Source organism: Schistocerca americana, chromosome 4 (assembly GCF_021461395.2).
Source record: "Schistocerca americana isolate TAMUIC-IGC-003095 chromosome 4, iqSchAmer2.1, whole genome shotgun sequence".
NCBI classification, from domain to species: Eukaryota; Metazoa; Arthropoda; class Insecta; order Orthoptera; family Acrididae; genus Schistocerca; species Schistocerca americana.
The window spans coordinates 471,110,607-471,182,695 of NC_060122.1; the positions used below are offsets into that span (position 1 = coordinate 471,110,607).

At 40.2% G+C, this 72,089-nt stretch overlaps 1 protein-coding gene across 1 annotated transcript; it reads left to right on the forward strand.

The window, feature by feature from the left end:
- Nucleotides 1–1,213: 1,213 nt before the first annotated feature.
- Nucleotides 1,214–46,259, forward strand: LOC124612482 (inositol monophosphatase 2-like). Its single transcript, XM_047140716.1, has 6 exons — nucleotides 1,214–1,322; nucleotides 7,829–7,962; nucleotides 14,159–14,418; nucleotides 22,069–22,174; nucleotides 29,260–29,411; nucleotides 43,544–46,259. The coding sequence occupies exons 1-6, from the start codon at nucleotides 1,257–1,259 to the stop codon at nucleotides 43,648–43,650; spliced, it is 825 nt and encodes a 274-aa protein (XP_046996672.1). The 5' UTR covers nucleotides 1,214–1,256; the 3' UTR covers nucleotides 43,651–46,259.
- The last annotated feature ends 25,830 nt before the right edge of the window (nucleotides 46,260–72,089 follow it).

The window sequence follows — 72,089 nt, forward strand, 5'->3', positions numbered from 1 at the left end:
TTTTGCAGTTTTGTATGTATTTGAAACTCAATATATTTTTAGAAACTTTAGGTGTTCCCAATGAGCTGAAGTGTAGTTTGTTTCTGCGTCTGGATTTTCAGTTCTCTGTACGAAGTCTACCAGAAATCTGTTTGTATTCATTTGCACCAGAATATAAAGCTCCTTTCTGAACTATAAAATATGAACTCGTACTCTGTGTGGAAAGTTTTAGTCCTGGTATTGTAGTAGCGAAGTATTTTTATTTGATACTGTAGTACATTTCACCTCCAGTTCACTGTTGTTGTGAACCAGGTGCTATGTTAGGAAATAAAAAAAAGTGTAAGATCACTATTTATCTGAAGGCACTGTTACAAGATATTCCATTACCACAATATTCTGACTGCACTCTTCTTAAGAATAAACGGGATATACTTGTTTTTGCTAGACTGTCACATAAGATTACATCTTTACGTCATTTTGGATAAAGTATTCGAGCTGTTGACGGCTATCTCTGCCTCCCCATCAGGAACAAAAAGTCTTGAGTGTGCTTTTGGAAATGACGAGGCTTGAAAACTGAAAATTTTCTTTCATAATGAGAGCGATTTCTAAGTGCAAAGCAAGCAGATCTGAGAATTTTGATCGAGTTAACCTTTTGCTAGTGCCACTTCAGTTTGATGAAATGATTCCTATCAGTAGCACCTACAAGAGGAACTGAGGATAGCTCTTAGTTACCTGCAGTGCCTGCAGCCATCTCCCTATACATTTCAATAAATAAAGCAATGAAAACCACTAAAGCCCTGACATGCATCTACCATTTATAATTCACTGTGGGCACACAGACAAGAAACACGCGCCGTATTTGCTGCTATCTCCTGTCCACACGCTACAATTTGTCGACCCATATGTGTTTGAGGCCCACAGATTTGAGTAAGTTTCATCAAACCCCAACTGCAACCTCCAGGTTTGTGCAAGTCAAATTTCTGTGCAAACCTCTCGTCTACATGCCATTGTCTTTCTGCGCAATTATATCGTTGCATGTGGACGGGCCTTCACGCATACGAAAGTTAAAACAAGGTTTTGTAACCTCCTTGAATCTGTCGTGTTCAGAGCAGTTACCATTGGTTCGGAGTGTGGGGGTCTTGACATTCGAAGAACGTTGACAAATGTACACTTCGTTATGTAAAATCAGCTGATGTTCTGCCCCGGCTGCTAGTCTGCACTCTGCTTACTGCTACCGTGTTGCTACTGTTACCAGATACTCAGATAATATACGAGTTATGGCGGATGGAAGTATGGATGAGTGCTATCAGGTGGTTCTTCAGCTTGCAAAGGATGCTGGCAAAGTGAGTTAAGTGTTTTTTACCGTCCCCACGGGCTCTAGATTTATACACTGTCAGTACTTTTATGTGGAGATAATAGTAAAACCGTGAAATGTGAAAATGTGTTCCATCAGTTGAATGCCGGGGAACAAAAGTCGTTTAACGAGAATGCATTTGTTTTACGTACGTCGTTTTTATTAAGTTTTAAAAAACAAAAAAAAGGAACTAAATGGTGCATAATAAAGTAGCAGGCTCTAACAAGTCAGGTGGCATCTCCCAACCTTCAGAACCAGATCAGGGAAACATATGATCCTGACCAATCTTGAGATGTATTGGTCCTGGTCAAAACAAAGAGCATAAATAACACACCCTAAAAGTAAATAAACAAGCTAGGCCCAGCATAAACACCGTACGTTGTTGCAGCAAAAATGAGCTCATTATGTTACACATAAAGGGCAAGCCTTAAAACACGTTATTGCATCTGTTTACCAAACACCAGCGTTTGATGAAGAAACAGCTGCAGAAAACTCCCTGCTTTAATTTTCAAGACTGCTAAATGTAAGCATCATAAAATTTTTATCAAAGGAGGTATTGACCTATATGTGAATAAAGACAAAAATGTGATTTGTATACTACATATGTTAAGATCAATGAATTTTTACTGCTTAAGTGACTAAACCAGCTAGGATGGAAGCATACCTTCACAATGTAATTAGCAATGTGTTTAGAAGTTGAGAAGACTGTAACACCATCAAATTAGGAATAACTGACAATTATGACATTCGGCTCAAAGTTGGAAACCTGGCTATTGATAATTCCAAGATGTTAACTGCATATGACTTCTCAGTGAAAAGAATATTGAAATAATAAGGAATGACTGAGACCAAAATAGTGGTCCAATATATTAACCAGTGGAAAGACATTACTGAATGTTTCCCCACATTAATTTCCTTCATAATTCATGCACTAGACAGGATCTGTTCATTTGTTACTAAAAGATGCAACATTAGCAACAGGCACAAAACGCAACACACAAAAATGTGGTACATAACAAAAACTCAGTAGAATCAGGATAGTTTTACTCCAACAGAAGGACAGAATTGATGACACTTGTGTGAAGAAATTCAACTAGGCTTTATAAACTCAAGAAAAATTTACAAATCTGAAATCAGAGTAGCAAAAATCAAAGTAAATGAAGAGTACATCTAGAATCTTAAAAATAAGTGTAAATCAGTTTGGATTATATTGAAAGTGAGATAAACACAGGAAAGAAACTCGCAACAAAAATTTTGTAAACTCTGAAAGTTCTCTTGTATCACAAAGTGATAATACATTTGATGCCGAGACCTTCCTTTTGCAGTCACAGAGTAAACCAAATGAAAGATTCGCTTGGAAAAGAATTATTGCTACAAACATTACTAATGCCATAAATATATCTAAAAACACAGATGATGTTACTTACCGAACGAAAGTGCTGGCAGGTCGATAGACACACAAACATACACATGAAATTCAAGCTTTCACAACAAACTGTTGCCTCATCAGGAAAGAGGGAAGGAGAGGGAAAGACGAAAGGATGTGGGTTTTAAGGGAGAGGGTAAGGAGTCATTCCAATCCCGGGAGCGGAAAGACTTACCTTAGGGGGAAAAAAGGGGTATACACTCGCGCACGCACACACACACATATCCATCCGCACGTACACAGAGACAAGCAGACATTTGTAAAGGCAAATGTCTGCTTGTGTCTGTGTACGTGCGGATGGATATGTGTGTGTGTGCGTGCGCGAGTGTATACCCCTTTTTTCCCCCTAAGGTAAGTCTTTCCGCTCCCGGGATTGGAATGACTCCTTACCCTCTCCCTTAAAACCCACATCCTTTCGTCTTTCCCTCTCCTTCCCTCTTTCCTGATGAGGCAACAGTTTGTTGCGAAAGCTTGAATTTCATGTTTGTGTTTGTTTGTGTGTCTCTATCTACCTGCCAGCACTTTCGTTCGGTAAGTCACATCATCTGTGTTTTTAGATATATTTTTCCCACGTGGAATGTTTCCCTCTATTATATTCATATCATTAATGCCATAAATAAGTTGAACAGTCCCAGAACAGAGGACTACTATAGGTTCAGTAACTATGTTCTAAAATCTATAATTAAAGAAATCAGAAAGCCTCTTCTCTATCTTATAAACAAAATTCTTGATGATAGTACTGTTCATGAATGCCTTAAAATTACAGCTACTCTTCCAATTTACAAAAAAAGGGTGACAGAGCCTTACCAGGTGACTATAGACTAATATCAATTGTTCCTATAATATTTAAGATCAGAGAGAGCTGCATACATACATATATCTACTAGTATTTTGAGAATAACAATTTACTGAATGGAAGACAGTTTGGATTCAGGTCAGACCAATAAACCATAAAAGCTATTGAAAGTCTGTAAATTGCAATTCATAATGTTTATGAAAGGAAACTGATCACCCGTGTCTCACATATAGACTTTGGTACAGCTTTCGATTCTGTATCACATGAGATTATTGCAAAAAAGACAGTTTACTATGGTTTTGTAGGTAAACCACTAAATTTAGTTAAATCCTACTGAAGCAACAGACAGCAATTAGTGCATGTAAACAAGGAGAGGTCAAAACTAATGAAATTTAGTGGAGGAATCCCATAAGGCTCTTTCTCTGGGCCATTCCTTTTTATTGTTTATGTTAATGACTCTTCAAACTATATAACAAGCACTGTCCAAACAGGTCTTGAAGGCTCAACGGTAATGACCGGTCGGCATATCTTCCTCAGTCCTTAGCCGGCACCGCATTCGGATACAATGGGGCATGTAGTCAGCGCACTGTTGAGCCTCAAAATAGACTAGCCTCTTGGGGCAAGTATATAAAATATCTGACTGGTAAATGTGCACATGTGATTTTGCTACCATACAAACTAAAATACTCTAGCCACAAAAAATTACTGGTTCTCTGTTACTATACATTCTTTCTGTCACAGATGCTGTATGATGTGATATTATGGGGAAATTAACTGTACAAACTGCATTTTCGGATGGCAGAAAAAAAGCAGTCAGATGGATTCAAGGATTTGGCCCTAGAGAATCCTATAAGAAACATTCTATGTGAACTCAGTATAATGACACTCCAAAGTCTTCATATTTATGATTGCTTAATATATGTCAAATTAAATATACAGAAATTTACTCCAAGAATGAATGTACATATGCACAGTACCAGAAACAACTCCATTCTAGACATACTATATTCAAGGCTCTCATTGGTACAAATAGCCACAAACACCTAAGTCTGAAGATGTATAATAAACTGCCGCAGTCAATAAAAATCCCCAATGTAACTAAATTTAAGGCAGTGTTAGAAGTTTAGTTCAAAATATGGTGTATTATTAGTGGCAAAAATACCTTCAAAGTAACCTGAAGAACATCTATAATGAGGGTGAAAACACTCATTACTAGTAAATAATAATAAAATATAAGTGATCATAATCTATTGAGTGGGAATAGTTGTCGTTCAGGAAGTCTTTTAATTCATTTTTTAACACTGATTGGTTTTCTGTCAGACTTTTAAAGCTATTTGGTAGGTGTCCAAAGATTTTTGTGGCAGCATAATTCATCCCTTTCTGTATTAAAGTCAACTTTAACACAGAATAGTGAATATCATCCTTTCTTATAGTGTTGTAGCTATGTTCTTTGCTGCTTTTTTTTCTTCCTTTTTAACTGGGGTGGGTTCTTAATAACAAATTTGATACATACATATATGTATTGCGAAGGTTCTGTGAACACCCCATTTCCTTAAATAAGTATCTGCAAGGTGATCTTGGGTGGGCCCCTTCGAATATTCTCATTACATGTTTTTGTGCAGTGAATACTTTATCTCATAGTGATGAATTACCCAAAAGTACGATGCCATATGAAAGCATCGAATGAAAATAAGCACAGTAGGCTAATTTATTGATATGTTTATCACCCAAATTTGCAATACCCCTAACTGCAATTAATATGCATATAATATATCATGGAAGAGAGGATATATTTTTATGTGAAATTGTGTAGATATGTAATGAAATATACTAGAATGTAAATTATGTAATCGAATCATCAATTTGTGTATATGTTAAAAACTATATGCATTTAACTGAAAGTATGTGCACGTGTATAACTTCAATTGATGAAGGCAATTGCATGGTAAACATACTGAAAGAGTAATAAATAAACATCTAAACATTTTATCTGGAAACAGTCAGTCTCACAGTCATTTGTTAGCTTTTTGCCAATTTCCAGCTATGGGTAAGGTCCTGATAGTAGTTTATCATTAGTACCTCGTTTCCCGACTGTGAATCCCAGGTATATAATTGTATCTGGCTGTGATACAGTATTGGATTCTGGATGATTGGGATGAGAGGGAGACGAAGAACTGTTTCTACTACACATTCCATCCTCTTGTAAAGTACACTAAGTGATCAAAAGTATATGGACACCCCCAAAAACAAACGTTCTTCATTTTAGGTGCATTGTGCGGCCACCTTTTGCCAGGTACTCCGTATCAGCAACCTCAGTAGTGATTAGATATTGTGAGAGACCAGAATGGGGCACTCCACGAAACTCACGGACTTAAAAAGGGGTCAGGTGATTGAGTCTCACTTGTGTCATATGGCTGCATGCGAGATTTCCACACTCCTAAACATCCCTAGGTCCACTGTTTCCAATGTGATAGTGAAGTGGAAACGTGAAGAGACATGTACAGCACAAAAACGTACAGGCCGATCTCATCTGTTGACTGACAGAGACCGCCGACAGTTGAAGAGGGTTGTAATGTGTAATATGCAGAAGTCTATCCAGACCATCACACAGGGTGTGGAGATGGCAAATACCTGGTGAACATCATCTGCCAGCATATGTAGTGCCAACAGTAAAATTCGGGGCCAGTGGTTGTTTTTTTCATAGAGAGGGGCTTGCACCCCTTGTTTTTCGTGGCAGTATCACAGCACAGGCCTACATTGATGTTTTGAGCACCTTCTTGCTTCCCACTGTTGAAGAGCAATTCAGGGATGGTGACTGCATCTTTCAACATGATCGAGCACCTGTTCATAATGCACGGCCTGTGGTGGAGTGGTTACACGACAATAACATCCCTGTAATTTGGACTGGCCTGCACAGAGTCCTGTCCTGAATCCTATAGAACACTTTCAGGATGTTTTGGAACACTGACTTCAGGCCAGGCCTCACCGACCGACAGCAGTACCTCTCCTCAGTGCAGCACTCTGTGAAGAATGGGCTGCAATTCCCCATGAAACCTCCCAGCATATTTTCAAAGCAGGATAGGGTTAGGTGTGGGGGTATCGTTAAGTGGATATGTTAGTCATCACTAACTTGAGCCACATTCCTTGACATTATGTGGAGAGAATTGGCATTACACCTAATACAGTTGTGCATAATCTGGTCATTATGAATTTCTGTTATCCTTCCTGATCCTCTTGGCAATATCCTGGAGATGCCGTCTACGGAACTCCATGGTTGATTACTGTGGGATGTAATTGCCCTGTCATACTTGCAGCTTTTTTCTGATCCTGCCACAACTCTCTTTTAATTTTTTCCTTGCACAGATGTTGGTTGTCCCTAGTTGTTTGGTGTCCACAGTATAGTCATTTTCCCATTTCTCAAGTTTACATTTGTGGTGGTTGTGTACCCCACATAACAGGTAAAAGCATTTATTAATGTACAGTTTGATTTAGATTAAATAGTTTGAAAGGTAAGTGAGTGTGTAAGGAAGCTGGTCATTTTCAGTTGCTTGAGTATGAATTTGGTCTTAAACTCGCATACACAAGACTGGCTGCTTGTTGCCACATAGGTACATGATCAGTCGCAAAACACTGTAACCACATGTTGAAAATGTTGTCCAAGGGAATATCTGTACCGATTCATTGTGCATGTTAAAAGCTTTATTTGCCTCAGGAAATCTTTGAATGCTGTCGCTATTGATCTTGTTTTCATTATACTTCTTTCCCTACCGGAGGGAAGTCTTTTAATATGTTCACTAATGCTCATAGTTTCAGCTGTTCTTTTCTGAATATACCAGTATGTCCCTTTAACAAAAATCATGCTTTAACGAAATAAACATTTTTGAGTTAAAGTTCGTCTAACAGATACAGGGAAGAATACCCATTTTTCATCAGTTATTCAAAGGGCCTTGTCTTGTTATTACTGATATACAAAAGTGTAAATGTCATTTAAGTATCTGAAAATTGTTTTGTATATTTCATATGTATGGTTTGTCTGGCATTAAGCTTCTGTTTCTAGTTTCTTTGGAAACAATTTGAGATACCAATAAAGTGTTATTTGTTCATAAAATTTTGTGTACATGAATAGTGTATTGGGTCACAGCTGTCATTTTGTTTTTCCTTAGAGCTGTCAAAAACACCATCATGTCTCCTGTGACATCCTACCATATATTTGCTTTTTTGAGAGTTTAGATTCAAAAATCACAAGTTACTGGTTGTTTGCATTTTATTGCAGTTAGTGAGAGATCGTATATGGAAGAAAAAGGATATTGAATTTAAATCGTGTGAAGTTGACCTTGTAACAGAGACTGACAAAGAAGTTGAGAAGCTCTTGATCTCTGGACTATCATCACATTTTCCGTCACATAAGTGAGTATGTGCTATATCAAATACCTTCATAAAAATCAAAAGAAAGACCTCAAATTTTCCATTAAACGTCTAGTGTCATATATATCTAAAAACAAAGATGATTTGACTTACCAAATGAAAGTGCTGGCAGGTCGACAGACCCACAAACATACACACAAAATTCAAGCTTTCGCAACAAACTGTTGCCTCATCAGCAAAGAGGGAAGGAGAGGGAAAGACGAAAGGAAGTGGGTTTTAAGGGAGAGGGTAAGGAGTCATTCCAATCCCGGGAGCGGAAAGACTTACCTTAGGGGGAAAAAAGGATGGGTATACACTCGCGCGCACACACACACACATATCCATCCACACATATACAGACACAAGCAGACATATTTAAAGACAAAGAGTTTGGGCAGAGATGTCAGTCGAGGCAGAAGTGCAGAGGCAAAGATGTTGTTGAATGACAGGTGAGGTATGAGTGGCGGCAACTTGAAATTAGCGGAGATTGAGGCCTGGTGGATAACGGGAAGAGAGGATATATTGAAGAGCAAGTTCCCATCTCCGGAGTTCGGATAGGTTGGTGTTAGTGGGAAGTATCCAGATAACCTGGACAGTGTAACACTGTGCCAAGATGTGCTGGCCGTGCACCAAGGCATGTTTAGCCACAGGGTGATCCTCATTACCAACAAACACTGTCTGCCTGTGTCCATTCATGCGAATAGACAGTTTGTTGCTGGTCATTCCCACATAGAATGCGTCACAGTGTAGGCAGGTCAGTTGGTAGATCGCGTGGGTGCTTTCACACATAGCTCTGCCTTTGATCGTGTACACCTTCCGGGTTACAGGACTGGAGTAGGTGGTGGTGGGAGGGTGCATGGGACAGGTTTTACACCAGGGGCGGTTACAAGGGTAGGAGCCAGAGGGTAGGGAAGGTGGTTTGGGGATTTCATAGGGATGAACTAAGAGGTTACGAAGGTTAGGTGGACGGCGGAAAGACACTCTTGCTGGAGTGGGGAGGATTTCATATATATATATATATATATATATATATACTCCTGGAAATGGAAAAAAGAACACATTGACACCGGTGTGTCAGACCCACCATACTTGATCCGGACACTGCGAGAGGGCTGTACAAGCAATGATCACACGCCCGGCACAGCGGACACACCAGGAACCGCGGTGTTGGCCGTCGAATGGCGCTAGCTGCGCAGCATTTGTGCACCGCCGCCGTCAGTGTCAGCCAGTTTGCCGTGGCATACGGAGCTCCATCGCAGTCTTTAACACTGGTAGCATGCCGCGACAGCGTGGACGTGAACCGTATGTGCAGTTGACGGACTTTGAGCGAGGGCGTATAGTGGGCATGCGGGAGGCCGGGTGGACGTACCGCCGAATTGCTCAACACGTGGGGCGTGAGGTCTCCACAGTACATCGATGTTGTCGCCAGTGGTCGGCGGAAGGTGCACGTGCCCGTACACTGTACTAGTGCCGACATTGTACATGCTCTGTTGCCTGTGTCTATGTGCCTGTGGTTCTGTCATTGTGATCATGTGATGTATCTGACCCCAGGAATGTGTCAATAAAGTTTCCCCTTCCTGGGACAATGAATTCACGGTGTTCTTATTTCCATTTCCAGGAGTGTGTGTGTATATATATATATGCACACACACACACACACACACACACACACACACACACACACACACACACTGTAGTATGTGACTACCATAATGCAAACCAATGTTACATTTATCTTTGACATTTTATGTTAATAGATCTCCTTGTAACAGGTGGTTCATTTGCTGCATGAGGTCTGAGTAACTTACCCATCCTTCCTAACTCTTCTCAAAGTGCACCCCTTTCCTACCTGATTAAGGAACTAACAATCCCAAAAGCTAGGACAGTACTTTCTACTTTTGTGTGTTTCTGTCAGGAGTGTTTAGGACATTGCTTCTTGATGACAGGTTTTCCAGTAATTAGTTTCCTCAAGTGAATTTTCCTTTTGATATGTTAATTGTTACAGCTAAACCCATGCCTAATTCATAACAGTAGAATATATGTGGCCAGTTCTTCAATGTAGATTTTAAGCATCCATAGTTTTAAATATTGATTTTGTAGGTGAGTATGCAGTATGATGGTTAGTTTATGAGCTCTTGCAGCATTGAACAGGTGTTTTTTTTTTTTTTTTTTTTTTTTTTTTTTTTTTTTTTTTTTTTTTTTTTAATTGCCATTTAATTCTCTGTCATTGAGTCATTGTTCATTGTTATTACCTGGGCCCATGTTACGCTGTCAAAGATCTTTGACAAACATTTTATAAAAAGATAGGACTAGGTGTTAACTTAAAAAAAAAATGTATTATAAAAGCACTCCAGTGCACATTTCAAATATTTTATGAAATGTCTTATTTTATAAAAGATTTTTGACAGTTACCTTACAGTGTGCATTTATCAGCTTTGCTCCAAGATGCAACACAAAAACGATTTGCAAATGGTGGCATATAATCTTAAAATCGTTTGCGGTTTGAAAACGTAACTATAAAATACGAAATCATACAAATTCCTCATGATAAATATTAAAGCTAATGGGATGACCACGGGAAATTTGGGGTGTTGTGTGGGAACAGACTGAAATCTAACACAACAGCCACAAAATCACATGAATAATGAAATATACAAAATTTAACAATGGCAGAAACATGATATAGCGAAAGATCAAAACAGAAATCTGAAAATAAATCACAGTATGTACCTAGCAAAAAATCACAATCTAATAAAACAGGGTACCAACAACCGTAATTGATCTATTTAGTTCATTTGAAAGAGCAACAATGTGACAGAAATCCAAAAACAATTCCTGCGAAAAAGCAAGGCTGATATGATGCAGCAACTTTCACCAGTCTCACACTTTCTCCACAGATACAACACTGCACATACTTGGCAGTTAAACCAAATAACTGTAGGAATTTAACCACGCGTAGCATGTTATCCTCCATTGTGACATGCAGGGACCTACTCTTTGAACTTCATTCCCACATCCGTAACTAGCAAACGTTGAAACATAAAACTGTGAGAAATATTGCGAAAGATGTGTACCAGAGATGTTGAAAATTGATTTAAAAACATAAAGATTTAATATAGACTTTGTATGATGTGAGAGTCACATTACATTTAGGATATTGTTTTTGTAATACTATTAAATCAGATTGTCATTACATGTGACAAACTCTTTGGGTGCAGTTGGCAATACATCTGAAATGATCACTTGAGTATAGTGAGACTAGTTAGACAGGAAATGATTTTAATGCTGGTAAATTCTATAATCTGTACATGTTATAACTGTAATGCATAGCACAATTGCTGGAGGAAAGGTGGTTGAGGATCTATATAATGAGCTTGGATTAATAATGAATTGTTCATTTGCCATTCATGTGAATTTAAGATAACCTCATAATATTTGCTAAACAATGTGTTACTGTCAGCTCTTGTTTTTGATTTAATATATGCAAGTTTTTTCAACCATATGTGACACTTTAACATCCATTCATAAGATGAAGAAAGTGAAATTCAGGCTCTGACAGAAAATTTTGTCACCAATCAACCTTTAAGAGTGTTTGCATTGTTACCCTGTGAGGCTGTCATTTTGATTCAGATTTGCGACAGGCTGCTCTACTTTAGCATGTTGACAAACACAGGTAGGTTTTTTCTTTCTGTAAACATTCACTTATTACATCAGTTGAACTTGGGACATGCAACTTTGGTGTAATTCACAATGATGACATTTGATCACTAACCGTACACAATAACTGTGCTGGGTAACAACAGGTCACAAATTGCTGTGACTCTGATATTATCGTATTTGACTAAAAAGTTAATAATAATATCTTATCACATGCAGAATATTTTACACTTCCAGCTTCCCCAGAGGTTGCTGAATGTGAGCAGTTATTGCTCACCGTATTTACCAGTCATTTGAGCAAACATGTTATGTCCTCTTGTTATGATCCACAAAGTCATTTTAGAAACATATGATGTGAAAAACAGTATTCCTCCTTGCTAATGTGTTGTTCCTCCAAAGGCTGATGTCACCTAATGCTCTTAGAGAGTCATCTTTAAATTTGTCTCTCGATTTCTTTGAGGACTATGAAATTTTCCAGTGAGGTTTCAACTCTCACATACTAATTTATTTTAGTTTCATCTGCTATATTTCCTCTCTGAAAATATTTCTGAGGTTATTTTGACTTTTGTATTTACTCCTTGACTTGTCAATCAGAGATCCTTGCGTTCAGTGTACAAACCGACACTTTGAGGCCATGGATTTAATTATGATTACCATTATTCACTGATTATGGCTTACTTTGTTAGGACTACTGAGAAGTTCAAGGTCTCTCGTGTTTTCATTTTAGTTTAAAGCAAAAATTTTCTTCCTTTTAACAGTGTTATTAACTTTTTGAAAACTTGTTTTTCCTCCTGTTGGAAATGAACACATGGGCTCTGAGCATAAAAAATGGTACATGGGAAATGTCAGGTGGGAAGCTACCATTGCTATTTGAATGACATAGATTATATTTCAGAGTATCAACAGCTTATCTTACAAACTGTGAAAAGCATTGCATGTTGCATGGGCAGATGATGTAAAATAAAAAAGATGTCAACTTTACACAATTTTCTGCATAGCACATCGTGTTTCCTTGTTGCTGATGCACTGAACTTTCTTCATAGTTTGGAACACAGCCATAAGTTTGTCGAATAAAGGTGACGTTTTTCCACTCAGTGTGTAATATGTATTCTCAGTGTGTAATACCTATTAAGTCTACTTCATGGTCACGTCAAATTTTGTCTTATACAGTTGTTTCCAAATTTTTGCGTAAAACTTATGCAAGCATTTGTAAGTAACAAGTAACAAATACGGTAAACCTGACTGATATGTCAAACATTTGGACTTAGTCTGATTGATTATCATCTTACATGATCTAATGTAAGTTGAATCTGTTAAATGGTGATTCAACAAGATTAGTGGATTGTTTTCAAAACATTGACTCCTTTTATCCAGAATTCTGTCTAAGATATTAAAAGCTGTTGTTACAATCCTTGAGTTCAAATGATGCAAAAATAAGAACTATTATGCAAATTTATGTACTTAGCAAATGTCTAACTCATGATGGTCAGATCCAAAGTATGTTCCATTTGAGCCCTCACATCTGTGTTTGATCCTTTCACTGCTCGAAACATTTTTACCTGCAGTTTTCGTTGTTGCTACATTAAAGGTAAGCAGTTTATCCATTCTAAACAGTGCAAGAGCATGTCTGTATTAAACTCATCTACTACCACAGAGTTGATGAATTTTGATGAAACATCACAGTGTAAATTAAGTCAAAGAATTCACATAGAAAAAAGAAAGACATTAAATGATCGTATGGCTTTTATTGGCTGGGATATCCCCTTCGGGGTTTGGCGCTGTATTGCATGTCTTTTTAGTTGACACCACTTGTGTGTCAATAATGATGAAGGACGCACAACACCCAGTCCCCTGCTGGAAATCGAACCTGGTCCCCCTTGCATGGTAGGCAGTAACACTATCGCTGTGCTATGGATGCGGACTACACATTGAAACATGGTAACAGATGTTTCCTTAAATGTGAGAAGTATTACTGTTTTAAATTGTTTCTTCTTCTCACCTGTACTAAAACTGACTTCTTTAGTTTTGAAGGGAAGATTTTGTTTACACATTTATAACTTCTGTTCGACTGCTTGTGCTCTGTAGCTGCATTATATGTATATCAATTCTTATGGGTAAATTCTTTTTTTCTCCTATTTTCATTTTTCTAAATTTTCTTCTCTTTGTGCGAGAGACCATTTGCTCAAGAAAGAAAAATCCTTCTGGAGTAGAAATTCATTAGATTCTCAGTGTGGTATATTGTCTAACTTTAAGTTTCTGTGCTTTAAAGATAAAAATTCTGTGACAGAGAGATTCCAACTGCTTTCTGCTCCATAACTGTGCTTGCTTTTAGGAGAATGATGTAATCTGAGAATTTAGTACAGAACATGTACTGTTTTAGTAATTGAAGTATGTAGTGTTTCTCATGATGTGTTTAGTGTTAAATAATTACTTTAATTCTAGTTATTCACATATCAGTGCATTCTTTAATGATTAATGCTGGTGGTATAAGTACTGTCTGTCTTTTAATGAGTTCGTTATCACTGTTTGTAAAATATTTCAGATTTATTGGTGAAGAGGCAACAGCAGCTGGTGAGAAATGTGTACTAACAGATGATCCAACATGGATCATTGACCCTGTCGATGGAACAATGAACTTTGTTCATGGCTTCCCAAATGTTTGTATATCTATAGGCTTATGGAAGAACAAAGCAGCAGAAATTGGTATCATATACAATCCTGTGCTAGAGCAGCTTTTCACTGCAAGAAAAGGACAAGGTTCATACATGAATGGCACTAGAATTCATGCTTCAAAGGAAACAGGTTTGTATGATTATCATTAGTTTCTATTATGAAATCATATTGTACAATATTTTAAGGGGTAAAAAGATTGCCTGGCTTGAATAATTGAGAGTCCAAGAACAGAGCACTGTACAATTCAAAAGTGAAAATTGAAAATAAAAAATATCTTCCAGGCAGAATTTCCAGTATAAATATAAGTACTAAGGACTAAATATAAGTACTAAGTTTCAGTTTAACTCCAAACCTGACGGTATTTCATCAAAATGTACAATCACTATCCAATAAAAGTAAATGAATTCCATATTTTGTTAGAAAATGACATGAAAAATACTCCTGTATTATGTTTGACTGAACATTGTCTTGACAAAGAGAAACTTCATATGGTATGCATTCCAAATTTTGTATTGGGTAGTTGTTTTTGTTGGAAACTGTATAAACATGGTGGTAGCTGCATTTATGTTAAAAATAGCATAAATTTTAAATGTATGCCTTACGTAGAAAAATTATCCGTAGAGAAAGATATTGAGGTAAATGGAACTGAAATCCTGGCTGAAAAAATTGCTATAATTTGTCTATACAGGGCGCCAATTGATGATATTAACATCTTGTTAAAGAACCTTGAAAATATCTTACACAAGACCACACAAAAAAATAGAAAACTAATTATATGTGGGGATTTAAACATTGACTTTGCAAGTGAGTCCAAACAAAAAAATGCTTTACTGAACCTTTTAGCAACTTTCAATTTAATGGCTACTTCAGAAACACCAACACACATCACAAAACCCTCAGCCACAATCCCTGATCAAATATTTTCAAATGTGCCCTTGCAATATTCAACACAAACTCACAATACAGGCTTTGGGTACCACACAGCCCAAGAAATTAGTATAAGATTAGGAAAACAGTCTGGCTCAACTGAATGTCTAACAACTACATCTAGGAAGTATAATGACCGGAATATACAACATTTCCTTAACTACCTGAGTAAAGAAACTTGGGATGACATCTATGAATGTAAAAGTAGAAATGATAAGTTCAACAAACTCCTCAATAGTTTTTGCTATTATTTTGAGCTTTGCTTTCCACTACATAAAAAGACAGTCACAAAAATGGATCTGAAAATAAAATGGGTGGTAATAGGGATACAAATATCTGCGAAGAAAAAGAGATTACTTCATGAAATATCTAGACAGCACACCATATCCCCAGAATTGATTCCTATTTTAAGAATTACAAAAAGATTTTAACTAAAGTAATAAAAGAAGCAAAAAGATTGGCAAATACTTCCTTCAAAGCAAATGCACCAAATAAAATGAAAGCCACATGGGACATTATAAGGCATGAAACAGGAGTAAAATGGAGAGAATACCATAATATCAAACTGAAAGAAAACTCTTCTGTATCTGATCCCCAGCAGATAGCAAATAACTTTAACTCATATTTCTCTCAGGCAGCTGAGATTCTGGTGAAGTAAAACTTTCCATATGTTGCCACTGCAAATCAGATTAAAACTATCCCTAGTAACAAGTCTCTCTTCCTATACCCAACAGATGAACAGGAGATGCTAAAAACAATAGGAGAGCTAAAATCAAAATTTTCCTCTGGTACTGACAACATACCAGACCATATCATTAAAAAATGTACACCCTTAGTAGTTAGGCCCATGGTAGACATATGCAATAGTTCACTTCCTCAGGGAATCTTCCCAGAAAGGTTAAAAATAGCTAAAGTGAAGCCATTGTACAAAAAGGGTGAAAAAAACAGATATAAAAAATTACAGGCCAGTCTCCTACAATCTGTTTTTTCTAAAATAACTGAAAAATCTTTTTTATAAAAGACTTGTAGATTTCATTTACAAAAATAAACTTTTCTCAGCTACAGAGCATGGCTTCCGAAAACGTAAATCCTCCGAGACAGCTATTATCGACTTCTTAAATGAAGCTTTAAATGCATTAGATAAAAAAGAGCACATAGCAGCAATATTCCTAGATCTTTCAAAAGCATTTGACATCATTAACCCTGGTCTATTGCTTAGAAAGCTAGAAAATGTTGGTGTCAGAGGCCCAGCTTATGAGTGGGTAAAGTCATATCTACAAAACAGACTCCAAATAGTTGAAGTCTTGTACAAAGAAGGAAAAAATTTAATTTCCTATCAATCAGAAAAACACCGTGTTAAATACGGTGTCACACAGGGTTCCGCACTGGGACCAATCTTGTTCTTGCTGTTTGTAAATGACTTGGAACATCCAGCTCTAACTATTAGTACATAAAATATGCCAATGATACAAATATACTTATCAAAGGAAAGACTCCAGAAGAGCTCCAAAGTGAAATAAAAAAAGAGCACTTCACATGTATCAGAATGGTTCACAATGAACAACTTAATAATAAACACACAAAAAACAAACACTATGCATCTACACACAGTGCAGAATAAAAAGCCTTTAACTGCAACCATAGAACTGTTAGGCAAAAGACTTGAAATTGTAAATAGCACCAAATTTCTGGGAGTTTGGATCCAAGATGACCTAAGATGGCAGAAACATACACAACACCTATGTAGTTAATTAAATACCACTTTTTATAGTATAAAAATTCTTGCTGGATGCACAGCAAGTCATAAAGAATGTGTACTATGCCCAAGCAGAATCGCTACTAAGATGTGGTTTAATTTTCTGGGGAAATTCACCACCCAGCAAAAGCTGTTTTGTTGCACAAAAAAAGAATTATAAGAGCCATGGAAGGCACAGCAGCTCGATCTTCATGCAAACCTTCATTTAAAAAGCTTCATATTCTTCCATTACCATGCCTAATATCCTAGAAACAATAATGTTTATAAGGAAAATCGTAGATGAAAATAGCAAGATTGCTCCAAAAAACCTAAATATCCATTTGTACAACACAGGGAATAATCCAGATTTACATATGCAGTTTTCACATACAACACTAAAACAAAAAGGACCCTTGCAAGCAGGAGAAAAACTGTATACAAACTACCTATTTTTTAAAAAATTACGGCAGTAACTGGCATGCATAAATTCAAAACTGCAGTGAGTGACTACTTGCTACAGAATTGCTACTATAGTGTTGATGAATTTTTATCTACAATGTAAAATGTGAAAAATTTAAATAGTTTTACAATTAAGGCCAAAATAGAAATGTGTACATTTAGATTTATCTGTGTATTATATATGGTTTATTACATATGTGTGTATCTGATAATCAAGGCCGAAAGTAAGAAATGTGTATGTGTAAAATTTATTTGTTTATTTGTGAAATTTTGTTCCCATATGTTACTTATATTGATATATACTGGAAACCATACAACAGTTTTCTGTTAGACTTTATTGCAATTATATGACTTGTCCTACATCATTATGTAGCCCTGTACAATGTGTGATTCACAGGACCAATAAATACTCTATTCAATACAATACATGCCCAAGTTCATAAATGCTAGTGTCCACAACTCTGGCAGTCTGTGAAGCTTTAGCTTGGTGTTTACATTGTCAAATAGAAGCAATATAATAGTTAGGATACAGTATATGTTGAGATTCATTGCACTTTAACTCATCGTATCATTTTGTTCAAAAATCGTTATTTGAGTATGTAGAAATGGTTGGATTATAAGAACTCCAACAATGAGTGTTTGCACCTGTTTCAATGTCTGAGTGGGTAGACTGATGGTTTACAAATGTAAAGGACGAGTGTTCTAATCTAACTGGTGTCAACTCTCTTTTTATTTATTCATTTATTTATTTAGGCCTGTGCAGTTAATATTTTAAACCTTAATTCACTACAAATTTTCAGCTGTAGGCTTTTCTAGGTTCCACATGCTATTAAAAGATTCCATTTTATAATAGCCTAATCTTTAAACATACAGACTGATGGTCATAGTAAAAATATTAAAGCTGGATGTATTTATCAGTAATTACTTTGACCGCCACCTGATGTGTCTATAGTTTTCAGCTAAGAGAAACGTATCAGCTGTTTGACAAATGTCATAGATCTGCTTGAAAATGGCTGATGTGAGTGTTTGCGAGCGAATAATATCTCAATTTCAATATTTTTACTGTCGCCATTTGTCTTTTAGTCCAGTGTGCTATAAATTTCATTTCTCCCAGATTTGATACAGATCATCATCATTCATCATTAATTACCTGATCTACCAATCTAATCTGCAGCATTCAGCATCTACATCTACATGTAAGTGTGGCACCAAGTCAAATGCTTTTCAGAAATCAAGAAATACTGCATTTACCTAGTTGCCTTTATCCAAAGCTTTCCGTATGTCATGTGAGAAAAGTGTGTGTTGGCTTTTACACGATTGATGTTTTCGAAATCCATGCTGGCTGGCATTGAGATCATTCTGTTGAAGCTACCTCATTATGTCTGAGCTCAGAAAATATTTTAAGATTCTAAAACAAATCGATGTAAAGTATATTGGATGGTAGTTTTGTGGATCACTTCTTATAGACGGGTGTGCCTCTGCCTTTTTCCAAGAACTGGGCATAGTTTTTATTTGAGGGATATAAGGTAGATTATAGTTGGAAGAGGGGGTAACTCAGCTGAAAAATCAGTATAGAATCTGACAGGGATTTTGTTGGGCCCTGGAGATTTGTGAAGTTTTAGCAATTTCAGCTGTTTCTCAACACCTTTGACACTAAAACTTGCGTTCATCTTTTCAGTGGTACAAGGACTCCTCCGTAGCAGCACATCCCAAATGCTTCTAATTTCTTCATTTGTGTGATGTTTATTGTTTTCATTTCACTTTTGTACAAGTGTACACTCAAGACAAATACTTCCGGAAACACTTTCCTTCCTATTGCCATTCTGAATTCTATAGCTTCTCAGTTCTTCAGCCATTGTCAGTAATTTTACTATCCAAATACAAATAGCAAATTCATCTGAAACTATTAATATCTGATTTCCTAATCTAATTCCCTTGGCATTGCTGCAAGTAATTAGACTGTATTCAATTACCCTTGTTTTGCTTTGGTTAATGTTCATCTTATAATCTGTTTTGAATCCACTGTTGGATTCTGTTCAACTGGTCCTCCAAGTCCTTAATGACTCTTAACAGAATTGGAGTACCATCAAAAAAATATCAATTTTTTTCTTTCTTCTCCTGAACTTTAACTCTCCTTCCAAATTTCTCATTGTGCCATGTGTAACAGTTTTGTCTTGGTTGATTTTCCAAAAAATCTTCACAATCCTAATGAAACATCCTCTACTCCAGGTGACTTGTTTCAACTTAGATTTGTTTCCTTATTTTCCTTCACTAAATGCTCAGTGCACAGATCAGATAAGAACAGAAATAGTTTACAGCCCTCTCTCACTCCTTTCTCAACTACTGCTTCCTTTTCATGTACACAGACTCTTGTTACTGTAGTCTGGTTTCTGTTCAAAAGTAGGTAATTTGGCTGTCTGTTATATCGTACATGCCACATAGGGTAGTTTTGTATTGGTTGGATTTCCCAAAGACCTTAAAAAATCTTGGGGAATGTCCCCTATTCCAGGTGACTTGTTTCAACTTAGATCTGTCATTGCTATGTATGAGGTTCATTCAAATGAAACCTGGTCAGAGCGTCTACCTTTGCCTTAACACATAAGGTGGCACCACAAAACAGCGGTTATGGTAGCGCTATCCATTGGTAAAGAGACTGACGCATGCACAACGTTTGATGTTTCATAGCGCCAGAGTGGTTTTACACTGGAGAGAAGATGGTCACACAAGGTATCGTCCACTACTGAACATGCAGACGAGTAAGCAGGGACAACAAGGAGTGATTTGATTTTTGGCAATGGAGGGAGTTGGAGGCCATGAAACATATCGATAGTGAGTACAGTCTGTGTTGTTCAAGTGTTGTGGAATGGCACAAATGATTCCTTGAGGGGTGCAAGTTACTAGAAGACGATGCTTGTCCTGGACAGGCTCATCATGTCATCACACTGGAAATGGTTGTGGAAGTGAATGCCTTAGTCTTGGACAACCACAGAATCACCGCGGATGGGATCCATTGGTTACTGGGTATTAGTGTGGCTGCTGCCCACACCATAATATATCAACACTTGAACTTTTGAAAAATCTGCCAATGCAGTGAAGACTATATTACAGCAGTTTCGATGGGAAATGCTGGAACATCTACCATACAGTCTCAACCTTTCACTGTGAGACTCATATGTCTGGACCTCTAAAACAAGCAATTCGCGGACATCGATTCACAACGGATGACAAAGTGTGTGACTGGGTCCAGGTCAAGATCTAACAGCAGCCTACTAGCTTCTTCAAGGATGGAATTGACCAGCTAGTGTCGCAATGGGATAAATGTGCCAACAGTTTTGGTGACCATTTTTGAGTATGTGTACTGTGTATAACAAAATTTTTAGTTAATAAAATTGTTACCGTTACTTATAAGCAGCAACTATCTTTCCCACATTCAAGAGTGATTCTACGACTTTGGTTTTCTCCTGTATTCTTTCTGCCTTAGCCATTTTGCAATTTTCTGGTCTCCCTTTTTAGATGTGTGTACTCCCTGATTCATTTGTTTCCTTTTTTTATTTTCCTCCTTCAGTCATCTAAATTCACCATCTCATGCTATCCAAGAATTTCTGTTGGGCTTTACCTTTTTGTTTTAGTTCTGCCTTCACTATTTATTTCACTATTTCCTCTCCCAAAGGTATCCATTTGCTCTCTATTGTATTCCTTCGCCATTTCCATGAATTTTTGCCTAATACTCCAATTGAAACTCTGTAATCTCAGGTTCTTTCAATTTATCTGGGTCTTCTGAAATCTTTTCAGTTTTAACCTGCAGTTCGTAACCAATAAATTATGGTCAGTCCACAGATACAGTTTAAAATCTTAGTTTGAAAACCCTTGCCATTATATAACCTAGGCCTATATGAAACCTTCCAGTGTCTCCAGGTCTCTTCTAAAGACATGACTATTAGCCTAAGTATTAGATATTATTAAATTGTCTTCTGTTCACAATTGTACCATGGAGTTTCCCCTTTGATTCCTTTCCTCCTAGTCTGTGTTAGTAGAATATACTATGGATTGCAATATCTCCCCCCCCCCTCCCCCCCCCCCCCCGCCAAAAATATATATATATATATATATATATATATATATATATATATATATATATATATATATACCTGTACTATACCTGTATCTGAGATTATTATTTCTGGTGAGGGTTCCTACCTTATGCCACATGGGAGTTTGTCTTTGACTTGTCGTAGACGTTGTAAGATAAATTCCGATTGTAGTATTCACTTATGGGTGAAGGCTAGTGGTTCATCCTCTTTGGAAGATTGTCGCATTGTGGGTGACTGTACTCTGTATAACCATTATATATATATATATATATATATATATATATATATATATATATATATATATATATATATATATATATATAAAAAGAAAGAAAGAAAGAAATCAAGTGGCAGAGCAGTGTCATCTTGGCAATATTTCATGAATGTGGTTCTTTCTGTACCTATGTGTTATCATAAACCAATGGGGGTGTGCCTGCACCTATGCTAGCAAATTTCAGGTAACTGATGTTGTATGTAGTGATGCAAATTATTCAAAATTTAAATAAGAAGTTACCTGTGGCTTCAATTGTTTTCATATATTAATTGTAATTCTTTTTTTCCTGTTAGAATTATCGAAAGCCCTACTGCTGGTTGAAATGGGAACAAGTCGTGACCCTGAAAAACTGAAAGTTGTTTTGGAGAATGTGACAGAATTGGTGCCAATAGTTCATGGGTAATTATGAATTTTAATATTCTCTTCCGGCTTTAATTTTTGTGTAAGTTCTTATACTATCTCCTCAAATTTTCATTGACAGTGTAGGCAAAGGCAGATTGCTGCTTATCATAAAGAAGACAGGTTGCAGACAGGCACAATTACGACATTTATGCAAAGCTTTCGGCCACAACCTTCATCAGTAAAAGAGAGACACACATCATTCATACACATAAACAAGCACACCTCATGCACACGTGACCGCCAGACCAGAATGCTGCTACTCATGGGATTCAAGCAGCAATCTGGAGGGAGCGAGGAAGGGAAAGGGATAGTAGTGTATGGCTGGGGAGAGAGACGAACAATGCCTTATGGAGTGTGGAGGGACTAGAATGCCAACAGGTGCAGCATCAGGAGGTTGTGGGGCAGGAAGGTGGGGAAAAAAGGAGCAAACCAGGAGAGGAGTGAGGAAAGACTTGTGTATGCATTGGCAGAGGATGACAAATAAACAGGGTGGGAGGTGAGAATGGCGTGGAGATGATAGGACAGAGGGGGTGGAAACTGTTGGGGGGACAGTATGTTACTGTAGTATGTTACTCTAGGATGAGGCTGGGATAATTACAGGAGCAGAGAATGTGTTGTAAGGATAACTCCTATCTGCGCAGTTCAGAAAAGCAGATGGTGGAGGGAGGGGTTCAGATGGCACAGGTAGTGAAGCAGCCATTAAATTAAATGTGTGTTGTTCAGCTGCATGTTGTGCCACAGGTCTATTTTGCTCTTGGCCACAGTTTGGCAGTGGCTGTTCATCATGGTGGACAGCTGGTTGATAATCATACCAATATAAAAAACTGTGCAATAATTCCAGCAAAGCTGATAAATGACATTGCTGCTTTCACAGATGGTCTGGCACCTGAGGGGGTAGGATAAACCTGTGACAGGATTGGAATAGGAAGTGCTGGATGAGTTTTGCACCTGTGTCTTGCACAGGTATGTGATGCTTGTGGAAAGCAGTTATTAGGAGTGGCATAGGTATGGACTAGGATGTTGAGGAGGTTGTGGGTGGGCAATGGAACACCATCCATCCTGACATACTTCAGTATTTTGTTTTTTCACACCTGCCCATGCCACACGAACCATTGATCCTTGACCTAACCCATCCCTCCCCCTCTCATCCCCCACCCCCCACCCCCCACCCCCTTCGCTTATCGTAACACACACACACACACACACACACACACACACACACACCCATATCTCATCATTTCTTTACTTCCAAGTTTCTGTATGTTTTTGACATATGTATGTGTATTTTTATGTGGTTTCACTGAGTTTGACCTGTTTTTGCAAGTTTTTACATATTTGTGGATATTTTTACATATCTGTGCGTATTTTTATTTGTCAGATCATGTTTCTATGTGTCTTTACATATTTTTTATGCATTTTTACATGTCGTTTTCACTTATCCGGCTCCTCTCACAACCACTCACACCTATTTTGCCCATTACTGCATCATTCCCATTTCCTTTACACCACTCCTGCACAATGGACCTTGCTCCATCTTTCTGCACCAGTTTACGAAAAAAATCTCATTCCCTGGGTAAAATGCAGTTCCACATCGTGTTTCTCAAGTGCTGCCTAAACCACGGATTCCCCCAAAGGGCCTAATCATAAAGATTCCTTTCTGTGGATCCCACCCCTCCTTTCACAATGACCTTTTCACCTTTTCAGATTCTGCCAAACCCTGACCCTCACTAACCTGATACTGCAAAAACACACATCCATAGCACAGACTTCCCAGAACTACCTCTGCTCCCTCCACAAGATACTACTTCTCTGCAGTCCCTACTCCATCATCACCTTTCTGTAATTGAATCCCTTGCTCTTCAGCATTTGGAGGAGCATTCCAGATGTCACCTCCATAAGCTATCCAACCTGCTGACAACCTACTGCCGCCTTGGGGCACTGCTATACAGCCCCTATTGTACCCACAGTGTTCCTCTTCGTCCACCCCTCATAGCAGCTAAACTGTGCCTAGCTGACCTTTTCAACTTGCAACATCACCCAAAACTCCCTACCGACTCCTCACCAAATCCAGAGCCAAAACATTCCTATAACACTGTTGTTAATCTTTCCACCCAAACCCTCAGCCCCACTGAAGTTTTAGTTCTATCCAAAGGCCTCACCTTTAACCCTACACCCAAATATAACCATGCTGGACTTGTCAAACATCTACTGTCCTTCTCCCAATCCCTGCAGTGGAAGCACTCCTTATCCATCCAACCAAACCACCCTAATTCCAACATTGAACCTTGTCTCTTCCAGTTCATACCACCATCCAACCATATTCCAACCTCCCTTCCCATCTAACCACTTGCTGGTCACCTTCCAGGAATTCCTTACCTCCTACTTAGCCTCACCATCCTTCCCCAGGTCCCTTCCTCAGAACACCAACCTTTCGGTAGAAGAGACAACAGCCACACACAACCTCAAAACAGATCCTGACCTAATCATACTACCTGCAGACAAAGGTTCCACCACTGTTGTTATGAATTTCAGTGACTACCTGGCAGAAGGCCTCCGCCAATTATCTAACTCCTCCACCTGTAAACGGTGCCATAGTGATCTCATCCCAGAAGTCAAATACAATCTTCAATCTGTGCTTAAAGCCTTAGGACCTTCCCAGAACATCTCCCCTGGATCCGTTTCCCTCATCACCCCTATGACACCCAGCACACCCATCTTCTACATGCTCCCCAAAATCCTCAAATCTAACAATCCTGGATGCCCCATTGTGGTTGGTTATTGTGCCCCCACTGAAAGAATTTCGGCCCTCATTGACCAACACCTCCAACTAAATGTCCACAATGTAGCTTCCAGCATCAAAGACATGAACCATTTCCTTCACCGACTCTTGTCCATCCCCACCCCTTTACGTCCTGCATCCCTGCTCAACACTGTTGATGCCACCTCCCTATATACCAACCTCCCTCATGCCCATGGTTGTACTGCTATTGAACACTACCTTTCCCCGATGTCCTTCAGACTCAAAACCCACTGCCTCATTCCTCATACGCCTCACTAATATTATCCTAACCCGGAACTACTTCTCCTTTGAAGGGAAGGTATATGAACAAATCTGCGACACAGTTATGAGCACCTGCATGGTACTCTCATAGACTAGCCTTTTTATGGACTATCTAGAGGAGACTTCCTAGCCTCCCAGAATGTCAGACCCATAGTCTGGTTCAGATTGATTGACAATATCTCCATGATCTGGACTCAGGGCTAAGACACTCTATCTTCATTCCTTCACAACCTCAACACCTTCTCTCCCATCTGCTTCATGTGGTCCTTGTCAACCCAGTGTGCCACCCTTCTAGATGTTGACCCACTCCTCTCTGATGGCTCCATCTGCACCTCTGTCCACTTTAATCCCACTGACCACCAACAGTACCGGCAGTTTGACAGCTGTCATCCCTTTCACATCAAATAATCCCTCACATACAGCCTGGCCACCAGGGTATGGCATATCTGCAGTCACAGAAACTTCCTTGCTCTGTATAGTGAGGGTCTCACCAAGGCCTCCACAGATAGGCATTATACCTAGTCCGCAAACAGATCTCCCATGCCATTTCTCCCTCACATCTTCAATCCTCCCACCACCCCCAAGAACCAGCCACAAAGGAATGTCCCCTTGATCACCCAGTGCCATCTGGGACTGGAACAGCTGAAACACATCCTTCGTCAGGGCTTTGTTTACCTATTGTCATACCCTGAAATGAGGGACATCCTACCTGAGATACTTCCCACCTCTCCTAAAGTGGTGTTCCATCTTCCACGGAACCTCCACAACATCCTAGTCCATTCTAGCCACTTTCAGTCCCAACCCCTTGCCCCAAGCATCATATACCTGTGGAAGATCCAGGTGCAAAAAAACTGTCCAATCCACCCACTTCCTATTGCAGTCCTGTCACATTTTTATCCTACCCCATCAGGGGCTGGGCCACCTGTGAAAGTAGCCATGTCATCTACCATATCTGCTGCAATCATTGAACAGCTTTTTATGTTGGTATGACTACCAACCAGTTGTTCACCAGGATGAACGGCCACGGCCAAACTGTGGCCAAGAGCAAAGTAAAGCACTCTGTGGCACAACATGCAGCCGAACATCACACACTTGATTTTAATGGCTGCTTCACAAACAAAGCCATGTGGATCCTTCACCCCACCAGTAGCTTTTCTGATCTGCGCAGATGGGTGTTATCCTTATAACACATTCTCTGCTCCATGTAATTATCGTGGCCTCAACATACAGTAATTTAATTGTCACCACAACCTCCACTCAACAGTTTCCACCCCCTCTGCTCTATTATATCCTTTCCATTCTCATCTCCCAACCTTTCTGTTTGCTCTGCCAAAGGGTCCTCCCACATTTCTCCACTCCCCTCATGTTTCACTCATTTTTTCCCCACCTCCCTGCCCCACAACCTCCTGACACTGCACCTGTTGGCATTCTAATCCCTGCATACTTCCCTAGACAGTGTTCGTATCTCTCCCCACCCATACACTATTATCTCTTCCCCTTCCCCACCACCTCTACACTGGTGCTTGAATCCCATGTGCTAGTTGCATTCTGGCCCGAGATGCAGGAGTTGGCAGTCGTGTGCATGTGAGGTATGTATGAATGATGTATGTCTCTCTTTTTCTGATGAAGGCTGTGGCCGAAAGCTTTATCTAAGAGTATTTTAATTATGCCAGTGTGAAACTTAACGTGTCGTCTTATGGTAAGTAGCAATCTGTCTTTTCCTACATTCCTACCTGAATTTTCTATTGTTAAACATTCATTGGTTCATGTTACTGTTCATCTGTAAGGTACATATCTGATCAAAAGTATCCAGGCACCCCTATGTAATGTGGAATTAACCACTAGATATTACAAGAGATGGACCTGCTAGTATAAAAGGAGGCAGGAAGTATTGTGTTGTCAGTAGAGGAGCAGTAACAGTGGAATGGTCTGGTCAGGAGGGCTCAGTGACTTCAAAAGTGAACTAGTCATTGGATGTCATGTGAGTAACAGACCCATCAGGGACATTTCAACCCTTCTGAAGCTGCCCACGTCGACTATTGGTGACATGATTGTGAGGTAGAAATACGAAGGAACAACCACAGCTTATAACAAGGGAAGGTGGACCTCATGTACTGACAGACAGGGACTAGGGACTATCCAACATTTCAGAGGGTAGTCGTAAAAATTCACATAAAATCAGAAGAAATAATCACTTGTGATTCCCAGAGTGCTACCACTAGACCAACTAGCACAGTGACTGTGTGTCAGCAGTTAAAATGGATAAAGTACAAAGATAGAGCAGTTCGTCATAAGCCACATATTTTATTAGTCATTGCTAGGAAGTACTAGAGATGGTGTAGAGGGTGCCGCATCTGGACACTGGATGGCTGGTAATGAGAGATTTAGAGTGATGAATCATACTATACACAGTAGCAGTCCAGTGGAAGTGTTTTGATCTCGTGGAAACCTGGAGAACATTACGTACCATTTTATGTAGTGTCAGCAGTGAAGTATGGAGGAGGAGGTGTTAAATTATGGGGGTACTTATTGTGGTTAGTGTGTGGCCCCTTATTATGCTTAAAGAAAACATGAAATCCAGAAGGATATGAACATATTTTATCTCACTGTGTACTGTATTAGTAAAGGAATGGTTTGGAGTCAAGCATTTTTGTATTGACGTAACAGTGCAACCTGTCATAAAGGAGCACCTCTGAGGCAATGTTTTGTGGACAATAGCATTCCTGCAATAGCCTGACCTGCCCAAAGTCTCAACTTTTACCTAGTGGGTCATCTTTGGCATGAGTTAAAATGTCGACTTCACTCCAGAGCCCAGCATCTGACATGACTACATTCTCTGGTTTTGGATCTTGAGGAAGAATTGGCTGCAATTCCTCCAGACATTCAGGTATCTCATTGAAAGAGTCATCAGCAGAGATCATGCCATCATATATGTGAAGGGTGGGCATACACCGTATTAATGTCCACCAACAGTTGAGCAGAGACATTTTATCAGATAGTGTACATACACTTATGGAAAAATTGAAGAAGTATGGTGATTATGTTGTTGATGTTACTAAAACAAAAAAAAAAAACTTCCAATTACAAAAACATACTGTGTTAGTCATAATTGTACCAGGTGATCAAAAAGTCAGTATAAATTTGAAAACTGAATAAATCATAGAATAATGTAGATAGAGAGGTACAAATTGACACACAAGCTTGGAACGACGTGGGGTTTTATTAGAACCAAAAACATACAAACGTTCAAAAAATGTCCGACAGATAGCGCTTCATCTGATCAGAATAGCAATAATTAGCATAACAAAGTAAGACAAAGCAAAGATGATGTTCTTTACAGGAAATGCTCAATATGTCCACCATCATTCCTCAACAATAGCTGTAGTCGAGGAATAATGTTGTGAACAGCGCTGTAAAGCATGTCCGGAGTTATGGTGAGGCATTGGTGTCTGATATTGTCTTTCAGCCATACACTTGTGACTTCAGGTAACCCCAAAGCCAATAATAGCACAGACTGAGGTCTGGGGACCTGGGAGGCCAAGCATGACGAAAGTGGCGGCTCAGCACATGATCACCACCAAACGACACGCGCAAGAGATCTTTCATGCATCTAGCAATACTTCCAACTGTTTTTTTTTTTTTTTTTAATAAAACCCGATGTCATTCCAAGCACGTGTGTCAATTTTTACCCCTCTGTCTAAGTTATTCCATGGTTTATTAAGTTTTCCAATTTATGCTGACTTTTTGATCACTCGGTACATTAAAAAAAATTCTCATTTAATTGCTAGAGTGAGAAGTATATACACAAATAATTATAAAATTGCTTTGTTTATTGTGCTTACATTGCCAGTATATATGACTTCATTATGGGATAAGATAATTTTTCATTCTTTCCACTTGTGGTGTGGGTACAAAGAAAATCACTGGTTTCTTGTACTTGTAAATTCGATTTTAAAAATTGCATTTCCTACTTCCATATTGAGAATTAATAACCTCATTATTTTCATCACATTTTATTTAGCACTCGATCACTAGGGTCTGCAGCAATGAATATGGCCATGGTAGCCCTGGGTGCTGCTGATGCTTATTATGAGTTTGGAATCCATGCTTGGGACATTGCAGCTGGAGATCTTATTGTAAGAGAGGCAGGTGGTGTGTGTTTGGATCCTGCAGGTATGTACACAGCAACTTCTTTTTTTTTTAGTGTTTCATATTGAGTAACAAACTGAAAACACAAAAACTTTAAATGATGAATCAGCTTTAAATGTCATACATAACTCATACTTTTTTAAAGTAAATTCTTTAAATGATGTATACAGGAAAAATTGTAGGAGTCTAGTAACTGATGTATTTAATCAGTTAAAGTAAGGGATGTGTCTGTCTCTGTTTACATAATGTAGCTTTGTTTGGTAGAAACAAGTAAGATGATGAAAGCAAATCGCTCAGCCATGCACAGAGTATCAGTCACAAGATTCATATGTAACGTGAGTTGGTAAAATAGTGCTATGCAGAACATATTTCACCAGGTGAGATGGTATCGAGGTTAAAGCACTATAATAACTTTGCAAAGGAATGTGGTGCAAATTACTACTCAGGCATCCAGATTTAGTTTCTCATGTGTCACTAAATCTGTGAAGGTGAATGCCAAGATAATTCCTTACAAAAGGACACTGTCAATTATTTTCCACATCCTCCTCCTATCTGATCTTTTGCTCCATTTTCAGTGACCTCACCACTAATGAGACATTAAACTGTTGTCTTCCTCCTTCAGAAATGATATGCTTCCTCCTCACTCATTTTCTTCACCTGTGGGTGCAGGAAATAATTTACTGTTTTTTTAAATTTATCTGCAAAAAGGTCTTCCGTTTTTTCCTTATTGTTCCCCCCACTCCCCCTCCAAAGAGAAGTAAAGAAAACATTATTGCTTCAGTTGGTGCATAAGTGAACACTCTTGGATGTGGGTAATCAAAAATGATTTACAACAATATTTTTTGTACCTAATTTAGTGATTAACATGAGTCAATGTACATGGGATCTCTCAGTATATTGTACAGCCCACCAACATCAATAAATACCTGCCAGCTTTCTGACAACTTCATTATTGCATCATGGTATCACTTTTTGAGGATAATATTTACCCACTCGTGGGCAGTTACCTGCAATTCTTCTTTGTTGCCGAATAAGCTATCTTGCAAATGTGTTTTTGTGTTATCAAATAAATCCTATAGTTCGCATAATGTAGGAAGGCAGTCCTATTTTCAACCATTCTGTGCATCCCCCACCCTGAACTGCTAGCAGCCAGTAAGATTCATTCTCTCTCCGACCACGTAGCCGTGAGCTACAAACTAGACTACCAGAATCTCTCTTCTGCAGGCTGCGTTGTTGCCGAATTTCGCGACAGTGCAGTTTCATTCACAGAGCGAACAGATTATTCGTTCAGATATCAATGTTACTTTCATGTAGCAGTGTAGCTGTAAGTGTGTATCTGTAAACATTTAGTGTAAATTACAAATGAATATGTCAGGTGATGGCAATAAACTTAAAGTTCCTCACAAGGAACTTTAATTAAATTGCATGTCTATGGAGTATTGTCTTAAGTGTGTGACTGAATTTGTGATTTCCTGTTAGAAGGGTCACAGTATGTAGTAATTGACAGAAAATCATCGAGTAAAACAGAAGTGATGTATGGCATTTGCAAGGAAGTGTTTTAGGCTTTCTGCTATTCCTGATCTCATAAATGATATAGGAGGCAATCTGAGCAGCCCTCTTACACTGTTTGCAGACGATACTGTGATTTACCATCTTATAAAGTCATCAGATGATTGTAGCAAATTAAAAAAAAATTAGAAATGGTATGTGTGGTGGAAAAAGTGGCAATTGACACTAAATAATGAAAAGTCTGAAGTCATCCGTATGAGCATTAAAAGGAATCCACTAAATTTCCGATTACGGGATAAAACACACATTTCTGGAGGTTGTATATTCAACTAAATACTTAAGGTTTACAATTATGAAAAACTTACATTGCAATGATCACATGGATAATGCTGTGTGGAAAGTAAACCAAAGACTGTGAGTTCTTGGTAGAACACTTAGAACATGCAACAGGTCTACTAAAAATACTACATACACCAAATGTAACAGGTATCCTAGAAGATATAGCCATCCGTGTTTCACTGTTGCTCAAGCACAGCGTCACAGAAGCTTAGCTTAAAACTATAATGTGCAGGGATGGAAATGCTGAATTGGCAGCAAATTTTGTCTTGCTTCCGACACTGGAAAGCTGTACTGTGTACTCTGGCTTTTTATGAACATCTACCTTGTTTAAGCGGCAGTTTGCCTGAATCCATTTGTACTCTGAATCAAACTGACTTTAAAATTGGATAAATATTCAAAATAGCATACATTTCTATAGGAGATGCTAAAACTCTAGATCGGAGCATTACTTGCTGTAATGTTGTATATGCTCTCCATGGGGTATGATGAAAATGATTGGAGGGATGTGTTGGCTGCTCGTTCTACACAACCAGTGAGAAAGCAGCGGGCAGATGATATGTCTTTGTAACAATTTAGAAGCAAAATTCGCTCACTGTGTGTTAAAAAAAAACACAATGTGTTAAAAAGAAACAGCCAAATATTTGTAACAATGATGATTTAAGTTTCACAGCTGCCCTGTTAGGATGATGATGATGATGATGATGATGATGATGATGATGATGATGATGACAGGCTAACTAAACAAAAAAAGGCAGTGAAGGTAAAAATTAATGTAAACAATTACTTTTGTTTATTTTATTTCACCTTGTGTTATCATGGCGAAGACAAGCAGTAGATGGCATAAGTTGAGACTAGGTCCTTTTTAAGCAGATACCTTATATCAATAAAATGTTGTAATTTTGATTAGTCAGAACATGTTAAACAATAAATTTTTCTCAAGGAGCCTTTTAAAAATAGGGGTTGTCTTATATTCAGGGCCATCTTATACTTGGGATAAATATGGTATTATGCCATGTTCAGGCTCTCTGACTAACGTGTAGAAAGATTCCCACCTGTGGTCCAGTCAAAACAGGGGCTAGCATTCAGTTACTGGTGTCCATAGATTTTTGACACGGTGATCCCTTCAATCATCTCTTATCAGCTAATGATGATTGAAGGGATCGCTGTGTCAGAAATTTACAGATATCAGTTGTTGAATGCTGGCCCCTATTTTGACTGGACCGTAGGTGGTAATCTTCCTACACGTGGGTCAGGGACCTGAAGAGGACGTAATATATTGCTAAAACTGGTTGCTCAATAAAAATAACAATTTGGAAATTTAGACAGGTGAAAGGTGTTTTGATTTGACATATTGTTCATAACTCTTAACATCTTTATGATGTTCAAAATATACTTGTAAATACTACTAAAAACACGGACAGATGTTATCTAGAAACCTATTGTTACCTTTCTGGCAAAGATGTATACCCTCTTCTGTGATACAGCTCAGCAGTTTAAGGTTTCTTACATGCATAGTCAAAAATTAAAGGATAGCAGTTCAACTTGGTTTTTTTATGTATGAACTGCTGAAAAAGGTTTTCCACCACCTGCACCCATGTGAATGTGTGTAGGCTTAAATCTAAGGGGAGCAGGGAATAGTAAAAAAAGCTTTATGAAAACTAAAAATATGAGCATTGTGATGGAAAAAAACCACAATAATAATGAAAATAAAGGCATTCTGCACATCATAATCTATTGTTGTGGTGCTCCACTAGGTGGTAGAGACATGTACCACTCATTGACAGTGGTCCTACTGATGTCATCTAGTGTGTGGATAGAGTTGTTGCAATGATGCACTACATGTCGCAACAGGTCCCAAACACATTCATTCGGATTCATGCCAGTAAATACCACATGCAGCTGTGTCCTGGAGGAAGGTGTTTGTGAGGATTGTGCAGTGTGCTTATATACTATAGTCTTGAATTGATTAATCTGTTACCAAAATATTAACTCGGGAGTTAGATAATAAGGTGAAGGTGTCTGTCTCATACTGCGCAGCTCTCAAATTACTCTTGATAACATTTGTATCTAATATTTGTATGTGTACTAGTCCAAAACATGACTTGACGGTCCTCTCCATTGTGCCTATGCGACTGCATGCCTGAAATGTGCATTAGTACCTTTCAGTGATGATCATCTGGCAGTTGAGAAATCCTACACTTGTTGGTAAAGACAACCCAATGTCACTGATCCAGATTTCATTGCAGGTGTTCCTTTGCCCATCTTTCGTATGCACTATGCTTCGGGTTTGTACTGCTGTTCATAATTCATGCCTAGATACGAAATTGTTCATGTGGACACAGGTGCTTACTGTCTGGATTGACACCATCCTAATTGCATTAAAAGAAGAAAAGGCAGTGCACAGCTGTATTGCCTTCTATTTGGAATACCTACAAGCCATAATTTGTATTTAGTAGTCACTGGCTTGTGTTGGCCTTTGGCAACCACTAAGAGGCAGATCTTCCAGGTTAGTTTCACGAGAGCGGTTGCATGTTTGAATGGCATTATGTGGTGTATGCAAATTTGGTAGGCAACTTCCTCTGCTGGCGACCTGTTCCACTGTAAAGTACTAATGCCTGCACATTCTAAACTTGAAATTAACCTCTGAGGCATGTGGATGGATGGAACAGTGTACACAAACCACTTTGTCCCACTCATGATTGGAGATACAAAATGTTCCGCTGAACTGCATTGAGAATGCAGTTTCATTTTCAGTTTCATTTGCACTGGTGGCTATACATAGCAATTTCCTGCTATCAGAAGGGTGTTGAGGTTGAAGTGTTGATGAAAAGAGAAATATCTGAGGCTCAGCTTGCTAACATACTCTCTTGATGACCTTGGACCCACCATAAAACAAAGAAGACAACTTGAAAAAATGGGAGACTGTGCTGGAGTGGTAAAGGAGAGGAGGGAGCAGAAGTATAGCACTATGGAGATGAAATGTGGTTGCAGCTAAGTTGGTAGACCACACGGAGCTTTCACAGATGGCCCTGGCTTTGATAGGGTATGATATGTGTGTGAGAGGTTAGATTGAGAGCAGAAATGGTATAAAGCCATTTGGATGACAGGACTACTGAAGATAGAGGCCTAAGTGATCATAGGAATGAAGAATATTCTGTGTGGACAATTCTCACCTGCACAGTTCATAAACCTGGTGTCAGTGAGAAGAATTCAGATGCTACGGACTGAAACACACCCGTTTAATTTCTTATTGGGTTTTGTGTAATTTATTGAAGCTGCCAAACAGTTAATTATTATGATTATATGACCGTGTGCTTAATGGATGAAGGCTATCATTTTTCCTGCTGGTTTCGGGGGTATTTCAACCAAGTGCGGCTGTTCTGAGATTGAATAATGGAAATGATAAAAAGTTAGTCTATTATTAAGGACCACAAAGGTTGCGATGTACAAACTGATATATATATTTCCTACTAACACACAAATGCTGGGGCAGTTGCTGCCTTCGCTTTACACGACTAATCACAGTTATATCTTTTATTGGTTGCTGATTTCCAGTCCTTCGTCACACGCAATGCTGATGGTTAACATTCACAACAATCCTTACTGCAATCCATGGTTGTTGCTGGCCGACGCGGTTGACGCGAAACACGTAATTCGGCACTTGTCACCTTTGGTTTCACATCACTCGCGAATCGGTATTAGTGAGGGTCAACCCCACGACGATCAGGGGGACGTGCTCAGTCGTCATACTCCGGTGAATTTTACTCGACCACCATTCTTGCCCGTCTTTCCCGCACTACTTCTCACTCGACGCTATCTAGTACTACTCTGCACTCGACACTCGTCTCACTGCCTCCTGCAGCGCTTGACAATCGACTCCTGTCTACTATCGACCTGGGCGTCGGATACTAGCATCTATGGTCGTGGGATCACGGATCCCTTACAAGACTTTGAGGCAGCTGAGTGTGCCAACTCAACACATTGTGCTTGATTTTATCATCAGTCAAAAAAAAAAAAAAAATTCCAGGATTTAATAACATGAAACAGGATAGATAACTACACAGCACATAGAGGTAGTGTTGAGTGGCAGACTGGCACATTGAAAGGAGAGAAGGGCAATGATTATACAGGTATGCTTGGTGGTTGGGGGTAAGACAAGGAGTAGAGTAGTGATGGACAAGGATATTGTGTAGGTTTTGTGGGTGGCCAGGATTAGGACTTTCGCTTATTGTGTCCTTAAATGAGAAATATCCCCCGCAAACTGCTAACAATGGTATTCTGATATTTACCCAACCTATGCAGTATCCTTATTTGCTTTTATTTCACTCTTGCTCCTACACCTTACTCCATGGCCCGTATTGCTGTAAAAGACCTAGAAGCCATGTTCCATACGTCCATGATCCTATAACTTCCTGTCTTCCACCTGTTTCTACGTCCTTCGCTGCTCCCTCTTGAGCCTCAGACATGCCTTCTGTTTCATCTCCCCCCCCCCCCCCCCCTTCCAATGTGCCTACACAGTCCTTTCCCCTTCTATGTTTCTTTCTCCCCCTCCCTCTCATACCCTTCCGCACTTATTGTCAAACATTAAATTATCTAATGTTGCAGTGCCTGTGTTATTCCGAAATATGATGTGAAGTTCATTTGGACATGCATGCATATCTGAAGGAACAGATGCTGCGGTGACTACAGCCATCATGAAAAGTATTCACAGTTGTGAATATGGACTACCATCAGCTGTATAATGGAATGATGGCAGTGAAAATTTGTGATGGACTGGCTCGTTTTGCAGGGACATTCCCGTTGCTATAAAGAATCGGTTAGCCTGAATCTGATGATAACTATTACTGAGCAAAATGGCACAGCATGAAAGACATTAGGTTCTTACTGAGGAGGAGTAGTGTTCGAAACAGTCTGGCCATCCAGACTGTGGTTCTTGTGATTTTTCCTGGGACAGTTCCTTTGAAAATGGTGTGGTTGGATTGATAGGCATTAATAAAGTCTCCTACATCACTCCATGCAGAGTTGGAACCAGTAACGATTTTTTCCCCCTGTTTACATATCTTGAGACAATCTTAACATGTTTCAGTTTCCATTCATTTCTTGCTTACACCAATCATTCACACACTAAAAGCTAATAGCTGAGCAAGAACTTCAGACAGATCCTCTGTGCTCATACGGGAGCATGCCGAAAAGTAATACCTCTGAAATTTTTATTCCGTTTTCAATATCAGTTGAGGTACTGCTTGTGTTGCTTATTACTCAGTTGACATTCCCACTTCGCTAACACACATTGCAACCCTCTACTGGTGGGGGTGGCCAAATTGTAGCATGTGAGAAAGCGGTGTGTAAATGTAATTATGTTCATGGGCAAGAAACAGTGTTTTTAACTGGAGAAGAGTTGGTCTACACGTGAAACACCCTCTCCTTCAGCATAAAAAAAGCCATAACATACATGAGCAATGCGACATCTGCAACAGTCTTGGGTTCACTGTCATCGATCATCCTCCAAACAGCTCCAACTTTGCCCAATCCAATTTTCATCTGTTTCTAAAACTTAAAGAACACCTTCAGTGACTACAATTCGATAGTGATGAAGTGGTGCATGCAGAGGTGAGGTAGTGGTTCTGTCAACAAAGTCAAACATTCTACATATCGATAAACTTCTCTCTCATTAGCAGAAATATGATAGTCGTCAAGATGACTATGTTGAGAAATTAAAATGTTGACATGAAGAATAAAGCTGTAGAATGTTAATAAAGTTTGTGTTATTTAGAAAGCTTCATGAGTTTTCACATTAAAACTTTGGAGGCATTACTTTTCAGCATGCCCTTGTACATTGTCAAAGATGGGCTGTGATGTCCAAGCTCCCACGAAGTGTACTAGCATTTATAAAGTTGCTTTATGATAACAGTCTTGCACAAAGGTGTATGATCAGTCAGAAGTTGCCTCTGGTTTTGTCTACAGCTGTACTCCTCAAACCACCTTACAGTGTGCGGTGGAGGGTACTTTGTGTACCATTTTCACTTCCCTTTTTCCTGTTCCAGTCACGAATGGTTCACAGGGAAAATAATTGCTGGTAAGCTTGTGTGTGGGCTCAAATCTCAATAATTTTGTCTGAGAGATGTGTAGGAGGAAGCACAATATATTTGTTGACCCTTCCAAGAACATATGCTCTCAGAACGTTAACAGTAAACCACACTGTGGTACAGAATGCTTCTCTTGCAGTGTTTGCCGCTTGAATTAACTGAGCTTCTCCATGACACTGAGCTCACTGAGTGAACCTATAACAAAGTGTGCTGTTCTTCCATGGATTTTCATTTCCTTTATAAATCCTATCTGGTATGGATCCTAGACTGATGAGTAATATTCAAGTAGTGATCAAACAAGTGTTTTGTAAGCTACTACTGTTGTTAATAGACTACACTTCCTGAGAAGTCTTCCAATGGATGTCAGTCAAGGAACACAGCATCTACCAGGATTCCTAAATCTACTGCTTTCTGGGTCTCATCAATGAATGGAGTAAGCTGGGCTTCACACAATCATTGTTTATGGGATCCAATGTTAATTCATACAGAGGAGATTTTCAGTCTAGAAATGTCATTATATGTATGCATAAAACATGTTCCAAAATTTTACAACAGACCAGTGTCAGAGATATAGCCCTATATTTTAGTGTGTCTGTTCGATGACCATTTTGAAAATGGGAGTGACCTGTGCTTTTTCCATTGTTGTGAATGCTTCGCTCCACCAGGGACCTATGGTACACTACTGCTAGCAAAGGAGCAAGTTCCTTCATATACTGTACACAAAATCAAATTGGTTTCCTGTCAGATACAGAAGACTTTCCTCTGTTGAGGGATTTCAGTTACTTTTCCATCCCTTTGTTACTAATTTCAATACTTCATTTTGTGGCTCATACAACAATTTAAAAGAGAGACTACAGTGCTATATTTCTCTGTGAAACAGTTTAGGCAAAAGACACTAGTATTTTGGTGATTTCTCGATCTTCCTTTGTTTTGTACCATTATTGTCACGGACAGATGTCTTTGATTCATTTACTGATTTAACATGAGACCAAAACTTCTTAGGATTGTCCGTCAAGTTGGTAGAATTTTTCTTTCAAATTTGGTGAATACTTCTTGCATGAACCTCCTTATGCTAATTTTGGTTCTTTTCCATTCCTCACAACTTTGTTCGGCACATATCAATCTAAAGCATATCATATCATGCTTTTTGACTTTTTTAATTGATGCTGAGCAATATCAGTGGCAGAGATAAAATTTCATGTTGACCTGTCGTGTAATCTGAAATCTGTTTCAGATGTGCTTATTAACATTAAAGGCCTTTGGAAGGTCAGTTTCCTGGCTTCAGATTTGTAGATTTTATGTTTGATTAGTAAGCAAATACAAGACTTGGTATTCTGTTGCAGTGACGTATGCTCTGACTATTTTTTGTAAGTTGCAATAATAGCTTTATATGCAGTGTAGAAAAATAACAATGTATGAACAAAAATAAGATGCTAATGAATAAGCCTATGGAAGTATATTTACTAGATCAGAGAGACTGAATAACTACTACAATTGGAAGTGACAGATAAAAATAAAGAAGCTGAGTGGAAAAACATAAAAAGCTACGTCCATAAAACTGCACACAAAAAAAGAGGCCCACAGCTGTGAAATGATGAAATATGTAAAACTATAGAAGAGAAGAGAAAAACCTACAAAGCCTATTTGCAGACCTGTGAAGATTTAGATAAGGTTATATATAATTCCAAATTAATATTATTAAAAGCATAAATCGAGAAACTATGAACAAATCATGGGATCAGTTTGTGAGCAATATCAAAGACAACATTCATGGAAAGCAAACAATGGTCTACGAAGTAATGAAAAATTGTAACAAAGGAGAAAAGGACACAGCTAATATAAACAGTGCATTGGTAAAGAAATATACTACACATTACGAAAATCTGTGGTATTATGACTTGTTGTTGTTGTTGTTGTTGTTGTGGTCTTCAGTCCTGAGACTGGTTTGATGCAGCTCTCCATGCTACTCTATCATGTGCAAGCTTCTTCATCTCCCAGTACCTACTGCAACCTACATCCTTCTGAATCTGCTTAGTGTATTCATCTCTTGGTCTCCCTCTACGATTTTTACCCTCCACGCTGCCCTCCAATACTAAATTGGTGTTCCCTTGATGCCTCAACACATGTCCTACCAACCGATCCCTTCTTCTAGTCAAGTTGTGCCACAAACTTCTCTTCTCTCCAATCCTATTCAATACTTCCTCATTAGTTATGTGATCTACCCATCTAATCTTCAGCATTCTTCGGTAGCACCACATTTCAAAAGCTTCTATTCTCTTCTTGTCCAAACTATTTATCGTCCATGTTTCACTTTCATACATGGCTACACTCCATACAAATACTTTCAGAAATGACTTCTTGGCACTTAAATCTATACTCGATGTTAACAAATTTCTCTTCTTCAGAAACGCTTTCCTTGCCATTGCCAGTCTACATTTAATATCCTCTCTACTTCGACCATCATCAGTTATTTTGCTCCCCAAATAGCAAAATTCCTTTACTACTTTAAGTGTCTCATTTCCTAATCTAATTCCCTCAGCATCACCCGATTTAATTTGACTACATTCCATTATCCTCGTTTTGCTTTTGTTGATGTTCATCTTATACCCTCCTTTCAAGACACTATCCATTCCATTCAACTGCTCTTCCAAGTCCTTTGCTCTTTCTGACAGAACTACAATGTCATTGGCGAACCTCAAAGTTTTTATTACTTCTCCATGGATTTTAATACCAACTCCGAATTTTTCTTTTGTTTCCTTCACTGCTTGCTCAATATACAGATTGAATAACATCGAGGAGAGACTACAACCCTGTCTCACTCCTTTCCCAACCACTGCTTCCCTTTCATGCCCCTCCACTCTTATAACTGCCATCTGGTTTCTGTACAAATTGTAAATAGCCTTTCGCCCCCTGTAGTTTACCCCTGCCACCTTCAGAATTTGAAAGAGAGTATTCCAGTCAACATTGTCAAAAGCTTTCTCTAAGTCTACAAATGCTAGAAACGTAGGTTTGCCTTTCCTTAATCTAGCTTCTAAGATAAGTTGTAGGGTCAGTATTGCCTCACGTGTCCCAACATTTCTACGGAATCCGAACTGATCTTCCCCGAGGTCGGCTTCTACTAGTTTTTCCATTCGTCTGTAACTTTAACCTATCCATTTCCCTTTTTAAATTTTCTAACCTACCTGCCCAATTAAGGGCTCTGACATTCCACGCTCCGATCCGTAGAATGCCAGTTTTCTTTCTCCTGTAACAGAAGTAATGTGGCTGAAGATACTGAGGTAACATAAGCAGTTTATACACAGAGTAAAAGAGATCACTCCTCGAAAAGCAGAAGTATATGAATCCTTCCACTCCATGGTTATAGTGCATCAACCTTAGTGTCATATTTTCAGTAAGAAAAACAATCTAAGCTGCAAATGATGGGAGGAACTTTATTTACATGTTTCATTTTCGAGGCATCTTCATAATTTGTTTAGGAACTACAGGTAACATGTGAGTCATAAATAACCAAAACTTTGGTGTGCATCTTCTGCAAAGGCTTGACCTAAAGGGCTGCACTTCTAATCTTGAAACATAAATATTGCAACACAAATTGTAGTAGTTGTAAATACATAACAACATACACATTCTTTGTATTTATTTTATGACAGCTGCAATTTGTGTTGCAATATTTATGTTTCAAGATTACTGGTGGGACCCTATCTTAGGATTGCTGCATGCCGTCGCAGGAGGCGCATACCAAAATTTTGGCTATTTATGACATATATGTTACCTGCAGTTCCCAAACAAATTCTGAAGGGGACTTGAAAAGGAGTGTCGGAGGGGGGGGGGGGGGGGGGGGGGGTAGCAAGTTTTCTTTCTTTTTTGTGTGTGCATGTCAGTGACTCAAGACTTCAGCTTTTTGTGTGTAGTCTCCTTTGCTCCTGAAGTACTTTCATTCTGCCAGAACTTTCATTAAAAAAAATTTGTACTGCTTATACATAGGATTTATTTTCAAGTAAAGAACTCAGTGAATCACTTTTCAAAACAAAAAACCAAAAAGCAACAGGAGAAGATGGGATTAATGTATATTTTATAAATTATGGTGGCATATTTCTGAACATCAGGATACTGTGTTTACATAACATGTGCTTGTCACAGAGGAATGCCATTGCTCTCTCTTTTAAAAAAATTGAAATGAATGTGAAAATTGTTGATGTGTATCTCAAATAGGCATGGAATGTAAGATATACATCAGAATTATGTGTAAAAAGTACAAATAATGAATGAAGCACTTCTTTCACAAGGTTTTTTTTTTTTGAAAGGGCAGAACTTGTATCGATAACATGCCTAATATGAAATAACTGATAGCAAAAATAAGAGAGTACATTAACAAAACCCTCATAGCATATACCTATATATATTATATGAAGGCATTTGAACAAAAAGACAGACAACTTAATCACTGCATACAAGTCGAGGAAACTGCATCAAGAATACAATATGAATATCTATTGCTAAGAAGTAATGGCATTTAAAGGAGTCAAACATATAAGATCAGCTATCTTGGAAATCAAGTAAGTTATCCAGATGATGATGATGATGATGATGATGATGATGATGATGTAGATAAAAAATGTAAAATTCAGTACATGTGCATGATACTGTGAACAGAACTTTAAAAAATAAGATGAGGAAATATACTAAAATTATGTAAAACTATTGTAGCTTCTATATTTCTTTATGGTGGTGAGACTTTGACACCTACCAAAGAATAGATATATAAGCTTTAAGCATCTGAAAAATGATATTTCTAAGGGATGTAGAAGGATGTACAAATTTAGATGAAATCAAAAATGTAGGTATTAAAAAAAAAAGAGTTAAAAATTGAACAGTGAACAGTGTAATAGATGAATACAGAAATAAATGGAAGAACAGTGTGGAAAGAATGTGAGAGCGGAATTACCACTACAGACTAGGATATATGTGGTTTTGGAAGGCTGAAGAAGAGATTGTATGAATAAGGCTGATCCACAAAGATGGAACATACATCATTCCTAATCGCTGGGGATGGTGGTGGTTACCTCTCAAATGGGATGCACCCTGTCTTGTGATGTCAAATGAGAAGTAATTTGAATGAGTAAGATGTAGTGGCATGCAATCAAAAAAAGACTGTAATTAGCCTGTTAACCACACTTGTTTAAAAAAAATGAATGCTCCTTTAATTTAGATTACGCTAAAGGGCCCATATGCACAATTGTGGAAGGTAAATGTCAGTTTTCAGATAGCTGTGTAGATGTTGCAAGAAACCTGAATATTTATTTACAGAACAAATGCTGCTGTTCTCCTAAACAGTCCAATCACCTGACTTTTCACGTATTGATTCAGTAGTTGGTTAATTTTTAATGGGGTTGTGTATTGACCAGCAGTGTTGATTTTAGAGACACAAATGTGAGGTATCTAGGTTCACTCCTCAGGGACATGTCCAAAGCCTGTTTGACGAGATGCTGCAACACAACTCTTGTTAACAGTAGAACATTTGGTAGCCTCACTAAATACTAGTGCTGGATGTGAAGGGTTGTTTCAGTATGATATGCATTTAATCATTGTCGCTGTAGAACTTATGTAAACTAAATTACGTTCATTTATAGTGGTGCCCTCGTGATGTTGAAGTGTTAACTTGTGATAATGCACACAACATGAGTGCCAGTTTTTTTTCTGTCTTAATAAAATCTCTGTCCACCATTTCTCATAATGCATAAGAACAAAAAAAATTCATGATAAGTGTATGTCTTTTTTAAAAATATATGTCTTGCTTATTTGCCCTGGAGCCCATAAGTAATACAAGTGTACCAGATTTTGATCGAGTATTCTTTAATAATTCATTTCCTTAATGAACATGTCACATTACATTTCTTACAGTGAACAAATGTTAATTGAGGCAAAACTCTTCATTTTCTCAGTGTGTGTTCTGTGTCATTTATATATGATGTGTTAGCTGTACCCTCCAGATTGTATTACCAAAGTATCAACGTATCATAGACTGACTCACTCCACACCTCAGAAGAAATGTTGGCAAACCACCAAATTGTTGCACCGTTTACTGGCAAATAAATTGAAGTTTTGACAATACAAAAACAAAACGACATCATTTAGAATTCAAGATTCAGTTTTTGGCAACTCTGACTTTGTGTAAAATGTTACACTCCTATTTGTTGAAGAAAATAATTTATTCTTTTACAGGAGGTCCACTTGATGTCATGAGTCGACGAATGTTGTGTGCTGGAACTCAGTCATTAGCTAATGAGCTTGTACCCAAATTGAAGCAGTATTATCCTGAACGTGATTAACTGAATGTATGCATGCAGAAAATTTTATCAGAGGATTTGAATTCCAGTGATTTCATAAGATTGTTCTTTTCACAGCTACATAATTTTTCTTTTAAATTGGGGAGTGGAGGGGGATACTTGATGTTACAAATCAGAAGCTCAGAAGGATAAAGTTTGTTCCCCATTAACAATTCATAGTTTTGTTGCTGGACCCATGATTAAATATGAAACACAGTAAATCATGAATATTTTTTTACTTTGCTTATTTCCATATCTGTGGCAAGCTAACAGTCAATGTATTGTATTGTATATCTGCTGTGCTATACATTATTAGTTAAATTAACATTTGTCCACATTTTGCTTCCTGATTATTATCCATCAGTTGCTTAGGTGACCAAATTTATAAAAAACAGCTTTCAATTTTATGATCATGTATTACAGTTTTTAAGTAGCCATATTATATGCTAAACAGAGGTCTAAATACTGCACTGCAGATTCAGATGCACTAATGTCAGAGCCATTAATTTGTGCTGTTCCTTAACATGGAATACAGTTTGTTATCGTGTAAAAATTCATTACATCAGTGCAATTTCTTTGCTGCCATTAGTTGTATTTCAGCTTTTTGAATTACTGAATATTTTTATCAATTTTCTGTAGAAAGATATTAAAATACTTAAATCATTTACTCATTAAATTCTGTGTTCAAAATGTAAGTTAAAGGATGTCATCAGATAAGTAGTGTTATATATATATGATTCAAATTTGAGCATTTTGTGAACTAAGTTACATGTGCAATTCTATTAAGTGATAAATATTTTAAAAGCCATCATTAGTCACCTAGTAAAACAGCAATATTTGGCCTTGTGATGCTCAGTAAATTTGTCAACACTTTCCTACTTCAATATGTTGACAAAGCAAGGAACAAGTATTGAATCATTTGTTGTGAATCTCAGTTGTGGTGGTATCGTACATATTATCTAGTCTCATGTTACCATATAATTGTAAAACTTTTCAGTGAACTATTTTGTAGAAGATGGTTGATTACTCATAGTATATGGGTTTATAAATGGTTTAGAAATGGGTGGATGTCTAGTAAAATTACTTTATGTTATGTGAACTTTATAACAGTGATAGCATTTATTTTTCTGTGATAACAAAGGGCCCATATAAGAGATACATGATTTCGCCTTGCTGTAAATAAACTAGTGAATTTTAATATTTGACCAGATACAATTAGTATGACATTTTCAGATAAGTTTGGTTGCATACAGTGAGCGAGTTAGAACTTTTGTGTTGAGAAGAAAACATTGAAACTCAGGAAATTTGTGACATAATAAATGTTGTACATACAGAAAATAGTGAGGTCTGCTGCATTTTATTTGAGAGTACAAATGATTGTGAATTTCCACATGGATGTATGAGTATTTAATAAGTGGAACAACATGTAAACAATTTGAGTTACAGATTTTAATGGTTGTTAATCAGTTTCTGTACTTAATTGTATTCAGTGAAATATATCATCAGTAGAATAGATAGGTTCATTTAAGACTTTTCTCTCTCATTTCTACATTCTTAGTTGATCAGAAACAACACACTTTCATAAATGCATTTTTTCATGTGATGTTCACTTCATGTGAGAAACTTTAATTCTCTTGCATTGGATTTTCACAGTATTAAATGTACAAGCTATTATCGTTTGTAAATGTAATCTAATTGTGGTATCACAAGGGAATGTCGCTTGATTTCATACACTTGCATTATTTCATTTCGTGTACATTTATCCTGCCACTCATAATGCATTGTTAAATGTTTGCAGTGATGTTGGATGAGATACATGTGCTTTGTATGTTTACAATATTTTATGGATAACAACCAATAAAACTTGATAAAGTATCTGGAAGCTTTCAGTTAACAAAAATACTTAAATTGGTGAAATATTCTGTAACTTGTAAGGTGCCATCTGTCATTGTATTTTGATATGTCTTGCATATCACATACTCATTTAACATTTTGAACTGCCAGTAGCACATACAAGATGAGACATTCATATATTCCTATTATTACTAAAAATCCCAACCCCCACCTGGTATTATCTACGTATCTACATCACTGTTCTGTTGCTTTTTTAGGAAAGAAAATTAAGACTGCAGAAAGCACAATTTTGTTTTTGATGACCAAAGCTTCAGTTTTTCATTTAACAGTGGTGTTATTGTGAATAGTTCAACAAATACTTTTGATATAAATGATATGCTTAACTTCATTAGATAAATTTATTCATATTTGTAGTTGATGTGAAATTTTTTTCTACTATCAGTTAATGCCATTTCTTCTTAATATGAGCAAACTGTTTTCAAAAACTCAAGTGGACACACTCTTAAATATTCAATTTTCTGTCTTTTGTTGCTGTTAACACTAACAGTTAGTTCCTATTTGTTATGTATACCTGAGATGCAGATGCATTTCCTTTGCTTTTCGATTAGTGTTCTGCTTGAAACTGTAAAACGCCAGTGCAAAACGTTATGTAAAGACAATATGATGCTAGTTATTATTTCCTACTGATATCCTGCAGTACCTGATTTGTTGTGACGTCCTCTGGTGTTTGTAAAATAAATATATTTATTTTGTGTTGACTTTTTTTGTTTGCTTCATTAATTTTGCTTTGCATTATAATCACAGGAACGTACCGAATTGTGGAGAACATAATTGATCAGTTACATAGTGCTTAAAACATTCTTATTTTACCTTACAACTGTGTAGGGGACTTCATTTTCATTTGGAGTTTTTGATATAACTTTTCTTAATGTTGTGAAATGCATTTAGGTGATAGCATCTAAAACAATACCAGTGAATCAAGGACAATGTGAAATTTTAACTACGCATAAACTGATAGCTTACCAACATTAGACGACTCATGATATATTAAAGAACTGAAAGTGTGATCTTAGCCGTTTCTTTTGCTGATTTTTCACTTAACATACATTTTACCAGTCTCATAGTGGAATGTTTGAATAAAACTACTGAGTAGGCATCATCATGGTTCCAGCTATCTGATAGCTGACTAAGTATCCTCATTTTTGTGCCTTGAACCATAAGTATTGTAACTTTAAGAGTTCATCGTGCCTTAGAATGAAGACTTCTTCTCTTTAAGGTCATCATGAATAGAAACTAAATGAGCCATAGAGCTGTTTGGGGGACTTGCTGGAGAAAATATCCTCAGGATTTTCATTATTGCCTCTGAATTGTAAAGATACGTAACTTTCAACATATTTCCAAATTTTTTAATAATTTCTCTGGATTGATTACTTGTAGAGTAATTAATTGACCCATCTTCTTTTGAGATAACTTCATTGGTATCACTCACATTCTTGTCATAATTATCTCCAGCAAAAAGCTAGTGGCTCAGTTCAAAGCAGAAGACAAGGGTTCTGCAGTAAAACCCTTTAGAATGCCCCCTTTTTTTTTTTTTTTTTTTTTTTTTTTTAAGCCTTTGACTGCTCTGGACACTTTTATGTGCACCTTTGATCTTTCTGTCAAATGCTCTAAACCGTATATATGCACCCCCCTTACTGCTGCCTTTGTGCTCCCTATGTATTAACATGGCTGGCCAGTTGGGATCTCTGTATGCTCTGGACACATTAACGCACGAGTTACCTAGCGGCCAAGTTCCCAGTTAGAGCGCCCAAGTAGCTGCATTTCCACCCACAGTACTAAGCGGCTTTCCATCGTTCGGTTTGTGTGTGTTTGCTGTGGTGACCTTATTTGTGTTGCTGTTTCCATCATCTTTTCTGACTGAGAAAATAGCATGTTGCTGTGGTTGTGTAGAGGAAGAAACCATGAGGATGGTGACAGGCAGTTACACTTGGTACTTGACATCACAGAAAAAAGAAACAGAAGTAGAATATCAGATGCCTTAGTATAAAGACCATTCCAGTGGCGTGTACATCTTGTGATGTAACAACAAATAGGTTTCATATCCCACGAAGAATACTGTAAATGTTAATGTGTCTAATGCCACAATATTCTTTTTTGATGAGATATTAAATGCTGTTAAAAGAAGTAGCCTAAATCTCTCCATTGAAAAAATTATAGTTACGTCTATATCTTGGTAGCTAGAAAAGTTTAGAGTATTAATCATACACCAATATATGCAGCTCTCTGCATGCTGTCATTTACAAATAAAACCTCATTTCAATAAATTGAACTATTTATGAAATAGAACAGCTGTTATGACCATATGATTTATGTTGCGCATGGCCAGAACACCAGACACAATATGTGGAACTCTCTCATGGGTATAAAAGCCAGCATCTTGAGAATAGTGATATATATCACTCTGCTGTCATCTTTACGTAGGATTCTGATATGTTAGCTACATTTAATACACTGCAATCAATGTTTTAAAATGAGCCATATGCAAAGTCTACACAATGTGCTTTTACTTCTGCAAAAATCTTAAAATTTCATTCAGTGTTTTATTTAACTGGATGCAGCACAAACAAATAACAAAAAGAAATTCAGTTCATCAGGCAAAGAAGTGAAAGAATTAAAATTTTGCCAAATAGTGTTCTTAAATGTAATTCTTCAGGCTTTCCTGGCGAGGTGTTGTCATGTTGATTAATCGGGTTTCTGCCAGTTATTCACGTCTTTCCTGCACAATATTTCAACTGTGTGACTCGCAATCTTCTTCAGGTGCTGTCTGATACTGATTCCAGTGTGGAACAAGTCCGGTATTTATGGCTACGTTGTGCTAGGCATTCCCTCTGCGGTCTGCGCCACGTCTGGCACTTTGTCTGTGGTGTGTGCCGAACAATAGCAATGGTTGTAGCATTTTCTTCTAGCTGCGACTGTTCCGAAAGCTGTGCGTGTACTTTGTCGTTGTTACCCCTTGTCAATATAGCTGAATTAGGTTCTGAATGATGTCCAAGCTGTGCTAGACGTTTTATCTTCTGATTGCCGCCATTTGAGTCGTTCTATGAATTTGGACGTTCTGTTCCCATGGTGTGCTGTATTAGGCATTCCATCCAAAATTCCTGCCCCACCCCCAGGAGGGCTGCAGTGTTATTTTCAGGCTGATTGTGTTCAAATTGACACTCGAGACTTGGAAGAATGTGTGTCTGTTGTCTGAGGTACATCCTTTGTTACATGTACTGGACTGTTATCTCTGATTCTGGCTTTATACTTGTGTCGCTTGGGGTCTGGATGTTACCTCCATTGCATCTTCAGAAGGTTGAGTGTTGGGTTTCAAGTGGAGCTCAGCTGGGAACCAGTGTCCCAGTTAATGAGATTCTCCGCGACCTTAATCTCAATAGATTCTTTGATGATGCTGTCCCAGTATCTTTATGTTTCTGTTAAAATTTTGGCAAATTTTAAATATTTACGTATGTTGATAATATTGTTAACAGCACAATATAAAACTCAAACTATTAATATATTCATATTAAACATCCACTTTTACATAATTTACTCAAAGCATAGTAAAGGCGGAGTTATATTTTTGCTGAAAAAATATGTTGACCGTGATCTTACCATCTTCTCCCTAAAAAAAGGTTGAGTTGTAAATTTTATCAAGGTGGGAACAAAATTGTAGATTTCTATAATAAACTTACAATCTTCCGTATTCAAATAGATTAAGATAATGAAGCCTAAAGTGGCTCGCTTCCAAATATTAAGATAAAAGTGATATGGACTGCTGTGAATGTGGATGCGCTGTGATATGAACTCAGTGATGGGTTTGCTACAGTCACATCTTGGGCTGTTGCTCCCACTTGTAAGGGGAGTTAGAACAGAAATTTGCAATTTTCCAAATAAAATGATATATGTATCACTTATAAACTCACATGGGAAGTATTTTATTTTATTTTTTTAAATATAATCTACACCGATTGAAAATGTTAAAATTTCTACGTGCATTATTTCACGCTCTAATAAAATAGGTAACTTTTTATACAGAAGGCTGTGGATTGCTGTGTTATAAAGGTTAAATTACATGTTTGTCTTGATAACACTGTCCAAAACAGTATCATATCATTTTATAGTATAAACACGCATTGTATGCCGAAGTGCTAATGTTTTTTCGAGGAAAAGTGATGAATAGATTGGTAAACCTCTCAAAAGTAAAGTATGACACCAAAACGAAGTGTTTTTAAGAAATGTGGGTTTCATGGTAATAGATTTTCGAATAAAGGGAAACACTGTTTTAACATGTGGCGCGTGAAGTTACAGACAATGAAATACAAGCAAACTCGTCATAATCTTGAGAAACGCCCATTAGTGCTTCGAAGATTAAAATAAAACATTGTGATACATAGTTTTCTCAAAACGAAAGTGATGTAAATGGTAGGTTAGGTTATATTCCAATAGATTTACACATCCTAACAAGGGTATTAGGTGAATGTGTTTGTTGTAAAATATATGGAGGGCCAGTCAGTTTACATGAAGACAGTGAGGTATCAAATCATCTAGCAAGTTGTAAATGTAATCATTCATTTTGGAATTCTGATAAGTGTGAAGATAATTATTTTGAAGTAAATGTTAGGTAGTTTTATGGATTGAGAGCTATTGGCAAAGAACACACTGCAGCAGAAACAATGTGTGCCGTGATGAATATGCCACGCCCACCTTGTAAAATCGGCAAGTATGCAGGATTTATTGGATCTGCTGTGGAACCTGTTGCATGTGACACAATGAAGGTTGCTGCAAATGAAGCTGTTGAAATAAATGATGGTATGTCTAACATACCAGTAGCTTTTGATGGCACTTGGCAGAAGTGCGGCTACAGCTCTAAGAATTCTGTTGCTAAGGTGACCAATGTGGATACGGGAAAGGTAATAGTTTTCTAGATTTTAACCAAACGCTGTTATATATGTAAATCAGGGAATGAAGAAGGCCATATCTGTAACAGAAATTATGAAGAAACAAGTGGTGGCATGGAGGCCTCTGCAGCTATTGAAATTTTTAGTCGATCTGTGAACGAAAGGGGAGTGTGTTACACTAAGTTCTTAGGTGATGGAGGCTCAAAAGCATATAACAGTGTAGTAGCTGCTCAGCCTTATGGTGAGAAGATTATCACAAAACCGAAATGTGTTGGTCATGTCCAGAAGAGAATGGGCACCAGGCTGAGGAAGTTGAAACAAAGTTTGAGAGACAAGAAACTTTCTGATGGTAAAACCATTAGAGGCAAGCTGACAGACAAAATATGAGCTACAACAATATTATGGAATGGCCATTAGAAATAATACTGAAGATTTGCTAAAAATGAAGCAGGTAGTATGGGCTATCTTCTTCCACAGACTGTCAACTGATGAAAGACCAGTACACCACCCTCCTGCGAGTCCGGGGGTTAGAATAGGCCCGAGGTATTCGTGCCTGTCGTAAGAGGCAACTAAAAGGAGTCTCACATGTTTTGGCCTTTATGTGATGGTCCCCTGTAGGGTTTGACCTCTATTTTTCCGAATTTTCCCAAAGAGCGACCCAATTGGGGAAGGGCGCCTTACACGGTGCATCGTGTCCATCATGCACTGAAACCTTCAGCATCCTTTATCATTGTGGCTTTGCAGTTATGATCATTCTCCATCTCTTGGGTGAGGACACCTTCCTGGGTGCGTTTCCCTCCATCCATTATACAGTGTCATTTTCTGTGCCGACGATGACCATGCACCTCATATCCAGTACGGTTGCCAGTCCATTGTGGTGGGGCCACCATGTACTGTGTTTATTGTAGCCCCCTGACTACACAGGGATCGATCTGCTGATGCCTGCATCGTTAACTCCCCACGCATGCCAAGGAGTAGATGCCTGTCATCCTGGGGCATCGGGACTCCGGGCAATGGCCATCCTGCCAGGTGGCCTTTGCTGTTGCTGGGTGATGCCCATGGGGAGGGTCCCTGGTGAGAGTGGGTGGCATCAGGGCAGATGACACGCAATGAAGCGTACCAAGTCATCACTTGCTGGTGATCAAACACCAGCAGTCTCTAAGCGTTCCAGGTCTCAGTTCAATGCATGGAAGTATGACCCTAAATCATTCCTCTCCCTGGCCACACCATGGGAGGAACACCAGGCTAACGATTGCAGCGAACCTTATTCACCCCAGTGCCTTATATGTACGAGAGCTGATGGGAACTCCTTTGTGTCGATGAAGCCTCAGTTTTTTTCTGGAGCATATATAGGGCAAGTTTGGGGAGGTGGAGGGATTGTCCAAAATGTGGTCAGGGTGAGTCTTGATAAAAACGGCATCCTCTGCCCAGTCATGGGCATTACTCGCTTGTGACAAGCTGGGAGATGTTTCTGTCACTATCATGCCCCATAAGAGCTTAAATATGGTCCAGGGTATTATATTCCACAGGGGCCTTCTTTTGCAGTTTGACGACAAGCTGTCTGCCAATTTAGAGTGACAAGGTGTTCATTTCGTCCGGCGCATCCATCAGGGTCCGAGGGACGATCAGGTTGCCACCGGTGCCTTCATCTTGGCCTTTGAGCGTGACACATTACCTTAGAAAGTCAAGGGTGATGTCAAGCCATATATCCCTCACCAATGCAGTGCTAAAGGACTTCCTCTGTACTTCCAGTGTCACATGTCGAGATTGTGGGCGTCCTTCACATCCCAATACTCCATGAGCCCCACCTCCCGTGTCAACTGCAGAGAGCATCATTCCCCTTGCTTGCTAGACTTAAGGATTTTACAGAAAGAAAGGAAAATAATAGAATAAAAGACCCTGGACCGACTGGCGTACACTGAGGCTGATAGGAAATTTGAAAGGCTCCATCTCGCGTGCATGGCAACATCCTATGCCGCTGCTATAACTACTGTTCCAGCCCCCATTCATTCCACCACTTACAGTTGGCTCCCAGTGCCGTAAGAGACCACTGTTATCCCTGTGCTCTGTTATCCCTGTTGCTCCTGCACCATCTACTTCAGGAGCAAAGGAGCAACACCCCCCCCCCCCCCCCCCCCCCCGCAACCATTGGGGACATCAGTCCCAATTTCTCGGCTGGAGAAGCATAAGTCTTCTTTGGCTCCTCTCACTAGGAAGGGGTCCCTTGGGTCACTACCTTCCCAGGTTCCGACCAGTGGCAAAGCAGACACTTGCCAGTGGCTGAAGCAACCACAGGTAGCTGGTCGTACGGCTTCCCGGTCCTCCTCAGTCCCTGAGACTGAATCAGTGAAGCCCTCCCAGCCTGAAAAACCTAAGGAGCAACGAGAGAAACCCAAAAAGAAGAAGGCCCCCAAGAACCCAGACATTGTGGTGGCACCCACACCACTACCCCAAGCTCTGTGTCTGAGCATGAGGTGGAGATTCTAGCGTCTGCTGAGGACCTAGATCTCGCCGGGCCACCAGAAACAATGGATGTTGTTCGCACAGGTACTCAGTGGCAGAAGGTGACCCTAAGGCGTAAACTGCCTCATTGAGCATTTCATGCCTTCCCTCTACCACGAAAACGTCATCCTCCAGTGGTATTGCTGCGGTTTTTTCCACCATTTGGCCAAGCTATGGCAACTGTTAAGCTTTACACCTGCTTTCTACATTGCGAACCAGGAAACCTGGTTCCTGGCAATGTGGACCCCTGCCCTCCATGGCTATGGGGGATATTACAAGAACCATAGTGAATATAATAGTGTGTCAGGTGGAGCTTGCATCTATGTCGCCCGCATCTCGTGGTCGTGCGGTAGCGTTCTCGCTTCCCACGCCCGGGTTCAGGGATTTTCTCTGCCTCGTGGTGGCTGGGTGTTGTGTGATGTCCTTAGGTTAGTTAGGTTTAAGTAGTTCTAAGTTCTAGGGGACTGATGACCATAGATGTTAAGTCCCATAGTGCTCAGAGCCAGAGCATCAATGTCCCGAACTCAGTACCTAGTGAACCTGTGCTCATTCACACTCCTCTTGAGGCTGTGGCTGTCAGGATAAGGACGGCGCAGGAAATAACTGTCTGCAACATATACCTTCCTTCAGGTGGTGCGGTACTGCTGAACATCTTGGCTGCACTGATTCATCAACTCCCTAAACTTTTCCTACTTTTGGGAGATTTTAACGCCCATAATCCCTTGTGTGGTGGCACCATGCTTACTGGCCAAGGTAGAGATGTCGAAAATTTACTGTTTCAGCTCGACCTCTGCCTCCTAAATACTGGGACTCCACACATTTCAGTATGGCTCATGGTACTTACTCAGCCATTGATTTACCACATTGCAGCCCAGGACTTCTCCCGTCTGTCCACTGGAGAGCCCATGATGACTTGTGTGGTAGTGACCACTTCCACAGCTTTCTGTCATCTTCCTGTCACTCCCCCAGTGTCATGCCCATGGATGACTACCCAGATGGGCTTTAAACAAGGCAGACTGGGAAGCTTTCACCTCTGCTGTCATCGTTGAATCTCCTCCACATGGTACCATCGTCGTGGTGGTTGAGCAGGTCACTAGGACGATCGTTTCTGCGGCGGGAAACGTGATCCCTCGTTCTTCAGGGTGCCCTTGGCGAAAGTCAGTACCTTGGTGGTCGCCGGAAATCGCTGAGGCCATCAAAGAGCGTCAGTGAGTTCTGCAGCAACATAAGTGGCACCCTTCCCTAGAGCACCTAATAGCCATTAAATGACTCCGTGCCCGCATTTGCCAGCTTATAAAAAGACTTAAACAGGAGTGTTGTGAGAGGTACGTCTCGACCATTGGGTGCCATATGTCACCTTCCCTAGTCTGGACGAAGATCAGACGTGCTTATGGGTACCAGACCCTGACAGTTGTCCCTGGGATTAACATCAATGGCGTGTTATCTACCGACGCAAACGTAATTGCAAAGCACTTTGCTGAGCACTATGCTCGAGCCACTGTGCACCCTCAAAAAACAGATGGAAAGGGAAGTCCTCTCGTTCACTGAACGTCACAGTGAAACCTATAATGCTCCATTTACAGAATGTGAGCTCCTCAGCGCCGTGTCCCACTGCCCTGACACAGCTCTTGGGCCAGATCGGATCCACAGTCACATGATCAAACTTCTCTCGTCTGCCTACAAGCGACATCCCCTCGTCATCTTCATCCAGATCTGGTGCAATGGCATCTTTCCATCACAATGGCGGGAGAGCACCATCATTCCTGTGCTCAAACCCACCAAATATCCGCTTGATGTGGATAGCTATCAGCCCATCAGCTTCACCAACATTCTTTGTAAGTTGTTAGAACATATGGTAAGTCAGCAGTTGTGTTGGCTCCTGGAGTCACGGGAACTACTGGCTCCATGCCAGGTCGGTTTCCGCCAGGGTCGCTCTACCACTGATAATCTTGTGTGCCTCGAGTCTACCATCCAAACAGCCTTTTCCAGATGCCAAGACCTGGTTGCCATCTTTTTTGACTTACATAAAGCTTACAGCATGACCTGGCGCCGTCATATCCGTGCCACATTGTATGAGTGGGCTCTCTGGGGCTTGCTCCTGATTTTTATCCAAAACTTCGTCACTCCATACTTTCCATGTCGCATGGCTTCGTATTGAGTGTCTCTGTTTTTAGTGGCCATTAATTATCTAGCAGTTGCTCTCATCTTCTCCATATGCAGGTGACTTCTGCATTTCGTACTGCTCCTCCAGTACTGGTGTTGCTGAACGGCGCCTACAGGGAGCCATTCACAAGACACAGTCATGGGCTGTAGCCCACGTCTTCCAGTTTTCAGCTGCTAAGTTGTGTGTCAGGCACTTCAGTCGGCGTCGTACCGTTCATCCAGAACCAGAACTTTACTTGCATGGCAATCCACTCATGGTAGTGGAGACATATCAGTTCTTAGGACTGGATTTTGACACTCGATTGACTTGGCTTCCCCATCTTCGTCAGCTTAAGCGGAAGTGCTGGCAGCACCTCACTGCCCTCTGTTGCCTGAGCAACACCAACTGGGGTGCAGATCACTCTGCACTGCTGCAACTCTACAGAGCCCTTGTTAAATCCTGCCTTGACTATGGGAGTCTTGTTTATGGTTCGGCGGTGCCCTCAGCATTGCAGTTACTGGACCCAGTCCACCACTGTGGAGTTTGTCTAGCGATGGGAGCTTTTAGGACGAGTCCAGTGACCAGCGTACTGCTGGAGGCTGGATCCCTCCCTTGCAGATCAGATGTGCACAACTGCTCGCCAGTTACGTTGCACACATTCATAGGTCTCCTGACCATCCAAATTACCGTCTCTTGTCGCAATCACGGCGGTTCATCTCCCGCATCAGCGGCCGAGGTCAGTGCTTACAATGGCGATTCATGTCCGAGCCCTTCTTTCTGAACTGGAGTCCTTCCCTTTACCACCTCTACTTGAGGTCCATTTACGTACACTTCCATGGTGTAAACCTAGGCCGAAGCTTCGTCTGGACGTTTCACATGCCCCTAAGGACTCAGTTACTCCCACAGCTCTCTGCAGTCACTTCCTCTCGATTCTTGTCATGTCCTGGGGCTCTGAAGTGGTTTACACCAACGGCTTGATGGCTGATGGTCATGCTGGCTTCGCCTATGGTCACAGAGAGCGTATTGAACAGCACTCCTTGCCAGATGGCTGCAGTATTTTCACTGCAGAGGTAGTGGCCATATCTCGCGCCCTTGAGCAAATTCACTCACGTCCTGGCGAGTCGTTTCTTCTCTGTACTGACTCCTTGCGAGGTCTCTAAACTATCGACCAGTGCTACCCTAACCATCCTTTGGTAGCGACCATCCAGGAGTCCATCTATGCCCCAAAACGGTCCAGTCGTTCAGTGGTGTTTGTCTGGACCCCAGGACACATCGGCACCCCAGGCTACAAAGAAACCACTTATAGAAATCGGCATTCCTGTAACTGATCTGCGTTCATTATTATGCCACAAGATTTTTCGGCTTTGAGAGACGGAATGGCATAACAGTATGAACAACAAACTGCGGAGTCTCGCAGGGACTCTGTGGTTCTCTGGCGGCTCCGCATTTGCCATGCTTGGGCAACCCACAGCTACCTCCTGCACTGCGAAGACGCACCTCAGTGTCGGTGCAGTGCGCGGTTGACAGTAGCCCTTATTCTTTTGCATTGTCCTATTTTGGCTGCCCTGCGACATCGTCTTCAGTTGCTGGACTCGTTATCATTGATTTTTAGCAGACAACGCCTCATCAGCTGATTTGGTTTTAAGTTTTATATGTGGGGGGTTGGTTTTATCACTTGATCTAAGTTTTAGCACATGTCCTTTGTCCCTCTGTGTCCTCTACCCTAGTGCTTTTAGGCTGGAAGTTTTAATGTGTTACAGAGTGACTGGCTTCTCCTTTTTATTCTCGTCGCCAGCCAGCCACAATAATCTGCTTTCTTGTTTTAACCTCTTCTACCTTTTTCTTGCGTCTCTCTTTGGTTTTCTTCTCCTCTTTTGTCTATTGTAGTGTTTGTTGCACTTCTGTCATTCTTGTGGTTTTTCCTTGCTCCCTATTTTGTGTTGTAAGTCTCATTTGTTTTAATCGGAACCAGCGACCAATGACAATTTGGTCCCTTCCCCCCCCCCCCCCCCCCCCCCTCTTTTAAACCAGTACACGACATTTGCCCTCCTGGACCTGATTCATGGTGCAATTACCACAATGCCCAGTACTCAAACAGTTCATACAGCAGCAGTCATGGATGTCATAAAACCTATTTACAGAGACCTGGCGAATCCTGAATTACTGAAGAAGAGTCTGCATTGTCAAACTCAAAATCCCAATGAGTCATTCAATAATCTTTTATGGACTCGCTTACCAAAAAATGTTTTTTTAGAATGAAGACACTAAAGTTGGGTGTCACTGATGCTGTTATTGCTTTTCATGACGGCAACATTGATGTGGCAAAAGTTCTACAGTACATGGGAATTAATCCTGGAGCAAACTACATCAGAGAACTTGAACGGATGGACAAGGTACGCATTGATAAAGCAAAGTATCAGCACAGTTGGCCGCTAAGGAGTCCAGAAAGAAGAAAAAACTTGGAAAAAGATCAAGAGGATGATATACAGTATGGTTCAGGGTGCTTCTGAGTGACCAAAAATAAAAAATTAAGCATATATGCCGACTGGTGTGGCCGAGCGGTTCTAGGCGCTTCAGTCTGGAACCGCGCGACCGCTACGGTCGCAGGTTCGAATCCTGCCTCAGGCATGGATGTGTGTGATGTCCTTAGGTTAGTTTGGTTTAAGTAGTTCTTAGTTCTAGAGGACTGATGACCTCAGCTGTCCCATAGTCCTCAGAGCCATTTGAACCATTTAAGCATATATTGGGGGAGTTAAAATCTTCTGAAACTTTAGAAGCCGTTCCTGAAAATTTACGTTTTCTGTTGCATTTTTCCCTAAATCTCAGAAACCACTTCGAGTAGAGTATTCAAATTTTCAGGGAGTAATAACATACACATCCCGTCTACTGAACTAAAAGAACAACATAATATTATGTATAATTAAAATTGTTTAGGACAACGTACAAAAAAAGTACACAAAATGTTAACCATGTAAGTAATAAGTTATATTTCCGAAAGCAGTGGCTGAACGCAATTATTATAGTTCAGTAGACTCAGAACATACAGTTTAATGTCCTGTAAAAGTTTCATGTCAATGGTTTCAGTGGTTCCTGAAATACGGGGCAGCCAATTCACTAAATTTAACTTTATCGGGATAGGACGTTCCAACTCCCCTTAAGTTTGCTGTTTGCAACGTTGCGTCTGGTCTCATAAGCACAATCTTATTTGCTTCAGGTGTCACATTCATACTGACTAATGAAGTTAATAAGATGGTCTATTTTTAAGTTTTGTGGAGCTGTTAATTTTACTTAGGCCCTATATGAGGAAAAGAGAACCATTGAGTGATCTCCACAGAACCCAGGGTTCCACCGAACAGCAAGTCATGTAATCCGATATCCCAGCTAGTGTCCATGCCCTTAAAAAGAATTTTACAGGCAAATGACCATTTTCATTTGTTTCTTACACTATCACATCAAGTTTCAGTGACGTTGCCTATTCATTAGTATTCCAATCGTAGCTGAGAATGAGTAACTGATAGATGTATAGCTCACGAATGGAAAAGTGATACGTAATGCATCCGAAGCTGTCTCATCATTATTGAATGGCTCTTACATCTACCACATGTGAACTAGTGTTTAGCATAAAACATTTTTTTCATCTGCCAAGGACTACCAATAGATCAAATTGTAAACTAGGCTGTTGTTTAGTTAAATCTCCAGGACAGAAATTGCTGCAGATTGTGTGGATGTCAATTAACAGAACAGTAATGTTTGTTTAACTTACAGTTAACCACCCATATGCCTTTCATGTAAAGAGAGGTAGCCCTTATATGCAAGTCAACTTTTGTAATTGCTTTGTGTATGCTGTTTTCTAAAATATTGTGTAAACATGCAAGAGGGCAAAGTACACACTAAAATTATTTTTGTGAATCACATTGCACCTCAGATTCAGTTCACAGACTTACTATTAATGACATGCATATTTGCCAGAATAAAACTCAGCCCCATAGGAAAATAGTCAGATCAATAAATTGAAGACAGTATTAAGCCCTTTAAAGTTTGTTTCCAAAATTTAAATTGGAGACACGTGCAGTCTCACAACTGTTTTGCCGTTCATCTCCCACCCTGCCCCCAAGCTCAGTTCTCTTGATCGTCTGCTGCCTGTTGGTGTACAGCTCTACGTAAGCTTTGTTTTCCCAGACGGTTCACCTCAGCACAGCCAATAGTAAATATACAATGCACAAAACCAAAAATAAACATGCCTTGTTTCTGCTACTCAGTTCATGGAGTTATACAGGTAATGAAATATACATAATCGTCACCACTTAGCTGACAAGGTGCTTGGAATTCGAAAACTTCACTTGAACAAAATACGCGGTGTAAACGGTTTACGCTGCCAAAAAAGTTCTGTTGGTTGAACACAAGTAACTGATTTAAATCATCTAGTAACATGTTTGTCCATTTCCTACTGTTGTCCCAGAAAAAAAGCTCATCTCGGGACAATGTTTTTGGAAAAGTAGACACTAGACAGCGCACACGGATCAGACGTGATCTGAGGAAACATTATGCACAATAAACTGGAAGAATTCCCTAAATGAATGAATACATTACGGGGTGGCTGCTCCACCCTCCTCCAACAAATGTACACTTACGTAAGAAATCGGTTCTTGTTATTTACCGCCGCACGTATTGACACCGCGAGCACGAATCTAAGACACGTAAGCAACAAAGGCCTGCGTGATTGAGTCACTGTAATACACCTGTGCAGACATTGTTGCAGTTCTGTTAAACGCTGGGATGGAAGGGAGATTTACTATCACTGATCGATTCATCGCACTTTGAAAGAGGAGCGTCTGCGGCCTTACCACATTCAACGCGTACAAGAGTTGGAACAGCAAGATTTCCCTCCGCGACGAGAATTCTTTCAGTGGTTTTTGTTACAAAGCGCGCAGCATGATTTGGTAAACGAAATACTCATCACAGATGAAGCGTGTTTCACTGGCGATGGAATAACTAATTTCACACACACGTGTAGTGTACACAATTCGCGCCAAATAGCAGCGACACGTTTTCCGCGTCACTTTTCCGTAAATGTATGGGTGGGTATAGGCAACGGCCTTGCCGCAGTGGATACAGCGGTTTACGTGAGATCACCGAAGTCCAGCGCTGTCGCGCGTGGACGGCACTTGGATGGGTGACCCTCCAGCCGCCATGCGCTGTTGCCATTTTCCGGGATGCACTCAGCCTCGTGATGCCAATTGAGGAGCTACTCGACCGAATAGTAGCGGCTCCGGTCAAGAAAACCATCATAACGACAGGGAGAGCGGTGTGCTGACCACACGCCCCTCCTATCCGCATCCTCAACTGAGGATGACACGGCGGTCTGACGGTCCCGATGGGCCACTTGTGGCCTGACGACGGAGTGCTGCTTTTTTTTTATGGTTGGGTATAATCGATGATAAAGTTATTGCGCTTTACACTTTACCTGCACGGTTGACTGGCAACAATTGCCAAACCTTTCTAGAGGAGACATTGCTACCAACTTTATTATAAAATATTCCATTAGTCGTACATCATAATATATGGTTCCTCCACGATGGTGCTCCACCCCACATTGCTCACGGAATATGAAGGTTTTTGAATAGACGATTTCCAGAACGATGGATAGGACGTTTTGGTCCACGCCGATGGCCATTGGATTTTTAGTTCGGGGCCATTTGAATGAACTTATTTATGCTCAGTCAGAAAATAATGTGGACAAACTCACGCAGAGGATTTTTGACGTTGCAAATACCATACAGGCAAACGTGCAAGTGTGTGAACGAGTGTGACGAAACTAGGTTCGCTGTAATCAAGCATGTATAGAATCGAATGATGGGCATTTTGAACACTTACTGTAGTATTGGTGTAACAGGAAACAAAGTAATATGAGCTTCATTTTTGATACGGCACTGTTGTAGAAAAGGGAAATAATCTGAATTTAATTACCGTCATGATATTGTTATAAAAAAGAGGAAACAGCTATTTGTAATCAATGCACAACAAACTTGTGGTAATTGCTTGATTTCCTGCTAAGGGAAACACATTTTATTTGATGTTAGCTTTTCTTTACTACCACGACCTTTGTCATGGTAATGTTCTAAAAGAGGAAACTTCTGGTTGTATTTAATTCATTGTTTGTGTAAAATGAATTACACATTCTTCACAACCCAATGACTGTTTAAATGCATGTTTCAGTAGCACCTAGCTGCCGCACCGTGTCATTGTACACGTCCAATGTTTACATTGCTCTGGTTCGTCGGTTACCTTTCTCTGACCGCTGCGCCGATGCCACTAATACACAAGCAAGGTCGTATGCTGTCAGTTGACAATGTAAACAGAAATGTGTCTACTATCAAACCTAGAAATATCTGTTTTCTAGGAATACAAAACTGAAGAACATTATACAACGATATTTCATTGGACTGTTTTGCCAAGCACACTGAGGTGCATTGTCTGTATAATTTTTCCAGCTTATACTGTTTACACCCTGCATATCAAAATTCACAAGCGGATTATATCGTGACACTGCCCATTGTAAACAAATTATTCAAACTGCCTTTTGCAAATAAATTATTCATACTGCCACAAGTCCTCTCCCATCAATGCACTCTCGTTTCCAATTCATAGCAGAACATTTGAAAGTACATATAAATGTGGTTGCAAAGGCAAAACTAGAAACCCCTGGACTTGAAGACACTACAAAGCAATGGGTCAACCACTCTACTAATGAGAACGTACTACTTAAGAATATGGGAGACAGATGAGGGAAGGATCCAGATAGAAAAGTAGCGTGTCCTTGATAAATAACTTCACAACAGACTTCTTAAAGTAGGAGGATGTTCACATCATTTTAGGATGATGCCCCTTTAGCAAGGGGTTATGATAGTGAGGAAATAGATACAATAGGCGATGATCAGTGCGATTCCATATAACCGCAAGAGCGAGACATTTGAAGTGTTAAGTTACAATTAAGTTGGTGTTATAGAATATTGCTGTTGAGGCCACATATTTCCAGAAGGCATGTTGCATTACAACAACTACTGATGCAACAGTGAATGCCAATTCATTGAAGAAGGTGGAAACAGTAATTGTCTACAGAACTGCGACATCACTGGGGTGTCGCTGTAGACACATTTACAAAATCGTGTTATGTGATTGGTTGAGACAGAAACACAAAGCAGCCACCCCAAGCCCACTGCAGCTGTCAGGGCTCTCCTTTCACTGACTTTGCTGTAGCCCTTTTGATTACACACCCACAAAAGATGGGGAGAGCATCAATGGAGTTTCACTTTTCTCATTGATATAAATATTCACCATTGTTATTTGCTACTTTTTCCACCAGTGGTAGTGAAATTCTATTCTTACACTTTCACATGGATAATACTACACAAAAGAATAAAAATTGCAACGCCAAAAAGGAAATGTGCGTCATAAACGAAAGTTGGTGGGCGTGTTTCTACATGTGAAACATGATATCTATTCAAATTTTGCATCAGCCACATAATAGTAGCTCTAGTAGCCCCACTATGAAGATGCAAATCAGGTTTGCTTTAAATACACACTGCAACGGATGTGAGCATTAGTTACCTTTGAGATTTGTCCTAGTGAATTAAAATTAGTCAAGAATCCATTTAATGCGACAAAGATGCCATTACCAACACCTCACTGAATTTGAAAGAGGTCAAGTAATAGGCCAATGAGAAGCTGGATGTACCTTCTGCAATATTGCAGAAAGACCTAGCAGGAATGTGACTACCGTACACAATTTCTGGCAGCAGTGGTCGTGGGAATATACGGATGCAAGAAGACTGGCTCCAGATGGTCTTGTGACACTACAAAGAGGGAAGAACATCATGTTCGGATATGGCTCCGGTGCGTTGTGCTGCACCTTGTGAGGTAATGTGCGAGTTGTGGCGCCCTGAAAATATTCTAAGTTCTGAGTTGGCTTGGATGCACTGGGGCCTTTTGGCGTGTCGCGTGGTGCCAAACGTTAGCCGAGGTCCAGGCCGACCATGTGGCTGGGAATTCCTTGGTGACGCTGTGTCGATGAAAGAGACTTGTATGCTGGGGTAGCATTCATTTCACGCTAGGTGAGGAGAGTCCTACGTTAACGTGACGTAGGCACGCATCATCATGAGTTTCACGAGTTGTCCTATCGACTGTTGTGTGCATTCTGTATACATCGACTGTTGTGTGCGTCTTGAATCTGCGCTGTTCACTGTTCTTAGTTGATTTACAACATGACGGCAAAATTAAGTGGAACTAGATGGTTTAATATTACCAGCAACATTCGGAATTACTTCGAACTTCAGTTTCTCAGTTTAACGTTTCTGTCCACAAGAATTATGTACAATTCATTGGCTTTAATAAAAATACGAAACATTTTAATTTCTCCCTATTTCACGTTTTTATCCACATGATTTATGCACGATTAATCGGACTAAAATATGCCTAGACACTTTCGTTATTGTTATGATTCCTTCATTCAGAAATTCGTTATGGTCATGAAACACACAATAACATCCCAGATTCTTTGGATTGCAGCTTAATAATTAATTATTTCATGTTTCTATCCACAGGATTTATGCACGATTCATCGAATTTTTTTTTTTAAATGGGGTAGCATTCATTTCAGGCTAGAAAAATAACAAGACACTTTCGTTATGGTAATGATTCCTTCATTCAGATATCCGTTATGTTCATGACAAACACAATAACATCCGACATTCTTTGGATTGCAGCTTAATAATTAATTATTTCACGTTTCTATCCACACGATTTAAGCACGGTTCATAGGATTAAAAAAAATTGACTTAAAGCTTTTTTTTAACTTTCGTTATGGTTCCTTCGTTCAGACATTCATTATGTTCCTGAAACACATAATACAATCCCAAATAGTTGGGATTATGGCTTAATAATTAATTCAACTGGGATGAGCGTAACAGATAACTCCTGTCACTTCGTTTGTCCACATGTATTTACATTTAGCTTTGACGTAATCGGTACAATCGCAAATATCAATATACGCACACATGTAGTCGATTTAGGTTATATACGTCACGATCACGTAGTGTTACGTCACTATGATGTAGATTTCTCCTCACCTAGCATGAGATAAATGCTACCCTGTATGCTGAGAGTGCCAAAGATGGCGGACTTTCTGAAACCATCAACGCAGACATTTCAAAGTTCGTATAGAAATTAATAGTAGCCAGATGAATCATGATACCTCAAAAATAAACATGTACATTACCATTATTTGCACGACGTTTCTGATGGTGTAATCAGATTTTCAATATCTTTATTAGTTTAAAGTTTAGTATCTGGCGATAAATTATACAAGTAACACCCAGCAATGTGTTTCCAAAATCTAAACGGTTCAAAAAAAAAAAAAAATGGTTCAAATGGCTCTGAGCACTATGGGACTCAACTGCTGAGGTCATTAGTCCCCTAGAACTTAGAACTACTTAAACCTAACCAACCTAAGGACATCACACACATCCATTCCCGAGGCAGGATTCGAACCTGCGACCGTAGCGGTCTCGCGGTTCCAGACTGCAGTGCCAGAACCGCGCGGCCACTTCGGCCAGTCTTAAACGGTTCATCCGATTTTGTCGATCAACATGTCTTTAGAAAGATATTAGTGTAAACCGAAATTGGTATGAATTACTATCATGTAATTTGAACAGTACATGAGTTATTGGAGGTCAAATTGGGTGCTTACTATCGATCATGTCAGGCCATATGTACTCCACAGTTACACGAAAAAACGGTAGCAGCATGCTTATAAATATATTTATTCCTCTATGACTTTGTTTATATCTGATATATACTATACATGAAGAAATTGGTTAAATGTTTACTGTGTTTTAGAAAGCACAGAGACATTAGGCTACTGGCCTAACTTTTGTTGCTATTCCTTTCATATATATGTTTATGTAATTTGTTTATGCACTTAATAATATGTGTTACAACGTGTTTATGGTCCAGCCGTAGGAATATTTATTTAATTTCAAGTTATTTAAAAATAAATCCAGTATTTGGAATTTGTTTCATTTTGTTTGTGAGTGTGCATTGGCTTTGAGACACAAGGGGAGCACTCAAGCCAATGACACGATCGTTTCCAAAAAGAAGACATGGAGAGACGTATGGAGGATGGGTAGATGCATCGTTTCTGGAGAGGACAGGGGGCTGTTCTGAACAGTGTGGGGCAAGGGACAGTACGGGAGAGGACACGAGAGAGTCCTGGAGAGAGTCCTTGACAGGGGCTGTTCTGAACAGTGTGGGGCAAGGGACAGTACGGGAGAGGACACGAGAGAGTCCTGGACAGGGGCTGTTCTGAACAGTGTGGGGCAAGGGACAGTACGGGAGAGGACACGAGAGAGTCCTGGACAGGGGCTGTTCTGAACAGTGCAGGGCAAGGGAAAGTACGGGAGAGGACACGAGAGAGTCCTGGAGAGAGTCCAGGATGGGGGCTGTTCTGAACAGTGCGGGGCAAGGGACAATACGGGAGAGGACACGAGAGAGTCCTGGACAGTGGCTGTTCTGAACAGTGCGGGGCAAGGGACAGTACAGGACAGGACACGAGAGACTCCTGGACAGGGGCTGTTCCGAACAGTGCGGGGCAAGGGACAGTACGGGAGAGGACACGAGAGAGTACTGGAGAGAGTCCTGGACAGGGGCTGCTCTGAACAGTGCAGGGCAAGGGACAGTACGGGAGAGGACATGAGAGAGTCCTGGACAGGAGCTGTTCTGAACAGTGTGGGGCAAGGGACAGTACGGGAGAGTACACGAGAGAGTACTGGACAGGGGCTGTTCTGAACAGTGTGGGGCAAGGGACAGTACGGGAGAGGTCACGAGGGAGTCCTGGAGAGATTCCTGGACAGGGAGTGTTCTGAACAGTGCGGGGCAAGGGACAGTACGGGAGAGTACACGAGAGAGTCCTGGACAGGGTCTGTTCTGAACAGTGTGGGGCAAGGGAAAGTACGGGAGAGGTCACGAGGGAGTCCTGGAGAGATTCCTGGACAGGGACTGTTCTGAACAGTGCGGGGCAAGGGACAGTACGGGAGAGTACACGAGAGAGTACTGGACAGGGGCTGTTCTGAACATTGCGGGGCAAGGGACGGTATGGGAGAGGACACGGGAGAGTCCTTGGGAGAGTCCTGGACAGGGGCTGTTCTGAACAGCGCGGGGCATGGGACAGTACGGGGGAGAACACGAGAGAGTCCAGGAGAGAGTGGTGGACAAGAGCTGTTCTGAGCAGTGCACTGCAAGGGACAGTACGGGAGAGGTGACGAGAGAGTCCTGGAGAGAGTCCAGGACAGGGTTGTTCTGAACGGTGCGGGGCAAGGGGTAGTATGGGAGAGGACACGAGAGAGTCCTGGACAGGGTCTGTTCTGAACAGTGCAGGGAAAGGGACATTACAGGAGAGGACACGAGAGAGTCCTTGGGAGAGTCCTGGACAGGGGCTGTGCTGAACAGTGTGGGCCAACGGACAATACGGGAGAGCACATGAGAGAGTCCTGGACAGGGACTGTTCTGAACAGTGCGGGGCAAGGGACAGTACGGGAGAGGACACGAGAGAGTCCTTTAAAGGGGCTGTTCTGAACAGTGCGGGCAAGGGACAGTACGGGAGAGGACACGAGAGAGTCCTTGGGAGAGTCCTGGACAGGGGCTGTGCTGAACAGTGCGGGGCAAGGGACAGTACGGGAGAGGACACGAGAGAGTCCTTTAAAGGGGCTGTTCTGAACAGTGTGGGGCAAGGGACAGTACAGGAAAGGACACGAGAGAGTCCTGGACATGGGCTTTTCTGAACAGTGCGGGGCACGGGACATTACAGGAGAGGACACGAGACAGTCCTGGAAAGGGGCTCTTCTGAACAGTGTGGGGCAAGGGACAGTATGGGAGAGGACACGAGATTGTCCTGGAGAGAGTCCTGCACAGGGGCTGTACTGAACAGTGTGGGCCAACGGACAATACGGGAGAGCACATGAGAGAGTCCTGGACAGGGACTGTTCTGAACAGTGCGGGGCAAGGGACAGTACGGGAGAGGACACGAGAGAGTCCTTTAAAGGGGCTGTTCTGAACAGTGCGGGCAAGGGACAGTACGGGAGAGGACACGAGAGAGTCCTTGGGAGAGTCCTGGACAGGGGCTGTGCTGAACAGTGCGGGGCAAGGGACAGTACTGGAAAGGGCGCGAGAGAGTCTTGGACATGGGCTTTTCTGAACAGTGCGGGGCCCGGGACAATACGGGAGAGGACACGAGACAGTCCTGGAAAGGGGCTGTTCTGAACAGTGTGGTGCAAGGGACAGTATGGGAGAGGACACGAGATTGTCCTGGAGAGAGTCCTGCACAGGGGCTGTACTGAACAGTGCGGACCAACGGACAGTACGGGAGAGCACATGAGAGAGTCCTGGACAGGGACTGTTCTGAACAGTGCGGGGCAAGGGACAGTATGGGAGAGGACACGAGAGAGTCCTGGACAGGGGCTGTTCTGAACAGTGCGGGGAAAGGGACAGTACGGGAGAGGTCACGAGGGAGTCCTGGAGAGATTCCTGGACAGGGACCGTTCTGAACGGTGCGGGGCAAGGGACAGTACGGGAGAGTACACGAGAGAGTACTGGACAGGGGCTGTTCTGATCATTGCGGGGCAAGGGACGGTACGAGAGAGGACATGGGACAGTCCTTGGGAGAGTCCTGGACAGGGGCTGTTCTGAACAGCGCGGGGCATGGGACAGTACGGGGGAGAACACGAGAGAGTCCAGGAGAGAGTGGTGGACAAGGGCTGTTCTGAGCAGTGCACTGCAAGGGACAGTACGGGAGAGGTGACGAGAGAGTCCTGGAGAGAGTCCAGGACAGGGTTTTTCTGAACGGTGCGGGGCAAGGGGCAGTATGGGAGAGGACACGAGAGAGTCCTGGACAGGGTCTGTTCTGAACAGTGCAGGGAAAGGGACATTACAGGAGAGGACACTAGAGAGTCTTGGACAGGGGCTGTTCTGAACAGTGCGGGGCAAGGGACAGTACAGGAAAGGACACGAGAGAGTCCTGGACATGGGCTTTTCTGAACAGTGCGGGGCACGGGACATTACAGGAGAGGACACGAGACAGTCCTGGAAAGGGGCTGTTCTGAACAGTGTGGGGCAAGGGACAGTATGGGAGAGGACACGAGATTGTCCTGGAGAGAGTCCTGCACAGGGGCTGTACTGAACAGTGTGGGCCAACGGACAATACGGGAGAGCACATGAGAGAGTCCTGGACAGGGACTGTTCTGAACAGTGCGGGGCAAGGGACAGTACGGGAGAGGACACGAGAGAGTCCTTTAAAGGGGCTGTTCTGAACAGTGCGGGCAAGGGACAGTACGGGAGAGGACACGAGAGAGTCCTGGACAGGGACTGTTCTGAACAGTGCGGGGCAAGGTACAGTACGGGAGAGAACTCGAGAGAGTCCTGGAAAGAGTGATGGACAGGGGCTGTTCTGAACAGAGCGATGCAAGGGACAGTACGGGAGAGGACACGAGAGAGTCCTGGACAGGGACTGTTCTGCACAGTGCGGGGCAAGAGATAGTGCGGGAGAGCACACAAGAGTGTCCTGGGCAGGGGCTGTTCTGAACAGTGCGGGGCAAGGAACAGTACATGAGAGGACACGAGAGAGTCCTGGAGAGAGTCCTGGACGGACGCATGGTCGCGGCAAAGACTTGGAGGGTGAAGCAGTTTGCACGTGGTCACGAGAGATATAAATATTTCGTAGTGCTGACCTGTGCACTTGTGTGATTTCCATGGCTTCTACAGTGTATACATAGGATGCGTTTAGAAGTGAGTATCTCGTGAGCTATGTTGTTGCTCATAACTATTTACATGAAGTGGGAATCTATTGTTTCCCTGTTATTCAACTTATATTTAATTGCTGGACCATCGACACCAATAAGTGTTTTACGGTAATAAAGGCATTTTTAAAGGTACTTCTGCTGTCGTACTCATCATTTAAAGTCGTTAAAATAGTATCTGCGTATTTTATTTAATTGCAATCTTTCATTTATAAATTTCTATGTAACATTCAAAATTCGCAATTGCTGAATGGTAGGGACCTTCGACCATTCGATTTATGTGTATATTCATATTGTATACTATAGAGTCAGCAGTATTTGGCTTGTAATGCGGCAACTACGTATCCCAGCCCCTAGACAATGAAACCAGTCAAAACTTTTAATATTTCAACTCTGAGTGGGAGGGTACGTAGTTGAGTGCCACCACATCACGTTTTATATTTGTAAGCCCGCAACCTGCAGCAGGAATCGGAGCAACAGTTGGTACCACAGTGACACAACGAACTGTTACAAATGTGTTACTTCAAAAACAGCTTCAGGCCAGACGCCCTGTAGTGTGCATTCCACTGACTCCAGACTACCGCCATTTGCGACTTCAGTGTTGTCATTGGTGGGTAGGGTGGAGGTCTGTGGTGTTTTCTGATGAAAGCTGGTTCTGCATTGGTGCCGGTGATGGCTGTGTTTTAGAAGAAGACCAGTTGAGCGCCTGCAACCAACCTGTAGACACACTGGATGTATATCTGGAGTTTTGGTCTGTGTGCGATTTCATAAGACAGCAGGAGCACACTTCTGGTTATCCCACATTCCCTGACTGCAAATCTGTACGTCGATCTGGTGACTCGATCTGTTGTACTGTCATTCGCGAACAGCATTCCATGTGATGTTTCCCAACTGGCTAATGCGCGTCGACACATTACTGTCATAACTGAACATGCTGTACAGAATGTCAACAAGCAGCCTTGGCTTGGTTGATCACCAGATCTATCCTCATTCGAGCAGATCTAGGACATCGTGAGACAATAACTCCAGTGTCATCGACAATCAGCCTTAACTGTCCATGTATTGACTGACCAAGTGCAACAGCCAAGGAACTCCATCCCACAAACTGACGTGCAGCAACTGCATAGCTCAATGCATACATATTTGTATCATTGCGTGCGACATTCTGGTGCTTACACCAGTTATGAATGTACCAGTATGTCACATTTGCAATGGCTTATCTCATGCTTACATTAACCTGTGATCTTGCCATGTTAATCACTTACATACATTAACTAGACAATTGTATTCCCAAGATTTCATTACTCTAAATTAATGATTTGTTTGTGTTGCGATTTTTCTCCGTCAGTGTAGATGCAGAACGATGGGGTACACAAATTTCTTCCAGGTGAGGGAGGGTGTGCTGGCGACAGGAAGGGCATCCAGCTATGCTGCATCACTAACATTGCCAAATGTAAGGTTTAGTATAGTCTGACAGAACAATGTACAGCATGGTAGTGGCTGTTTAAGCCACACATAGTAACTGGCTGGTGAGCTTGCTTTCGGGTAAGATGTATGCATGCGTCACATGAATTAGCTACATTAAAAATCAGATAGCAGAGACCACAATATTAATAGTGCATTTCTATCAAATATTATAATGTGGAAGTTTGTGGTTACTGTTGTCAATGAGAACCCACCCGATCGTGACGTCTACCTATCTTCACTCAGATGTCAAAGTTCCTTTTAGACCTTGAATATATTAACTAAATTAAACGAGTTTATCTACTGCAACAATAAAAAAATAGAAAATGGTTTTTAGATGCATGATAAAGATCTTCGTTGGACAGGATTTTGTGAATTATATAGACAGTGCCTTATAGGTTCTCATGAGATCACTGAAGTTAAGCACACGCAGATATTCTGAAATTGAAATCGTAACTATAGAAAGCGAATTAGCTGGATAGAAAGAACATTGCTAGCAGTCAGCTAACAGCTTATCTTGTTACTCAACAAAACACCAAGGCTGCTAAACTGAAACGCTACTGTGTAGCAAAACATAATGAAATTTATAAATTATTTACGGGTGTTCAGAGGCAGTACTCAGAGCTTGACACTGAATTTAACGGCATTGACGAGACACCAATATGAAAGGGTTTGACCGTGAAACATTAGGACAGAAAATTAAGTAGCTGTTTGGAACAAAGAAGGCATGATTTTCTTGCACTGGCATTACATCAGGGAGTTAACGGTTTCTACAATTCGCAAGAATTCCATGCAGGAAGAGGAAAACATTTGGTTACTTTAATGGAACAATTTCGTAATGATTTCCAAGCTGCATGTCCCGAAGGACAAAAATCAAAATTAAGCGTAAATTATTTGAAAGATGGAGCACATAGGCTATATGGGGAAGCAAAGCTTCCAAAACATTTAACCCTTCCATAATTTGAGAAGGCGTTTTACGTAAATATTGGTCTCAGAGTTTCCAGCAGATAATTAGAACTGACTTAAAGTCGCTGCGCTATATTATCGAAATGAAAGCACAATGCGCAGTCGTTTTCAATGTCACTTGGATAAAAATACATATGTTCACCATCCATTAAAGGATCAACATTTAATTCATGTGTTAATTAAAAGACTGCTGTTTGCTGTGTGTGAAAGTTTGCTGTGATACCACACCAGGATCCTGAAGAAGTATTGTTGACACTCCATCACATGGAGGTCATGTAGATAAGAAGAAAGCCAAAATAATTGACGCGATCAAAATTCAGGCACTCGATAATACAACAATGATAAAAATCAGCAGCGTAATTGAAACTGATGGAAAATTGAAAATCGTAAGCAGATAGAAAATCAGTATGTGAACGACCAACGGCAACACTATGAAGAACACTATCGGTCGCAGAATGACAAGCGAGAGCACTATGGGTCACCTGAAACATCGAATTGTGATCAACAGACGCTTGCGTATATATGCAGCCAGAGACGGGGTCAGAAGATGTTGTTATTGCTCTCATATGAAGATGACTGCGACATAAGAGAAGATTTACTTCAGGAGCTTGAAGTAATTATGGACACTGTCTTAATGCCTCTCATACTACTTAAAATTTGTGGATTGAATTTAGAATGTATTTTGGACAGTGGCAGTCAACTGACTGAAATTTTGCAGAAATTTATCAG

Bases quoted from the DNA above. Each gene is read 5' to 3' on its own strand.
- LOC124612482 (XM_047140716.1), top strand. From the start codon at position 1,257: ATGGCGGATGGAAGTATGGATGAGTGCTATCAGGTGGTTCTTCAGCTT. The intron at 1,323-7,828 runs GTGAGTTAAGTG...ATTTTATTGCAG, and splicing joins TTGCAAAGGATGCTGGCAAA to TTAGTGAGAGATCGTATATG. The intron at 7,963-14,158 runs GTGAGTATGTGC...AAAATATTTCAG, and splicing joins TCACATTTTCCGTCACATAA to ATTTATTGGTGAAGAGGCAA.